The sequence below is a fragment of the Mobula birostris genome, chromosome 13, assembly GCF_030028105.1.
Source record: "Mobula birostris isolate sMobBir1 chromosome 13, sMobBir1.hap1, whole genome shotgun sequence".
In the NCBI taxonomy this organism is placed as follows: domain Eukaryota; kingdom Metazoa; phylum Chordata; class Chondrichthyes; order Myliobatiformes; family Myliobatidae; genus Mobula; species Mobula birostris.
The window spans coordinates 78,659,178-78,731,266 of NC_092382.1; the positions used below are offsets into that span (position 1 = coordinate 78,659,178).

The 72,089-nt window shown below is 46.9% G+C and overlaps 1 protein-coding gene and 2 non-coding genes across 5 annotated transcripts; 1 reads left to right on the forward strand and 2 right to left on the reverse strand.

The window, feature by feature from the left end:
* Positions 1-5,557: 5,557 nt before the first annotated feature.
* Positions 5,558-39,373, reverse strand: LOC140207025 (NACHT, LRR and PYD domains-containing protein 12-like). Of its 3 annotated transcripts, none has more exons than XM_072275344.1 (12): positions 39,304-39,373; positions 28,695-28,787; positions 27,017-27,171; positions 24,805-24,976; positions 24,655-24,705; positions 14,711-16,448; positions 12,123-12,209; positions 11,797-11,967; positions 11,471-11,641; positions 11,150-11,317; positions 7,174-7,218; positions 5,558-6,480 (listed from the first exon to the last, which is right to left on the reverse strand). In XM_072275344.1, the coding sequence occupies exons 2-12, from the start codon at positions 28,753-28,755 to the stop codon at positions 6,393-6,395; spliced, it is 2,907 nt and encodes a 968-aa protein (XP_072131445.1). In that variant the 5' UTR covers positions 28,756-28,787; positions 39,304-39,373; the 3' UTR covers positions 5,558-6,392. The 3 variants fall into 3 exon arrangements, with proteins under 3 accessions (XP_072131445.1, XP_072131444.1, XP_072131446.1); XM_072275343.1 differs by having other exon boundaries at positions 38,285-39,363; XM_072275345.1 differs by lacking the exons at positions 27,017-27,171; positions 39,304-39,373 and having other exon boundaries at positions 28,695-28,783.
* Positions 39,374-67,415: 28,042 nt separating this feature from the next.
* trnav-uac (transfer RNA valine (anticodon UAC)) lies at positions 67,416-67,488 on the forward strand. The gene has a single exon. It is a non-coding gene; the product is annotated as a tRNA-Val (tRNA).
* A 3,300-nt stretch (positions 67,489-70,788) lies between these two features.
* Positions 70,789-70,870, reverse strand: trnas-gcu (transfer RNA serine (anticodon GCU)). Its single transcript has one exon. It is a non-coding gene; the product is annotated as a tRNA-Ser (tRNA).
* Positions 70,871-72,089: the final 1,219 nt, after the last annotated feature.

Sequence of the window (72,089 nt, forward strand, 5' to 3'; positions counted from 1 at the left end):
CCACATACCAAAATTAGGTGCGTTCCGTTAATCGAAGGCTAAAGTTCTAAGACAGAGTTAATACAGATTTCTCTCCATTCACCCCTCCTCTAAACGCATTTCCCTCACTTACACTGTCCCTCTCTCCTCCCAATGCTCTTCTTCCGCAGCTACCGACTCTACCTACACCTTTCACCCCAAATGCCCCCGCTCCTCTTTCTTACCGGCCAACTCTCCCTCTCACTATATCTGCCGCCTTCGTCTCTCACCCTCTCACCCCCCCCCCCCCACGGAACTCACCCCCTTCTCTCACACTCTAAAATTTCCACTTCTCTCCCACACACTCTCCCTTCTCTATCTCTTACCTCTCCTCCCCTCTGTTCTCCGTCTTTCACCTCCCATTTGCCTTCTTCGTCTCTTCCCCTCTCACGCCTCTCCCCTCTCAACCCTCTCTCCCCCTTTCACCCCCTAACCCTCTCCGTCTCACACCACCTCTCCCCCCTCACCCTTCTCTGTCTCTCACTTCTCTCAGCCTCTCACCTTTGTCTCTCCCCTCTCTCTCCCCTGTCGGTGTTCCACCATTCTCCCCCCTCTCTCCGACGTCCCCCTTCATGCCTGTCACGTTTCGCCCCACCCCAACTATTTCTCCAGCCAATGTTCCACCACTCTTACTCTTCCATCTCTGTCTCACCTCTCTCTCCCCAATCTGTCTTTCACGCCTCTTCCCTCTAACGACTATTCTCTCCCACCTCTACTCTTTCCCCCTTCTCTACGCCCATCTCTCTTCCACCCTCCCGCTCTCTTCCTCACCCATGCCCCCTTCTCTTCCTCCCTGTCTCTGTCTCCCACCTCTGCCTACCCCACACTCCCATTCCCCTCTCTCTCCCACTCCCAACTGTGTCCCTCATTTCCCCCGGCCATCTATCATTACCCCTCGCTCTCTCCCTTCTCATCTGTTTCTCACTTTTCTCCCGTCCATGTGTCTCAGCTCTCACTCTAACCCCATTTCTCTCTCTCATTCTCTACTCCGCTCATTCCGTCTGGCTCTCTCCTCCTCTTATATCTCTCCGCCAAATTATGTCTTCCTCACCTCCCTCCTCCTCCCTTCGTAGAGGTTTGTGAGCAGGATGACGGTGATTTTGCTGGTCTCACGGTCAGCATCAACTCCAGGAATATCGAGTACTGCACTGCAGAGCACCTGGTGGTGAGCAGGATCCCCCTGTGCACGGGGGTGTGGACAGCGAAGGATGGGACATAAGTAGGAGAGATGGGAGAGAGGGGGTAAGTGAAAGAGGGTGGAAAGAGACTGGAGGGAGCAAGAGAGCGCGAAAGGTAGAGAGAGAGATGAAGGACAGGGGGAGAAAGGAAAACAGGGTGGAGAGAGAGTTGGGAAGAGAGAGATGGGGAAAGAGATGGAGAGAAAAGAGGCGATAGACAGCGGTCTGGGAAAGAGGTTGAGGAGTGGGTAATGAATGACGCAGAGATGATGATGGTTTTACTCATCTCGTCTCCTCTCCTCACCTTCTCTTTCTTCCCTCCCCTCCTCAATCTGATCCCTACCACTTCCCTCCGCCCTCCGTCCCACCCCGCAGAGAATGGTGGTGATCCACGCTAACCAGTCCGAACCACCAGAGCTGGCCTTCAATCTTCTCCAGCAATCCCGCGCCCACTCCTGCCTTTGACGGGCCCCAGTCAAGACTCTCTCTCATCCTCGGCATCCCGCCACGCCTGGAACACTCCGCTCTCCCCTCTATCACCGCCATTCTCACCCTGCTGGTGGCGATTTTGTGCTGGACACCACGGACGACCGCTCTTGCAGCTTCGCCGAATGAGTCGCACCCTTTTCCTCACCGTCCACTCGCTTCCCTCTCTGTTTGTTCAATCTCAGCTCCCCTTCCCTCCTGTCCGTTCCCTCACTGTCGCCCCCGCTCTTCCAACTCTCCATTTAACCTTCTTGCCGACAGCCATATTGTGCCAGTGTGTGACCCTGTCCCCACTTGCTCCACCACTAAATGTGTCACTCCCCTACACTCACCCCATTTCCCATCCCATCATTCGCAAACCTCTTCCATCCCACCCCTCGCTTTCCTCTCCCCGCCACCTCGATGTTGTGTGCACATTATGCTGGGTGGCTGCCATTTTGCGATGCCAATTTTCGCATACTCACCTTATCACTCATGACACCCTCCCTTCTCTATGCCCTTTCCCCTTCTCCGGCCACCCACCACATCCTGGGTGGTGAACATTTTCTGATAGGAAATTTCGCTCCCTCGCCCCATCCTTCTCTCCATCGTTGAGTGAGTTGGTTCCCTGTCCCTCCGTTGCGACACTCAACTCTCCGTCCCATCAGTCCTGTCCGAGTCCCGGCCCCTCGCTCCCCCTTTTCCCTTTATCTTGCCCTCCATCTAATATGCGAAGGAGATGTTACCACCCACCTATCCTCCACTGTTGAGGAAGCTAGGTCAGTCCCCCTCGCTCTCGTCCCATTACATCACCACCTCCCCGTCCCATCACTTCCCCTTCTTCCCTATCCCATCACTTCCCCTCCCTCACCGTCCCGTCACTTCCCTTCCTTTCCTATCCCATCCCTTCCCCACCATCCCCTTTCCATTATTTCTCCTCCCTCCCCGTTCCATCACTTCTCCTCCCTCCCCGTCCCATCACTCCCGCTCCGTCCCAGTCTCATCATTTCCCATCCTTCCCTGTCCCATCCCTCCCACACCCTCCCTTTTCCATCACTTCTCCTCCCTCCCCGTTTCATCATTTCTCCTCCCTCCACGTCCCATCACTTCCGCTCCCTCCCCGTCCTACATTCCCCTTCCTCCCTTTTCCATCACTTCCCCTACCTCCCTGTCCCATCACTTCAACTCCCTCCACGTCCCATCACTTACCCTATCTCCACGTCCTATCACTTCCCCTCCCTCTCCGTCCTCTCAGTTCCCCTTCCTCCCCGTCCCATCAGTTCCCCTTCATCCCCGTCCTACACTTACCCTCCCTCCCCTTTCCATCACTTCCCCTACCTCCCACTCCCATCACTTCCCCTCCCTCCCCGACCCATCATTCCCCTCCTTCCCCGTCCCGTCACTTCCTCTCCCTCTCCGTCCCGTCACTTCCCTTCCCCACCCTCCCCTTTCCATTATTTCTCCTCCCTCCCCGTTTCATCACTTCCCCTCCCTCCCCGTCCCATCAGTTTCCTTCCACCACTGTCGTTTCACTCCTCCTGACTCCGTCTTTACTTCATCCATGTCGGCCTCTAGTTTATAACAGGGACATTCGACCCTCCCCTTTTCGTCCCTTATTGAGTCATTGACTTCGCCACGCTCACCGTCTCATCAGTCCACTCCTCGTCCCATCTCTCTTCTTCCTCCCAAACCTCTCACCCCTCTTCCATGTGAATATCTGAGATATATACATTAATTCATTCAATAACAACATTATTCGAATTGAATCATATACACAATATCCAATACTATATAAAACACAAATTAAAACACTGTTATTACAATCAATCACATACTCTATCCCCGGATTGTATCCATGGGCACCGCATGTTCCTTCGCCATAGATTCTATGTGCGACAGTGGCCATTGCAAGTCAAGGTCTCACTCCATCCCTGGCGGCCACATTTACCAAGCATTCGCCCATCTTCAATCAGCGCGTCCCTCCCTCTCTTGTACTCACTTCTACCAAAGCCGTCACTCCCTCCCCAGCAGACATTTCCAGTGAAGCGTCGGCCATTTGAGGTCAACGTGTCCTTCACTCCTTCTCTGCCGCTCACTTTAACCAAGGCGTCGCTCCCTCCTTGGTCCCGTTTCAACCCGGCCGAACGGGGTCTCCTTCACTCACCACATCTCCCCCTTTTTCTCAACAACATTAACGATGGTGACGGCCGTTTTCAATCGGCGTCTCACTCCCTCCCTTCCCGGCGCTCACTTTAAACAAGATATCACTAACCCTAAATTGTCCCGTCAGACAGTTTAGGCGAAGTACCGGCCATTTTATGTCGGAGCGTCACTCTCTCCCAATCGATCATTTTACATCGACCCATTACCCCCTCCCTCTTCTCAATGCGCCACTGTCACCATTTCGACCACTTTACCCGGTGCGTCTCTCCCTCCCTGTAGGCCCTTTGAAGTCTGTCTGTCACTCTCTCCCTGCCGGCCATTGTAACAAAGGAATCGGGGACTATTTCAGGTCGGGCCGCCACTCCCTCTGACATGTCAGTGAGTTACTCTATTCCTGCCCTCCCCTTTCTCTCAGTGCGTCACTGCCTCCCTGGTGACAATGTTATGTCACTCCTTCCCTGGTAATAATTTTATATTTTGGCTTTAATCCAGAATCCTATTTTTAATCAGCACATAACTCCCCAACCCCGTGGTAAATTTTAATCAGTGCGCCATCCCCACCCTGTCGGTCATTTTAACTCTACCTGTCATTTCCACTCTCTTGTCAGTGCATCACTCCCTCCCTGTCGGCCATGAGAAACAAGATGACCGCGGCTATCTTAATTCCACCCATTGTCAATCAGCCCATCACTTTCTCCCGGGAAACCATTTTCAGTTCCTGAGTATCGTCAGTTTTACAAACTCTTAAATGTCCTCACGACCCTCCTCTTTCCGTGCCACAAATAAACCCATCGGCGCTCTCGTCGAATTCTGTAAAGGCAGCCCTGAGTTCTGCCAAACACGGAATTCAGGCGTCGCGGCCAGTCCTGTTGGAAATGAACTGGAAGGCAGACGGTGGGGTGAATGGGAAGGGGTGTGACCGTTAGAAATGCGGATGGTGGGGATGAATGGCAAAGGGCGGCGTTTGATTGACAGCGCGGCCCGTGTGAGCGGACTGGAAGGGACGGCGTTCCGTTTTTGCAAAATTATCCTCATCTTCGATTTCATCCTGGGCTACTTCTCGAACCTAGAAAACAGATGTGACTATTCATCGCTAGGGTTCTAATATTCACCTGTACTCCCCTGCCAGTGTGTGCCCCCGCCACCCTCCGTGCACACTGTATTCCTCCCCGCCGTTCCACTACTTCTCTCTGTCTCCACAGAGCTTCATCTCCTGTGTGTGTGTGTGTGTGTGTGTGGGGGGGGGGGGGTGCCTGTGTGTCTGACCCCGAGAGTGTGTGATGGGACGGTGTGGAAGGAGCTTCACTCTGCGCCTGATCCCGGGAGTGTGCGATGGGACGGTGTGGAGGGACCTTCACTCTGTGTTTGACCCCGGTAGTGTGTGATGGGACGGTGTGGAGGGAGTTTCACTCCGTGTTTAACTCCGGTATTCCGTCCCCCATCCCTCTCATACTCGGGACCTCAGTGGACTTACGTCTGATATTAACAGTTTGCGGGGTGGAATCACATCGATTTTAACTGTCTGTGTGGTGTCAGGGGAGGGTCAGTTAGCCAGAAAGGGGGTTGGGTGGAGATGAGATCCTGGGCACCCAGATTCTGCCAGTCCGACCTCCCTCAGCCTGGAGCTGAGACGCTACTGTGTCAGTGTGAGGAGCTCCGACCCACTGTTACAGTGCACAGGGTGCCGGGGGCAGCAGAAACCTCAAATAAAACTCAAGTTCGACACAAGGACCGGAAGTTACAGCGATTTATTGATTTCATCATGACAAATATAAATTAAACAATGTTTGAGCTGCTGACGTGTGATAATAAATAAGTTGCTCCCGAATCACTCACAGTCACACACAATTAACTAACCGGCGACAACGAGTGACAGTTTGAATAATCAGTCCCGTTTCTCACCGTCACTCTGCATCGGGGAACCGATGATCATAAGATCACACTTCAGGGCTGTGTCCGAGAATGCTGCAGATCCAGGGTCACTGCCGAGGTATTTTTCTCTTTTAACATGCTTATATCGGCCAGACTGTCGAATACACCGTCCTCAGCAAAGGGGGCAAAACGATTCTCTCGCGGGATAATCCCACCCCGGGACACCGCTGTCCCAGACAGAGCTCCGGCCCCCAGACTCTTCTTGACTGTGTAATGACCCGGGGTCCTACGTGTGGGAGTCTCAAAACCGCACATCCAGCGGAAGCTGCGCCGCTGGACAGGAGGTGGAAATATATCACTGCGGGACCGCTCTGTACGTTACAGAGAGCGAGACTGGAGCCAGTTCCGTTAGAACCGTTGAGAATTACACTGGTGCGCGACCATTATAGGTAAGGTCGGGAGTTGAAGGGGAGGGCGGGAGTTAAAGTGGAGGGAGAAGTTAAAGGGGAGGGAGAAGTTAAAGGGGAGGGAGGAGTTAAAAGGGAGGGAGGAGTTAAAAGGGAGGGATAAGTTACAGGGGAGGGAGGAGTTATAGGGGAAGGAGAAGTTAAAGGGGTTGGAGGAGTCAAAGTGGAGCGCGGGAAATCGGCCAAAATGTTCCCATCCCGCGGCGAGGATGTTCACACATTCAGATGTTTACAGATCCACTCTCAGTCTGGGTCTGATTTCATGCAGAGATCTCAATTCCTTCTCCCCGGTCCGACTGAACCGATTCACGGTCAGACTGAAAAAAATGGAAGAATAAAGATGAAATAAACAGATTACACAACAATGGCAGTAATGGGGGACTGGGGTTAATGTTTCAACAACACCAGAAACAAAAGGCTGAGAGTGAAGGTGTAAAGGAATCTCGAAGAGTAGCCATTGTTTTTACACTGCTCGGGAAAAAAGACGTTAGACTGCGCAGGGGCGTGATGGAGAGCAACAAATGCCACCATATAACACAGCGGGCAAAGTTGAGAGCGGTCAGCGGAGTGAGAGGGAGCAAAGTCGGACGGCTTTGGCTCAACAGGCAGAGGCGAGGGTCGGTTCCGGTAAGTTTTGTTTTGTTTGTTGAAGGTAGGGAGAATGCCAGGCAGGATGTTGGAATGCTCCTCTTGCAGGATGTGGGAAGTCAGGGAGACCCCCGGTGTCCCTGACAACGACACCTGCAAGAAGTGCATCCAGCTGCAGCTCCTAACAAACCGCGTCAGGGAACTGGAGCAGGAGCTGGAGGACCTGCGGATCATTCGGGAGCATGAGGAGATTATAGATAGTAGCTACAGGGAGGTAGTTACACCAAATGAGCAGCGCACAGGGAATTGGGTCACTTTCAGGCGAGGGAAGAGGAGAGAGCAGGCACAGCAGGGTTGCCCTGTGGCCATTCCCCTGAACAACACGTATACCGCATTGGATACTGTTGGGGGTAATGACTTACCTGGGACAAGCTGCGGGAGCTCGATTTCCGGCACTGAGTCTGGTTCTGCAGTGCAGAAGGGAGGGTGGAAAGAGAGGAGAGCGTTAGTGACAGGGGACTCGATATTTAGAGGTAGAGATAGGAGGTTCTGTGGTCGTGGCAGAGACTCCCGGATGGTTTGTTGCCTCCCGGGTGACAGGGTCAAGGATGTCTCTGATCGCTTGCATGACATTCTGAAGTGGGAGTGTGATCAGTCAGATGTTGTGGTGCATATCGGTACCAATGACATAGCAAGGAAGAGTGAGGAGGTCTTGCAGAGTGAGTATAGAGAGCTTGGTAGGAAGTTGAAAAGCAGGACCTTGAGGGTAGTAATCTCAGGATTGCCACCTGTGCCACACGCCAGTGAGGGTAAGAATAGGATGCTCTGGAAGATGAGCAAGTGGCTGAGGAACTGGTGTATGGGGCAGGGTTTCAGATTTCAGGATCACTGCGACCTCTTCTGGGGAGGTGGGACCTGTACACCTGAACTACAAGGGGACCAATATACGTGCAGGAAGGTTTGTAAATACTTTTGGGGAGGGTTTAAAGTAGATTTGCAGGAGGATGGGAGCCAGAGTGTCAGCGCAGGTAGTGGAGTGGGGTGAAAATAAATGATGGTAGAAGTCCATGCAAAGTCACAAATAGAAGGGTTGTGTGTGGTGGTAAACATCATCTGAGGTGTGTCTATTTCAATGCAAAGAGTATTGTGGGGAAGGCAGACTGCTGGGGGCGTGGCTTGATCCCTATTTTAATTTTCCACATATTAGTTGGGACTCAAATAATGTTTAAGGTCCAGACGGGTTAGAGTTTGTAAAATGTGTTCAGGAAAATTTTCTAAATCAACTTATAGAGGTACCAACTGGAGAGGATGCAATATTAGATCTCCTATTAGGAAACGAGTTAGGGCAGGTGACGGAATTGTGTGTAGGGGAACACTTTGGTTCCAGTGATCATAACACCATTAGTTTGAACATGTTCATGGATAAAAATAGATCTGGTCCTCGGGCTGAGGTTCTAAACTTGGAAACGTCCAAATTTGAAGAAATGAGAAAGTATTAAAGAGCGTGGTTTGGGACAGGTTGTTCTCTGGCAAGGACGTGATTGGCAAGTAGGAGGCCTTCAAAGGAGAAATTTTGAGAGTGCAGAGTTTGTATGTTCCTGTCAGGATTAAAGGCAAAGTGAATAAGAATAAGGAACCTTATTTCTCAAGGGATATTGGAACTCTGATAAAAAAGAAGAGAGAGATGTATGACATGTATGGGAAACAGGGAACAAATAAGGTGCTTAAGGGGTATAAAAAGTGCAAAAAAAACTTAAGAAAGAAATCAGGAGGGCTAACAGAAGACATGAGGTTTCTTTGGCAGTCGAGGTGAACGATAATTCAAAGAGCTTCTACAGGTATATTAAGAGCTAAAGGATTGTAAGGGATAAAATTGGTTCTCTTGAAAATCAGAGTGGTCGGCTATGTATGGAACCAGAAGAAATGAGGGAGTTCTTCAATGTTTTTTTTTTTTTGCATCTGTATTTACTAATAAAACTGGCATGGAGTCTATGGAAATAAGGCAAACAAGTAGTGAGGTTGTGGAAACTATACAGATTGAAGAGGAGGGGGTGCTTGTTATCTGGAGACAAATCAGTGTAGATCAATCCCCAGGACGTGATAGAGTATTCCCTCAGACCTTGAAGGAGACTAGTGTTGAAATTGCAGGGGCCCTGGCAGATGTATTTAAGATGTCGGGATCTACGGGTGAGGTACTGGAGGATTGGAGGATAGCTCATGTTGTTCCATTGTTTAAAAAAAAGGATCTAAAAGTGATCTGTGCCGGGGATCCAGCTACTACAGCTTGTCCCAGGTAAGTTTTATAGGCCGCTAAGTTTGACGTCAGTAGTAGGTAAATTATTGGAAGGAGTACGAAGAGATAGGATCTACAAGCATTTGGATAGACAGGGGCTTACTAGGGAGAGTCAACTTTGTGCTTGGTAAGTCATGTTTAACCAATCTATTGGAGTTTTTCAAGGAGGTTACCAGGAATGTGGATGAAGGGAAGGCAGTGGATGTTGTCTTCATGGACTTCAGTTCGGCCTTTGACAAGGTCCTGCATGGCAGGTTAGTTAGGAAGAATCAGTCGTTTGGGATACATGGAGAGGCAGTAAATTGGATTATACATTGGCTCTATGAAAATAGTCAAAGAGTGGTAGTAGAGAATTGCTTCTCAGAGTGGAGGCCTGTGACTAGTGGTGTGCCACAGGGATCAGTGCTGTGTCCATTGTTATTATGTCATCTATATCAATGATCTGGATGTTGATGTGGTAAATTAGATCAGCAAATTTGCTGATGATACAAACATTGGAGGTGTAGTGCACAGTGAAGAAGGTTTCCAAAGCTTGCAGAGGGATTTGGACCAGCTGGAAAATGGGCTGAAAAATGGCAGATGGAGTTTAATACAGACAAACGTGAGGTATTACACTTTGGAAGGATAAACCAATGTAGAACATACAGGGTAAATGGTAGGGCACAGAGGAGTGCAGCAGAACAGAGTGATCTGGGAATACAGATAAAAAACAAAATCCCTATAAGTGCATCACAGGAAGATAGGGTCGTAAAGAGAGCTTTTGGTACGTTGGTCTTTATTATTCAAAGTATTGAATATGTAAGGCGTTTCTTTGATATGTTAACCGCTGAGGAAGTTCTCACTCCATCAGCTTGTTTGGGTTATAAAAAAGAGTTATATTTATTTGCTAACCAATTAGAGTAGATGTTATTCTTTCTTGTGTGTCTGTAAGCTATTGTAATGCGTGGGCTTTGGTGCAGAAGGTGCGATGGGGACCAGAGAGAGTGGACGCGATGTTGTAAACTGGCCGACAGAACGGACTCCGAGTGGGAATCCGATGTTCAGGGTCTTCGGCGAGGAGAGGAGACGAAGACAGACTCATCTGGAGCGTCTGGTCGACCACCGTAGTTTGTCCCAGGCGACAGGTCAAGGAGGTCGGAGGGGATCGAATGCTGGAAACAGGAGCCTGTTACTTGAGCTCCAACTCTTGTGCATGAAGTGGTTGAACTTCGATAAGTTTGGCGCCTTTTACTTTCCTTTCTATATTTTATATCTATTAATTACATAGTTCCATTAATATCGATAAAGTGAAATCATTTGATCATTTAATTGGCGGGGTGGGGTACATCACACAAACTTCATTGATTACCCAGTCTGGCGGGGCCGAAGGCTGCTTCCCCTAGACAAAAGCGCGTTGAGCGAGCCTGAGGCTTACCAGGGGGCTACAAGTACAAGCTTTGGAATGTTATAGTGAGGTTGTATAAGGCATTGGTGAGGCCTAATCTATAGTATTGTGTGCAGTTTCGGCCACCAAATTACAGGAAGTATATTAAAACATTGAAAGAGTGCAGAGAAGGTTTACGAGGATGTTGCCAGGACTTGAGAAACTCAGTTACAGAGAAAGGTTGAATGGGTTAGCACTTTATTCCCTGGAACGTAGAAGAATGAGGGGAGATTTGATAGAGGTATTTAAAAATATGACGGGTATAGATAGAGTGAATGCAAGCAGAATTTTTCCACTGAGGCTAGGGGCGAAAATAAAAACAGAGGACATGGGTTAAAGGTGAAGGGGGAAAGATTAATAGGAACATTAGTGGGGGCTTCTTCACACAGAGAGTGGTGGGAGTGTGGAATGAGCTGCCAGATCAAGTGGTAAATGCGGGCTCACTTTTAAAATTTAAGACAAACTTCGACAGGTACGCGGATGAGAGGTGTATGGAGGGATATGATCCGGATGCAGGTCAGTGAGACTTGGCAAAAAAATTGTTCGGCACAGCCAAGAAGGGCCAAGAGGCCTGGTCCTGTGCTGTAGTTTCTATGGTTCTGATACTCACAGACAAATATCCGCGGAAAACCCATGGATCCACTGATATTTTATCACATTGAACATTAACCGAAACACTCACTCGATGCACTCCAGACTCGGGAGGATCAGTATGAGGAGGCGGAGAGCGGGGACAGATCGATCTGTGAGCGAGTTCCATCCCAGGTCCAGCTCCGTCAGTGACCGGTTTGTACTGAGAGCGGAGACGAGATCCTCGACACCAGAAACTGTGAGACCGACCCTCGCCAACCTGGATGAGAGAGAGTGAGGGTGAAGGACACAGAGAGACAGCAGATGGTACAAATCCTCAATGTTTATCAGTAACACAATTACTGATCACATTAATATTCAGTGTCAGACACTCAGTGACTTTAAACAGAATCTCCCACAGTCTGGTACTTACCAGAGTTTCTGTATTTTACACTCCCGGTTCCTCAGAGCCGCAGACACCAGTTTCACTCCTGAATCTCCTAGTTTATTACCACTCAGGTAGAGCTCCGTCAGTGATCTGTTTGTACGGAGTGCGGAGGCGAGATCCTCGGCTCCAGAATCTGTGAGACCGACACGCCCCAGCCTGGAGATGAGAGAGAGTGAGGGTGAAGTACACAGAGAAGCAGGAGATGGTACAAATCTCCAGTGTTGATCAGTAACATAATCACTGATTACATTAATATTCAGTGTCAGAGACATAGTGACTGTAAACACAATCTCCCAGAGTCTGGTACTTACCACAGTTCCTGTATTTTACACTCCGGGTTCCTCAGAGCCGCAGACACCAGTTTCACTCCTGAATCTCCCAGTTTATTACCATTTAGGATCAGCTCTGTCAGCGATGGGTTTGCACTGAGAGCGGACGCGAGATCCTCGGCACCAGAATCTGTGAGACCGACATGGTTCAGCCTGGAGATGAGAGAGCGTGAGGGTGAAGGACATACAGAGACAGGAGACAGTACAGATCCTCAGCGTTTATCAGTAACACAATTACTGATCACATTAATGTTCAGTGTCAGACGCTCAGTGACTTTAAGCACAATCCCCCATAGTCTGATACTTACCCCAGTTTCTGTATTTTACAGTCCGGGTTCCTCAGAGCCGCAGACACCAGTTTCACTCCTGAATCTCCCAGTTTATTCAGCCGAAGTCTAAACACAAACAGACAAATTGATGAACAGAGTGATTCAAACGGTTGGTCTGAGGAAATTTTTCTCACTCTGATATCTCAGGAAACACTAAACCCTTCAGTAAATCACTGATCGGAGTTCCCATCACTGTCAATGTCCCTCACTGCCCAGCTCCGGGGTATTCACCGAACGTAGGTAATTTAGTCTGTCGGTGTGATCCCGTAAACTCCATATATTCTGTTTTATTCCCCGACGTTTAGAAAAGTGTTCCTGATGTGAGAGGATCGAAAGGGGCAGGATTGAAGGACTGGAGAAAGTCCCACAGTTGGAAGATTTCTGAATGGGAAAGTGTCGATAGGAGATGGTGGAAGAAAGATTCCACAGGAGGACGGGTGATGGGGAACAGAGATCCCACAGGAGGAAGTAGGATGGGGAAGAAAGATCGCACAGCAGAAATTGGGATGTGGAAGAGAGGTCGCAAATTAAGATGGAGGATGGGGAAGAGAAATCGCCAGGAGGAAGAGAAATGGGGAAGGGAGATCCCATAGTAGGAAGGGGGATGTGGATGAGAGATACCACAGGAGCAAAGGGGATGGGGTAGAGATCTCACGAGAGGAAGGTGGATTGGTAGGAGAGCTTCCACAGGAGGTAGGGAATGGGAATGAGAAATCCCACAGGAGAAAGGGGGATGGGAAAGAGAGATCCCACAGGAGGAAGGGTGATGGGGAAGAGATATCCCACAGGAAGAAGGTGGATGAGGAAGAGAGCTCTTCCTGGAAAAAGGGGGATTGTGCAGAGAAATCCCTCAGGACTAAGAGGAATGGTGAAGAGAGATCCCACAGGATAAACAGGGATGGTAAGACAGTCTCCACTGGAGGAAGGGAATGGGAATGAGAAATCCCACAGGAGGAAGGACGTGGGGATGAGAGATCCCACGGGAGGAGGGGGATGAGGAAGAGAGATCCCACAGGAGGAAGGGGGATGGGGATGAGAGATCCCACAGGAGGAAGGGAGATAGGTATGTGGGATCAGACAGGAAGAAGAAGGATGGGGAAGGAAATGGGGAAAAGTGGTCTCTCAGGTGGAAGTGGGATGGCAAATAGAGATCCGAACAGGAGGAAGGGCGACGTGTTAGAGAGATCTCACAGGAAGAAGGGGAATTAAGAAGGGAGATCCTACAGGAGGAAGGATGATGGGGAAGAGAGATCCCACAGGAGGAAAAGGGATATGGATGAAAGATCGCACAGGAGAAAGGGGGGATGGAGAAGAGAGATCCGACTGGACGAAGGGGGACGGGGATGAGAGATCCCAACTGACGGTGTGGGTTTGTGAAGGGAGATACCGGAGGAGGAAGTGGGATGGTGAAGAGAGGTCCCAGAGCATGAAGGGGGAAGGGTGATGAGGAAAATATACCCAACAGGAGAAAGTTGGATGGGGAAGAGAGATCCCACAGAAGGAAGGGGGATAGAGAAGTATGACACCACAGGAGGAAAGGGGATGGGGAAAAGAGATCCCACAGGAGAATGGTGAATGGGGAAGGGAGATCCCACAGGAGGAAAGGGGATGGGGAAGAGAGATCTGTCAGGAGGAAGGTGGATGCAGAGGAGATATCCTACGGGAGGAAGGGGGTGGGGATGAGAAATCCACACAGGAGAAAAGGGAATGGGGAAGGGAGATCCCACAGGAGGAAGGGAAAAGTGGATGAGAGGTCCCACAGCAGGAAGTGGGTTGGGGAAGAGAGATCCCACAGAAGGAAGGGGGATAGGGACAAGGTATCCCATAGGAGGAAAGGGAATGGGGAAGAGAGATCCCAGAGGTGGATGATGGATGTGGATGAGAAATCCCACAGGAGGAAGGGGTTTGGGGAAGAGAGATCCAACAGGAGGATGGGTTGAGAGTCCCACAGGAGGATACCGATGGGGAAAGGTAATCCCACTGGATGAGGGGATGCAGAAATAGATTGCTTTTGAGGGGTGTGCCTGAACTATTGCCTCAAACTGTGAGAGGAGATGTGTCCCCTGCATGTGGGTATCTGGTAGTGAGCAAACTCACACAGGTGAACTGAGGTGATAGTTACACACAGGGAAGGGCAGGGGAGGGCAATCTCACAATGGCATTTCTTTGCTTTCACTGAGACAGTGTGCTGACAGTCTGCTGTCCCTCACCGGGAAGGGGGTGTGAATTTCAGACCAACCTGTTGCAGTCAGTGTCGGTCTGGGTGTCAGTAACAGTGAGAATGAACATTGTCAATGGACGTGTCGCAGGCAGCGAGAAACATGGTCATTTGTGTGATTTGCTACCATTAAACCAATGGTTGCTGTTCACTGATCTGATGAAGTCCCCAACATTCCTTCACAAGGAAGCACAAAACACTTCTGAGCTTGGAGACTTACTGAGCGACCCCCTGTTATTTGTCATAATTCTTCACAATCTAATTTACTACAGTTTTACCCAATCCCTGTACATTGAAACAACACAATTGGACAGGTTCAGAGTTCAGAGTGAGAGATAAATCAAATTACCTCAACAGTTGGCACTTGTGCAGCCCGGGTCCGAGCCGCTGGATTCCTTCACGCTGAATGTTGCAGTCCTGTAAGTCGAGGTGTTTTATTGTATCACAGGTTCCGATGACATGAGACAGGACTGCGAGGTCAATCGGGGTCAGTGGCATTCCACTGAATGAAAGTGTTTTCACAGATCCCAGTGTGGCCTGAGCCAGCCAACGATTCTGTGACTCAAACAGGTAGTGCAATGTGTTCAAGAGGCTCTTTTTATCAGCTGCACTGCACACGTTTCCACTCTGGTGTTTAACCTCCTCCATCACCCAGTCAATCACCCTGCAGGTTGTTTCATGAGGAAATGGACCCAGAAACTCCTCCAGGCCCCGAGCTGTCATTGGGGAGGAGAGACCAGCAACAAAACGGAGAAATAACTCAAACTGACCACTTCTCGTTCTATGGGTTTCAGTGAGGAATTTCACGATATCCCCGGGATGTGGATTCAGGAATTGTGCGACTGCAGCTACAAACTCCTGGATGGTGAGGTGTGGGAATGTGTACACTACACACCGGGCAGAAACCTCTCTTTCCAATATCTCCATCAGGAACCCGGACAGGAACTGGGAAGGCTGCAGACCGTAGTTGATCAAATCTCCATCCGTAAACACAACCTTCCTCTCGGATAGTCCTCTGAAGGCCATCTGACCAACCCTGAGTAACACATCACGGGGGTTCTCAATCTCACGGCCGTGGTTTTTCAGGATGTTGTAAATATAGTAGGAATATAATTGGGTTATGGTCTTGGGAACTCGCTGCGGGTCTCTGACTCTTTGGGTGAAGAAGGGGCCCAGTGCCAGAGCGAGGATCCAGCAGTAGGAGGGGTTGTAGCTCATGGTGTACAGGATCTCGTTCTCCTCCACGTGTTTGAAAACAGCTGCCGCCACTGCCTGATCTTCAAAATGCCTAATGAAATATTTCTTCCGTTCATCACCAACAAATCCCAGGATTTCAGCCCAGACACTGATCTCTGCTTTTTCCAATAAATGTAACGCAGTGGGGCGGGTGGTCACCAGCACTGAACACCCTGGGAGCAGCTTGTGCTGGATTAAACTGTACACAATATCCGACACTTCACACCACCACTCGGGATCTGGGCACTGGTGCTTGGGTTCTGTATCTCTCCGACTGTCAGCAAAATCAATTTTGTGTTTGAATTCATCCAAACCATCGAATATAAACAGCAATCCCTCTGGGATCTTCCAGACGTCTCTCAGAATATTCCCAAAGTAAGGATACTGATCCAGAATCAGTTCCCTCAAGTTTATTCTACAGTTAATGGAGTTTAAATCCCGGAATTTGAAACTGAAGACAAACTGGAATTGTTGGTATATTTTCCCCGTGGCCCAGTCATGAAGAATCTTTTGGACCATTGTTGTTTTCCCAATCCCTTGGACTCCGGCCACTGCTGCCGAACTTCCAGATTTGGATTTACTTTGGGCAAAGCTGTTCTGAAACATCTGATCCGTCCGGATTTTTTCCAGCTCTCTGCGGAGATGTTTCTCTCTCCACTCCTCGTGGTCTCTGCCTCTTGCCAGCAGCTCATGTTCCACCAGTGTCCGATCTCGAATAGTAGAAATGACCGTGAGCTCAGCATATCGATCAACCAGCTGGAAAACCTTCTCCTTCTCCCTCATCAGGATCGTGTTCACTCTCAGTGTTTCAGTCTGTGCCCGCAGAGTCTCCTTGTGTTTCTGTTGAAGGTCTTCCATGGGAACAGACAGTGATCAATCTGTTAGATGTCTCAACTCAGAACTCAGTATTTAAGTACACAAGAGTTAGCTCAAAACCATTGCATTAATTGGATTGATCAATAAATGAACAGTAAAACAAATACAATTAACAGACCCTGAACGAGACAGTGAGGCGCTGATTTGATAAACACTTGATTATCACATTTCAAATTAACTGTGATGTGAAGGTGAGTATTTCCAACTCCCACTACTTCCAGAGCTCTCATTAGGGTAGTGGGCATTCTGTCAAAGGAATGGGTCGGGAAATCACAGCTTCCCGCCTCCCCTCTCACCGTCACTGATTCAAAATACAAAGAAGTAGCTTTGTTGATCAGTACATGCACTGTGGGTGGATGGTTGGGAGAGAAAATGTCAATGTCTTGTTCAGGAGGTTGAGGCAGTTAGCATTTTGACGCAAAACGCAGACAATCCCACCCCACCCCCATTACCACAGATGCTGCTCAGCTCACTGAGTTCCTCAGGAAAATGATTTGAGACGGCAGATCTGCAGTCTCATGTCTCTTAACAAGTGTTTGTTGCAAATACTTAACAAATTTAAGATTCAAGATAGATACGTGTAAAGGAGAAGGAAATAATTGTTATTCCGGATCTGATGTAGCACAAAAAAAACTCAGATAAAGAATGCAATGAAAAACACAAAAATATAAATATATACGGTACAGGAGTCACTCTGACCTCAGGTGGTTCTGACTGAAAATTTTAAAACCGTGCTAGTGGTGGGGTGGGGGTTGTTAGTTTTGGAGGGGTGGCTTAGTGATTGGAGGTGTTGATCAGTCTTACTGCTTGAGGAAAGTAACTGGTTTTAAGTCTGGTGCTCCTGCTGTGGATGCTACGTAGCTTCCTCCCTCATGGGAGAGGGGCAAACAGACCACAGGCAGGATTAGTGGGATCCTTCCTGAAGCTGCTGGCTCTTTTCCGGAGCCTTTCTGTATATACGTCCCTGATGGAAGGTAGGCTGGGGGTGCCGGTGATGCGTTGGGCAGTTTTGATGACCCGTTGTAGAGCCTTCCAGTCTGCCACAGTTATGCAGCATGTTGGCCTGCCCTCTGCAGCACAGCTGTAGAAGGACGGGAGTGTAGATGTGAGTACAGGTCAGACAACGTCTGTGGAAAGGGGAGAAAGGGGAGATGCTACTGGTCTATGAATTTAAATACAAGTTTGAAAACCATGTTGATTATAAATCTGGTGGTAAAGAAGAGAGTAGAGACTAGGAATTTCGGTAGCAGGTGTTACAGGATTTCAGCTGTCACAGGACCTGCATAGAACAGCATAGGAATAGGACCTTCGGCCCACAACATTGGTGCCAGCATGATATCCCCACAAACTCATCCTACCTGTCTCCAGATCTATGGACATGGACATCAAGATCCCTGCAAACATGAATAATGTCAGGATCGTGACATTTACTTCATACTTCCCCCATACATTTGGTCTTCTGAATTGCAGCAACTCACATTTCTCTGGATTAAACTCCAGCTGATATTTGCCCATCGACATCTGCAGCTGATCTATATCTCGATGGATTCTTTGACACACCTCTTCATTCTCCACAATCCAGTGTCTCATTGCAGCGTCGTGAAACTCATCTCTCCCTTTCAGACTAAATGTACAACATCTCTCTTCAAGATCCACAGGCACCGCCGTCGTTGACTTCAGTCCTTTTTTGGAAAACGCCGGACCCAAATACTGCTCAGCTAATATAATCATGCCAGTTGGGGATTTGTCCAACAAGAGCTGCTGCCAGTCTAAACCTTTGCCACTTAATTGCCTTCCCCCAAGTTATCTTTCCCACACCCAATTCTTTGTAGTGTGGAGGATCAGAAGGACCTTGGGGTCCAAGTCCATAGGACCAGGTTGCGCAGGTTGAGCCTGTGGTTAAGAAGGCATTCGGTGCTTTGGCCTTCATCAACCCTGGGATTGAGTTTAGAAGCCAAGGGGTAATTTTGCAGCTATATAGCACCTTGGTCAGACCCCACTTGGAGTACTGTGCTCATTTCTGGTCGTCTCACTACAGGAAGGATGTGGAAACTGTGGAAAGGGAGCAGAGGAGATTTACAAGGATGTTGCCGGGATTGCAGTGCACGTTTTATGAGAATAGGGAGAGTGAACTTGGTCTTTTCTCCTCGGAGTGACGGAGGATGAGAGGTGACTTGATAAAGGTGTATAAGATGATGACAGCCATTGATCGTGTGGATAGTCAGAGGCTTTATTTCCAGGGATGAAATGACTAACACAAGAGCATATAATTTTATGGTGCTTGGAAGTATGTACAGAGGAGATACAGAGATGTTTTTTTTTTATGCAGAGAGTGGTGGATGCGTGTAATGCGCTGCCGGTGACGGTGGTGCAGGCGGATATGATAGGGCCTTTTAAGAGACTCCTGTATAGGTACATGGAGCTCAGAAAAAAAAATGGAAGACTGTTGGTAACCCTAGGTAATTTCAAAAATAAGTACATGTTCGGCACGGCATCGTGGGCCAAAGGGCTCGAATTGTGCTGTAAGTTTTCTACGTTTCTATAAGCTGCAGCCGTCTCCTTATTCATAAAGAGGAGTCGTGTTCACTGTTCCCAAAGGTTTCACCACTGAAACCTAAGCAACTTGTAGGCTTACATGTCACAATGGGGGCGCTGGGAACGGACCCAAATGCGAGACAGACACTGCAGTACAAGAAACAGGAATTGACTAGATTAGGGATGTGACAGGATACAGACAAGGAGCAGGGACAAGAACGTAGACTGGGGCTTGGACCCCAAGCCAGAGACTCGAGAAGGACCCAGAACCAGGGTCTTGCCTCGGGCTTGGGCTCCAGAACCAGGCATGGACATAACATCATTCCAGTCTGGAGGCTGGTTCTTGAGGCTAGAGGCTTGGAGACAGGCTTGAGGGTTGAGTCTGGGATCTTGGATCTTGAGCTTGGCTGTTGGTTGGGGTCCTGGATCTTGAGCTTGGCTGCTGGCTGGGGTCTTGAATCTGGGGTTTTGGATCTTGAGCTTGGCTGCCGGCTAGGGTCTTGGTCTTCAGGTCTCCCGGCTGGGGTCTTGGTCTTGAGGCTAAAGTACTTCGAGGCTTGGATATGGACTCCGAGCCAGAGACTGGGCAATGACCCAGAACATGGGACTTGACTCGGGCTCGGACTCCAGAACTAGGCAAAGACAAGACGAGGCTATAGGACTGGACATGACTTTGGTGTGGAACTCCTGGGTAGGGCGAGACATAAGGACAGTTAAAGGCACATGGACAGGACTCCGATAGGACTGGACTAGGTACTGACTGGACGAGGGACTTCAGGAGCATGGAGCCTTGGACTAGAAGAGACAGGAGCAATGAACACCGAGCCGGGACCCCTCGTTGGGAACAGGACGTGGGGCCGGGACTCACACACATAACACAGAGCCGGGACCCCTCCTTGGGAACAGGACGTAGGGCAGGGACTCAGACAAAGAACACTGAACATGAAGAGACGGATCCCAACACAAGGTGGCGGCAAACGGCCGGACCCCCCCCACCTCACTCTCTAGCGAAGGCGTGGACACAGAGACACAATTCCACAAAACCAAAGACAGCTCCTTATCTTGACCTAACAAGGCTCCAGTCTTGCTCCGGCGGTAAGGCTTCAGCGGTACAGGCGGGGTATCCAGGCTAGGTGAGCAGGCAGAGAGTCAGGTGAGGTATCCAGGCGGAGAGTCAGGCGGGGGTGGGGGTGCAGACAAGGAGGGGAACAGAGCAGTCCAGCCGGGTATCCCTGGTTAGCACAGGTATTTAGGTCTGAGTCCCAAAACGAGAAACATGTGCCCACAACAGAAACTGGGTGGAACCAGAAATCCCGGAGCAAGGAACTATGGACCGGACGTGAACCGGAAGACGGAATTCACGGACCGGACTATGACATTACATCCAAATACCAGGTGCAGTATGGCCTCTCCTCTAATTCATACATTACATACCTTATTCCCAGAACAAATCCCACTATCAGAAATTCCTAAAATATTCCTGCAGTAAGGAAACACGGGACAGAGAATGTTAGGTCATCAGCAACACAGGGGAAAGTTAAAGTTACCTACTACAACAAACTTGTTGCTTTTGCATCCTATCCACGTCAACTCTATCTATCACCTTCATAATTTTAAATACCTCTATCAAGTCCCCCCTCAACCTTCTACGCTCCAAAGAGTAAAGACATAACTTGTTCAACCATTCTCTGTAACTTAGGAGATAAAACCCAGGCAACATTTTAGTAAATCTCCTCTGTACTCTCTCAATTTTACTGACATCTTTCCGATAATTCGGTGACCAGAACTGTACACAATACTCCAAATTTGGCCTCACCAATGCCTTGTACAATTTCAACATTACATCCCAACTCCTATACTCAATGCTCTGATTTATAAAGGCCAGCATACCAAAAGCTTTCTTCACCACCCTATCCACATGAGATTCTACCTTCAGGGAACTATGCACCATTATTCCTTGATCCCTTTGTTCTACTGCATTCTTCAATGCCCTACCATTTACCATGTATGTCCTATTTTGATTAGTCCTACCAAAATGTAGCACCTCACATTTATCAGCATTAAACTCCATCTGCCATCTTTCAGCCCACTCTTCTAACTGGCCTAAATCTCTCTGCAAGCTTTGAAAACCTACTTCATTATCCACAACTCCACCTATCTTAGTATCATCTGCATACTTACTAATCCAACTTACCACCACACCATCCAGATCATTAATATATATGACAAACAACATTGGACCCAGTACAGATCCCTGAGGCACACCGCTACACACCGTCCTCCAATCTGATACACAGTTATCCACCACTACTCTCTGGCGTCTCCCATCCAGCCACTGCTGAATCCATTTTACTACTTCGATATTAATGCATAATGATTGAACCTTCCTAACTAACCTTCCGTGTGGAACTTTGTCAAAGGCCTTACTAAAGTCCATATAGACAACATGACCGCTTTACCCTCGTCAACGTTCCTAGTAACCTCATCAAAAAATTCAGTAAGTTTTGTCAAACATGACCTTCCACTCACAAACCCATTTTGACTGCTCCTAATCAGACTCTGTCTATCCACATAATTATATATACTATCTCTAAGAATATTTTCCATCAATTTACCCACCACTGACGTCAAACTCACAGGCCGATAATTGCTAGGTTTACTCTTAGAACCCCTTTTAAACAATGGAACAACATGAGCAATATGCGAATCCTCCGGTACCATTCCCGTTTCTAATGATATTTGAAATATTTCTGTCAAAGCCCCTGCTATTTCCGCACTAACTTCCCTCAAGGTACTAGGGAATATCCTGTCCGGACGCGGAGACTCATGCACTTTTATATTCCTTAAAAGCGCCATTACTTTCTCTTCTTTAATCATCATACTTTCCATAACTACCCTTCTTGTTTCATTTACCTTACAGAATTCAATATCCTTCTCCTTAGTGAATACCGAAGAAAAGAAATTATTCAAAATCTCCCCCATCTCTTTTGGCTCCGCACACAGCCGTCCACTCTGACTCTGTAAGGGACCAATTTTATTCCTCACTATCCTTTTGCTGTTAATATAACGGTAGAAACCCTTGGGATTTATTTTCACCTTACTTGGCAAAGCAACCTCATATCTTCTTTTAGCTTTTCTATTTTTTTTCTTAAGATTCTTTTTACATTCTTTATATTCCCCCAGCACCGTATTTACTCCAAGCAGCCTATATTTATTGTAGATCCCTCTCTTTTTCGAACAAAGCTTCCAATATCCATTGAAAACGATGGCTTACTCAAACGTTTAACTTTTCCTTTCAACCTAACAGGAACATAAAGATCCTGTACCCTCAAAATTTCATCTTTAAATGACCTCCGTTTCTCTATTACATCTTTCCCATGAAACAAATTGTCCCAATCCACTCCTTCTAAATCCTTCTGCATCTCCTCAAAGTTAGCTTTATCCAATCAAAAATCTCAACCCTGGGTCCAGTCCTATCCTTCTCCATAATTATATTGAAACTAATGGTATTGTGATTACTGGACCCGAAGTGCTCCCCAACACATACCTCCCTCACCTGCCCTACCTCATTCCTTAACAGGAAAATCTAACACTGCCCCTTCTCTAGTTGGTGCATCTATGTATTGCTGCAAAGAACTATCTTGCACACATTTAGTAATTAGTTATTTAGTTATTAGTCTAATCTGTATCTTCCTTCGACCCCACTAGGCAGGGGATAATGTAGCTGGGCAAGTGTTTGGACTGTCAGTGGGAAAGTATTCTGGACATAAAGACCATCTGTCTCAGTTATGGAAAGGGATGGAGATACCCTGAGTATTAAGGTCCTGAATTAAGGAAAGGCAGATGTCAATGTAAGGCAGGGTCTGGATGAAGTGTGGGAGCAGTTCATTGCAGCTACACTACAGCTGAACACAAACTTTTGAAAGGACGTGTGAAAGTATGTTAGGACTCTGTCAAGAGTGTCCAGGATTTCACAGAGTTCGAAGGGCCTGTCAAGAGTGTGCAAGATCTCAGCACGTCAGGACACTCGCAGAGATGTGTAGGGTCTCACAGTATGTCAACGGCTCTGTCAGGGATTTGTGGGGTCTCACAGTGTGTCAGGACCCTGTCACGGGTGTGTGGATTCTCACAACGTGTCAAAGGCTCTGTGAGGGATTTGTGGGGTCTCACAGTGTGTCAGGACCCTGTCGCGTTGTGTGGGGTCTCATGGTTTGTCAGGAACCTGCAGGGGCGTGAGGACCTCACAGGGTGGCAGGAACCTGCCAGGGGTGTGTGGGGCCTTACAGAGTTTAGTGACCCTATCAGGGGTGTGTGGGGTCTCACAGTGTGTCAGGACCACGTCACGGGTGTGTGGGGCCTTATAGTGTGTATTGACTCTGTCGGGGGTGTGCGGGGTCTCACAGTGTGTCGGGCACTGCCAGAGATGTGTGGCGCCTCACAGGGTATCAGGACCATGACAGAAGTGTGTGGGGTCTCACAGGGTGTCAGGAACCTGCTAGGGGTGTGTGGGGCTTTACAGTGTGTCAGGACCCTGTAAGGGTTGTGTGGGGTCTCACAGTGTGTCGAGACCCTGTCACGGATGGGTGGGGTCTCACAGGCTCAGGACACCGCTGAGAGCATATGGGGTCTCACGGTCTGTCAGGACCCTGCTAGGAGAGTGTGGGCTCTCCATTCAATGTACTTGGGTGAGATAGGGAACGTAGGAAAACATTGATTGTTGAAATAGTTACTTTAGAGAATGTGACAATTGTAGAAATGATTTTCTTCAATAATCAGGAAGAGAATATATTTCCTATTCAGAAATGGGTGTGGGAATTTCACTATCATCCCTGTTCCCTTGGCAAACAACATGAAGAACAGTGAAGAATAAGTTAGCAGGCAAATTGCCGCAATCGCACATTCTTAGTTTCTCTGTCCTAATTACCACCACAGTGTCCATCACACAGCACCAACACATATGAATTTCAGCTTCTGTGGACTGAGCTGAGGATCTTGTCCCCCATCTCAGACTCAATAACACTGCCTCCTGATGGACTCCCCAGGATTATTGAGTGGGAAATTAAACCGGATAACTGTCGCAGTGTTTGCACTAGGAGGGTGGAGATGTGAACAGAGTGGGATTCATTTGCTGTTTTGTGGTTGAGCAGACTAGTTGAGGTGTTACCTGATTTCTCATTAAATCAATGCTGTCATTGTTATTCCGTGACGAGAACTACAATGGACTACGGATTCTAAAAATAAAAAATAATGACCTCTACTATCTGAGGAAATTAGAAAAAGTGATACAGGATGAGGGCTGTTCCAGGGTTGGATGGCTTTCTTGGAAGGATTTCACTTTTCGGAGTGAAGAGATTTCGGAGAATTTCACTCTTCCAGATCGTCCTCTTCTCCATTCTGACCCCGGTGGAAGTATCTGTCGTTCCAGGACCCAAAGAGGTGTGATCCCTTTCAGAAATCTCCCCAGCTCTCTGAGTTGTTCTTCATACTGTCCTGTGAAAACTCTCCCTCCATCAAACAGTTCCCATGCATCTTAATGTGCATTGTGTTATGGAGCCAACATTTACCCGGTCAAATCTCCGTAGCTCAATAACGATATGTGTCTACACAATACTAACATTTGGTGGAAACAGCTGGATCTATGCTTACCTTTCAGCTCTCTGGGAATCTTGGGGACGAGTCGATGGACCGGAACACAACCTGTTCGGATTTAAACAATTTGAGGAATTGAAATGTGTAAAATTATGAAGTGGATAGTGCTTAAATCCAAAAATAAGTTTATCTGTGATATTATCTCACCACGTTCCTGTATTTCGTTCAGTATCCTGTCCAACTTTGGGACACCAATCCGCATTTTCACGAAGGTTTCCCACATCACCCTCCGGGCGCGGGAGCCTTTCTCCATCACCATGCTCAGGAGGAGTTTAGAACTGTCCGCCCGCTCTCCCTTGTCAGCGAGATCAGAGATTTTCTGTGAAGAATAACAGTGAACATATTGGGGACTGACAGATTCACACAGAGAATGAGAAGTAAATGATGTGCTCTGTAATGGGATCACACTGAGCAGTCACCCGGACGGGTGCTGATCCTGTCTGGACATGGACTGTACATTCTGAGTGCAGAGCACACGAAGGGACGTTCACCGTGAACCTGGTCCACCAGTCAATGAGATCCTGGCTGGTCTGTGACCGCTTCATTGACGTGGCTCCAAATGCATAAATAATTCCCTACCGTATTTGACTGTGTAAAACAGAAATTAGAAAATAACGATCACAGAGGAAGAAAGAAGTCAGAAGGGATTTTATAACAGAGTGAGTAGTCTCAAAGAAGTTGCAGAAAAGATGATGTGATTCATCTTCATTCCTTCACTGCCAGCATGACAGCGGATTACCGATTGATGCCCTCACCCGCATCTCCTCCATTTCCCGCACTTCGGCCCTCACCCCATCTTCCCGACACCACAACAGGGACAGAGTTCCCCTTGTCCTCGCCTACCTCTGGATCCAGCACATTATCCTCCGCAACTTCTGCCACCTTCAACAGGACCCCACAGCTGAGCACATCTTTCCCTCTCCACCCCTCTCCGCTTTCCGCAGGGATCGATCCCTCCGCGACTCGCTTATCAGCACGTCCATACCCACGGATCTCCCACTCGGCACTTATCCCTGTAAGCGTAAGTGCTACACCTATCCCTACACCTCCTCTCTTGCCACCATTCAGGGCCCCAGGCAGTCCTTCCAGTCGAGGCAACACTTCACTTACGAAGCTGTTGGGGTCATCTATTGCATCCGGTACTCCCGGGGCGGCCTGCTCTACATCGGTGAAACCCGACGCAGATTGGGGGACCGCTTCGTCGAGTACCTCCACTCCGTCCGCCACAACAGACAGGATCTCCCGGTAGCCACCCACTTCGACTCTGCTTCCCATTCCCATTCAGATATGCCCATACATGGCCTCCTCTACTGCCATGAAGAGACTAAACTCAGGTTGGAGGAGCAGCACCTCATAACCGTCTAGGTAGTCTCCAGCCCCTTGGTATGAACATAGAATTCTCCAAATTCCAGTAATTCCCTCCCCCTCCCTTCCTCCATCTCTATTTCACATCCCCTCCCTCATAGTTCCACCTCCTTCTACTACTTCGCATTGTTCTCCTGCCAATCACCTCCCTGCTTCCCCTCCCCCATCCCTTTGTCTTTAAAATTACTGTTTTTTTTCAACTAGAAGCATTCTTCAAACCCTCCCCAAAGTTCTTCCTTCAGTCCTGACGAAGGATTTCGGCCCGAAACATCGACTAATATTTTCAACTGATGTTGACTGACCTGCTGAGTTCCTCCAGCGCATTGTGAGTGTTCCTTTGACACCCAATGCTTTTCCTTTGTCTTTTCTAGTGGAAGTTTATTCAGTGATTACACATTACAGAATGGTAGCACTCCCCAATCCACACTGTTTGCAGTTACGGATTGTATCAGAATTATCTCCACCCAGAACAGAACACAATAGAGCTTCTGTGGCATTCACTGATGATGTCCCAGTTCTCACTGACATCCTGTTGTCACGCTGTACATTCTTCCCAGACTGAAATTTCCTGTCATAATGCCGGTGGCGTAATGGCATCAGCGTCGGACTTCGGGATAAAAGGTCCCGAGTTCGAATCCAACCGGCACCCCTGCACGCTTTCCATCCGTGCTGGGTTACGAGCTGGTGATCTCTTTGGAAACTCACCCGGCAGAAGGCAATGGCAAACTACTGTGTAACTTGCCTCGTACGCGGTTCCCCCACTACCTCAGAGAGGCGTGGAGGGAAATCGTCCGCTAATCGGAGAAACTCCGGATGCGACCTACCTACTGTAAAAACCGACGTTTTCTACTGTAAGCCCACAGATCTGTTACTTCTCACTCACTCTGAACATCGAGCAGCTCCCACCATTCGCAGGGTTTTTTCACCGCTTTCTATCACTGGTTCAGATTCACAGGTTTGTGATTGTATGTACAATATCCTCCCTCCCACTCACCCGATGTTCCTCTCCGCTGAACTGATTCTCGAACGTTAACGCCAGGCTCATTCCGTGCACCCCTCCTTCCATCGCCTGCTGCAGCCTGTCCCGGTAGAAGTCCGTCAACTGCAGCAGCTGGAAATCGTCCCAACCTGCCAGGAGCTCGGTAATCACTGAGATCGGACGTGTGAAGGAAAATGAGGAGCATTAAAGAAATTACTGACTCCGCGTTGGTTAGTAACTTTCTCTCTGCAACCTAAAGATCGCCAAACACAGACCAATATATATAGGAGGAGGAGCAGAGGGTGGCTCGACGGCAGCGCGCGCGGTCACTTCGGTGGTGATGTCTGCTATCTGTCAAGTAGTGGACCGTGCACAATTTTGATTTTTTGGAGAAAGACGTGAAGCACGGAGGAACATCTGGAAACCTTCTGAAATGCCCGCTTCATGGCCGCTGCTACTATGTGGTATGAGGAATCTCCGGAGCAAAAGGCCCCGAAAGCCTCGGCTTTGCGTGTTTCAGCGACCCGGGAGAGGTCGAAGGCGCTAGGCAGAGGGTGCGCTCGCGAGGCTGCATCTGAGAGGCTGGTCAGAAGTTCGAAGTGTTCGGACGGATGGACTCAGTGTCGGCTGTGGTCGGCTGCTTCCAAGTCACCGGCAAGTTGACCGTGCCTGGAGGTTTATGGCAGGGAGTTTCTCCCTTTTGCCGCCTGCTATCGGGGACTCGGAGACTTTTGAGACTTTATTTACCGTGTCCATGGTTTGTTCTTCATCAAAGTATGGTATTGCTTTGCACTGCTGTAACTATATGTTATAATTATGTGGTTCTGTCGTTCTTAGTCTTTGGTTTGTCCTGTTTTCTGTGATATCACTCTGGAGAAATATTGTATCATTTCTTAATGCATGTATGCATTTCTAAATGGCAATAAAAAGAGGACTGAGTGTGCTCTTAATCTAATCTATATAGATGTCGGGGAAGGATCGGGCTTGGGCCGGGAGGTGGGGGGGGGCGCCAGGGGTATAGTTCCATCTGTGAAAGGCTGCTCTTTCGTGTCCCCGGGAATATACCTCCCTGTTTGGAAAGGACTCTACTTATTTCTGACAATGTAGTAACCCATCACCCTCACTCTCCTGGTACTGCCCAACAGCACCGCTTTGCTCTAGGTTACTGTCTGCCTGCCTGGTCAACCGCTTCCTCAGTAAACCTCTGGGATATCTCACAAAATGCTGGAGGTACTCAGCATGTCGGGCAGGATCGATGGATGAGAATAAACAATCATCGTTTCGGGCCAAGGCCCTTCATCGGACTGCAAATGAGGGAACAGATATTCTAGTTATTGCCACATTACTTTCTATTCCTTGTGGTCCTGATTCAAAACGTCATATGCTATTCCTCTCCATGGATGCTGCCTGACCTGCTGAGTTCACCAATATTTTGTGTGTCTTCTTGTTGCCCAAAACCTTCAGCATCTGCAGAATGTCTTGTCTTCTGGAATAACTCGCTATGTTCATGTGCATCACAATCTGTTCGAGGAGCAGGAGCAGACGGTACATGTATTCCTTCCATGTGTGACTGTGTTTCCCCAGAGATGTTAACTCTCTCTTATCTCTCTGCTCAGTTTTCACAAATATATGAATTAAACCCAGACGCAGAATCTGCAGAGTATTCATAAATTAAAATAATTCACCAACATACCCGTGCCCTTTCCCGATGTTGACGTCACTGGAACTTCTTCATTGCTCGCACCTTGACCCATCTTTAGGACGGGTGTGATAAGTTTTTGCTGCTCTGTAATAAAAAAAAATAAAAATAACAGGAGGGTCAAACATTCATTGGGGTTTAAAGGAGAACACTGTCTTGATTTTCAACTGAGGCAAACACTTCTAAACATCATGGGCCTGTCCACTGAAGCCCTGATATGGTCTGATCCACCTGCGCCCATCCTTCCACAGTCACGCAATACCCATTCCTGCCCTATGCATGGATTGTACACTGGGCCGAGATTCTCCAGGGTATCTACTGGCTATATTGCAGGCAGTTCCCTTTTTGGTAGCAATCTTGTTTTTCTGGACCGGGAGCGATGTGTCAATGGAATGGCAAGGCAGGTTGAGCAGACAGCACCCACTGATTTGGTCCTCCTACCATTGGTGGCGCTATAGTGTGTAATGGACAAGTGTTACAACAGTGTGGGGTGAAGCATTTCTGCTGACCAATGGGACATGTATTCCTCTCGTCACTGAATTATACAGATTTCTCAGTCACACCTGACTCTCACCGTCTCCTTTCAGTTTAACGTCGCCTGGCATTGATACCTATGGCAATATTATGGATTGAGTCTACATAGAAACACTCTGACATCCTGAATAATGCAAATTCACCCACAGCGTCACGACATCTTGTCCTGAACCACCATAGTATCTCCAGCCGGACTTTACAACCGTTATTAGCACTTAAACTGCGGTCAAGATTACTTTGAGCATATCACCTGGCTATTATCAGACAATTACATGGCACCCTGTTAATTACAATGTAGACCCGCCATACATCCAAAAAAATCAAGATGACAATAACAATCTTTAACATAAATATGACAAAATGCTAGTATTATTCAAAAAAAAATAGACAGACTATTAATATTTTAGGTGGGAGACTCTATCAGAGCTGAGCCTGTGTGTAGGAGACATGTATCTGTTCTCTATCTCCATTGTATTCTGTGTGGCGTATTTATGATTTTTTTTATATAACAAGTCGCATCAGCAGGGGTGTGGTAAACGCGAAGGGAATCAGGTACATATTTGTGCGTTGTTCTGTGCAGTACATAGCTGGGTACTGACGGATGTCATACCTCCATTATTATCCACTCAAATATGCAGAACTTACACTTCGGTACACTTCAGTTTCAAAGCCTCAAGATTGTATGTTTGCTGATTGCTAATAAGGGATCGAATGCATATCACCGACATTCGTAACAATCATTATTGGAGCTGAGGGACATCATGCAACTATAACAAATCGGTGGGACCGCCAGCAACGGCAACTTGATTTGGTTAGATTACACGGCTATATTCTCAGCAGATGGTTCTCAATCTGCCGATCATCTAAAAAATTTTGCTTCCGTATTCACCAGTGGAAAGGATCTTGGCACTTGTGGGAATGGCTTACAGAGGACTGAACCGCTTGAGTGTTAAGAAAGAGGACGTGCTGGGTCTTTTGAAAGGTATTAAGTTAGAAAAGTCGCCGAGACTTTTACTGTGGGAAGCGAGAGAGGAGATTGCTAAGACACTCACGATGATCCTTGCATCATCAATAGGATGTTTGGAAGTTCAGAATGTTGTTCCCTTGTTCAAGAAAGGGAGTGGAGATAACCAAGGAAATTATAGACCAATGAGTCTTACTTCAGTAGTAGGCAAGTTGTTGGAAAAGATCATGAGAGGCAGGATTCATGGGCATTTGAAGAAACATAATCTGATAAGGGATGGTCAGCACGGTTATGTTAAGGGCAGGCCATGGTTTACGAACCTGACAATTGTTTGAGGATGCAACAAAACACATTGATGAAGGTAGAGCAGTGGATATAGTGTATATGGATTTCAGTAAGGCATTTGATAAAGTTCCCCATGCCAAGCTCATTCAGAAAGTAATGATGAATGGGATCCAAGGAGACATTGCTTTCTGGATCAAGAATTAGCTTGCCCACAGAGGATAAAGGGTGGTTGTAGACGGTTCGTATACTGCATGGAGGATGGTGACCTGGGGTGTTCCGGAGGGATCAGTTCTGGGACCCCTGCTCTTCGTGATTTTTATAAATGACGTGGCTGAGGAAGTAGAAGGGTGCGTTGGCAAGTTTGCTGATGACACAAAAGATGGGGGTGTTGTGAATATTCTGGAGAGTTGTCAGAGGTTACAGCGCGACATCGGTAGGAGGCAGAAGTGGCATATGGAGTTCAATCCAAATATATATGAATTGGTTAATTTTGGTAGGTCAAATTTGAAGTCAGAATATAATATTAATGGCAAGACTCCTGACATTGTGGAGGATGAGAGAGATCTCGGGGTCCGGGTCGATAGAACACTGGAAGCTGCTGCACAGGTTGACGTTGTTATTATAGTGTGTTGGCATTCATCACCATGGGATTGAGTGCTATAGAGAGAGTGCAGAGGAGATATACCAGGATGCAGCCTCGATTGGGGAGCATGTCTTATGAGAATAGGTTGAGTGAACCTGGCCTTTTCTCCTTCGACCGACGGAGGACAGGAGGTGACCTGATGAGTTGTATAAGATGAGAGTCATTGGTCGTGCGGATAGCCAGAGGCTTTTGCCCAGGGTCGAAATAGGGGGCAAAGTTTTAAGCTGCTTGGAAGTAGGTAGAAAGGAGATGTCAGTGATAGTTTTTTCACACAGAGATTGGTAGTGCATGGAATGCACTGCCAGCGACAGTGGTAGAGGCGGATACAATAGGGTCTTTTAAGAGACTCTTAGATAGGTACTGTAGATTTCTGTGTTCTATATTTTTAACATTTTACTTACGAGATGCCAAGATGATCATCATGAATCAAATCTCACTGAGATTTCACAGATTCTGCTGAACTTACTACCAACTGCGCAAGTATGGGAAGGTACAGGTACAGAGGAACACTGACTTGCAACAGCATCACAGGCAAGTACATTCAGATAACACACGGAACACAAATTATGCGATTCTGTGTCATTAATAATCTGGAAATACAAATTTTACATAATTTATAATAGATAAATATACATTTTCTGTCAATGACTTGGAAATGTTGAATTTGTCCCTCAGACAAATTGTTGACACATTTTGAGAACAACTAACCTCCAAGCCCAGTTACACTGTTACCTTATATCACCCCAATGTACAGTTGTAATGTGTTGATCTGAATAGATGATCTGCAATACAAGATTTTCACTGAACTTTGGTATATAACAATAATAAAGGTAAGACCATTAGATATAGGAGCAGAAATAGGCCATTTGGCCCATCGGGCCCTCTCTGACATTTAATCATGGCTGATCCTTTTTTCCCTCCTCAGCCCCATTCCCAGGTCTTCTTCCCGTAACCTCTGATGCCATGTCCAATGTGGAATCTATCAATCTCTGTCTTAAATACACACAAAGACTTGGCCTCCACATCTGCCTGTGGTACCATATTCCAAAAATTAACCACCCTCTGGATAAAGAAATTTCTCTGCATCTCTCTTTTGAATGGACGCCCCTCTATCTTGAAGCTGTGCCTTCTTGTCCTAGACTTTGCCCTTGACCTAGAATGGTCTTTCAACATTCAAAAGGTTTCAATGAGATTTCCCCCTCATCCCTTTAATTTTCAGCGAGCATAGACGCACAACCACTAACCTTTGTTTATATGATTACCCTTTCATTCCCTGATTCATACTTGTGATCATTCTCTGAACTCTCTCCATTGTCAGCGAATCTTTTCTTACATAAGAAGCCCAGAACTGTTCACAATACTCAAGGTGAGGCCTCACCAGTGCCTTATCAATCCTCAGCATTACTTACAAAATTGTTGCCACAGTTTGGAAACAACTGGGCTCCAAGCACCGGTCCTTACAACACCCACTGGGACATCCTGCAGACCCAAGCAATGTCTGTTTATGTCTTATCTTTAAACTCACAGAGAACAGAAACAGGAGCAGGCCACTCGGCCCCTCTAGTACATCTTCACCATATCTCACACTGGTAGGTGTAGTCAGTTATTTCACTACCACCAATATCCAGCCACCGGACCAGAGACTTCTGCTTCATTGCACAAGTAGAAACATTTACCCCATCTGTCGAAGCACAAACCTGGGCTGGAGCCGAACCACTGCCAGTTCTATATTGCTGGAGTCCCCATGCCAGGACTCCTAGTGTCGGTTAAATTCTTGAGTGTCTCGGCTATTCCCAGTTCCAAAACTTACACTCCCCTCCATCCCACAATAGATCTGGAACCTGATGATACCTTAATAAGCCAGGAATCCCGGGCCGTAGGTTACCAGCGGGTGGGGAGATACATTTTAACTTATCTCCACAAGATAAATTGAGCACATGCGTTCATTTTCTTACTGTTGAGTGGGATCTGGAGCAGCGCAATTGCCCATCGTATTTCCCGTGGTGTAAGAGGAACAAAATGTCTTGATATAAAATTGCAAATAAAACATTGCAATTTCAGTACAAGAAAAAAAGATGCAGTACATGATGCAGAATTGTTGACTGATTGCAAGATGCTTGCGACATTCGGAACAGAGTTGTATGAATGTAATCCCTACATTTATTAGTTATCTCTCCATTCCAACGCAGACATCATATACTCCATATGCTCAAGATATCCTCACATCCACAGCCGCGCCGGAGGTCAGTCTCTCTGCTGAGGGGCAGTGATCAGAGAGCGATAAAAATGTTCAACACTTCTTGCAGCTCTGGTGAGCTGTTACCCTGATGGAGGAAGTGGCTCAGCAAAACTAAATGAAAAAAATAAATAACAGACTCAACCTCACATGCTCTGAGTTTCCTTATAACAAAGATGAATACCGAACACTCAATCAATTTAAAATTTCACTGATTGTTTCAACCCTGCCTCGAAGTACATCAAGAAAATTTGTTGGTAGTTCATTTTCTACAGAACTTCCAGCAGAAGCTGGTCCAAAATCAAAGATCATTTTTGGGTGCGGCCTGTCTGTTCCAAATGTCAACTCTGGGATATTTATAAGAGACATCGCACAATGCATTGTGGTGATAACCATGACGTTTCGTTCTTTGTTCAATTAAGTGGTTAAACATTCCATCATATTCTTGTGTTTGCAAATGACATGCAGCTACGGTCAACCCCGGGCATTAATACAGGTGAAATTCAGATCCTGCTACTGGACAGCAGGATCGAAGGGAAGGTCCCCAGATACAACTGTATAGATTGAGATTGTGATCTCAGACCCGAGACTCCCCTACTTTTAAAAACATTTTGTCCTCATCCACTCTATCCAGAGCTCAGGATTTCATTGAGTTTCCTGATCCGGAAATCACCATCCCTCTATCGAGAACATGTCCAGAGACACCAAATGATCCTCATAGATACAATTTTTCATTCCAGAATTTTTGTAAACAACAACTGTAATGAGCACATTCCCACGAATAATAGACAATTTGGAGGCAGGATGATTTATTGAGAAAACCTGTGGCTTCCTTACTTCCCTGCAAACCTTCACAAAAAATCTCCTGATGATCAGTGTGCTCATCTAGGCATGGAGCTGAAAGAGATGGGGGAGATTTTCAATGAATTCTCTCTGCCTATGTTTACTTGGGAGACAAATATAGAAATGTGGGAAGTTAATCAAGTCATGGATTGTATACGGATTACACAACAGGACCTTGTCGTCTTGAGGTGAATTAGGATAGACAATTCCCCAAGGCCTTACAATGTGTCCCTTGGACCTTGTGGCAGTCTACTGTAGAGGATGCAGGAGCCCTGGCAGACACAGATATTGCTGGTATTGAAGGGACGGTGTTACAGGGTAGGTTGAACAGGTTAGAAAGCTTATTCCTGGAGCGCAGGAGAATGAGGAAAGATCCTAGGATCGCTCGGTTAATGGTAATGGTCCATGGCATAAAAAAAGGTTTGGTAACCCATGCTGGAGTTATATGATCATATGGTGGTATAAATAGGGTGAATGCATATGGCTTTTGACCCTCTGGTTGGGTGAGGTCGTGGACTTATGGTGAAAATTGAAATATTTAAGAGGAGTCTGAGAGGGAACTATTTCACTCGAGAGGGTGATGTGAATGCGAACCAGCTCCCAGCAGAAGCAATAAATGCAGGTTCATTTGCAGCGTTTAAGAGTAGTTTGTATGGGTACATGGATGAGGGAGGTATTGATGGCTATGGTCTGGGTGCACGTGGATGGATCAAGGCAAAGAATGGCACAGACTAGATGGGCCGAAATCCCGGTTTCTGTGCTGTAATAGAACAAATTTAAATTGAGCCTACTACACAAGTCCATTTCCCAGGATCATTCCAATGTAATGTTCTAAAAAAAAAACTGTAAATACAAGAAACACTCAACACATAAAGAATATCTGTGGAGAGAGGAACAATGTTAAGCTTCAACTCCAACCTGTGTCAGAATGGCTTCAAACATTTCAGGTCTCCAGCATCTTGAGTGTTTCTTTAAAATACAACTGTTCACATACAGGCGACAGTGAGTTTTCACATATAGGCGACAGTGAGCGGATATTTCCAGACACGGTGAGGTAGATATCCAACGATGCAGACACTGAACAGCTCATTCCATATACACACTAGTTCTGTGTATTGAGATTACTTCTCAGGTCTCTCCGGTCTCTCAGCTTTTTTGTATCTGTGCCCTTTCGGTTTGGACTCTCCGACCCCGGGGAACAAACCTTGGCATATTTGACTGGACTTCAAGACTACTTTAGGAAAAAAACGGTGTTGACTGTGCCAGTGACCTCCCCCCGCCCCCGACGTTTTAAACAATAGCTCCAGGCACACAGAATAAGTCAGCCACGAAAGCTCACCCCCCCAACACCCCAAGGTGAGCAGCCACTTTCTCTAATAACAGCTGACGCAAGGTCTCTGTCAAGATGCTACCACTGTACGGTTTCCGGACCAAAAACATGTCAGACCAACTACACCCGCAGCGTGCACACATGTCTAGACCTTGGTGAACATATTCCTACTTCTCCGTCTAAACACACCACTTTGCAACTGGCTGTGGGAATTGCTAACCAAAACGGATTCAGACAGTCAGGATATACAACTGCTCCTCCCTCCAGATCATCCTCAAAACAGACTGTGTGCTGAGCCCATTGCTGTACAATCTGCTCACACAGGACTGCACGGCCAAATACCCGGGTAATCACATGGTCAAGTTCGCCGTTGTCACGACAATGGAGAGGTCCAACACTAATATCAATTAGATGGCATAAAGAGAAAAGAGTTCAAGGCTTGGTGCCATACAAATAACCTCTTCTTCAATGTCAGCAAGACAAAGGAGATTGTTATCAACTTCAGGAGAACTTGCACCACTGGCAAACATCTTTACATTAGCAGCATAGCTGTGGAAACTGGAAGCAGTTTCAAACTCCTGGGCATGCGCATCTCAAACCTCATGGTCCCAGAACACAATTCACAGAATCAGGAAAGCTCGCTCCCCAACATCTCGACTTTCTGGGGAGGCTGCAAAGAGATCTCTATGTATAGTGCATGAGGGAAAGGGGTCGGCAACGGCATGAAGGTTCCCACCCATTCTTGCCCATGGACTATTTTTTCCCACTCCCATCAGCGAAGAGGCTACATGGCATCACCTCCAGGACCAGTACACCCAAAAATTGTTATTTTCTCAAGCAGTAAGGCAAATCAACACCTCCACCCACTAACTCACTCCTCCACACCCCCATCACCACTATTTTAAGATTGCCTGTCAGTCATCCTATGTCCAGATACCCCTCTGCCTATCATCATTTCATGGACATGCGATCAATGCTTTAAGCTATCATATGTATTGAGTGTTTTTATAATTGTGGTTTTTATCTTTCTGTGTTTTTGTGCTTTGTTCCTGCGTCAGATCCGGTGTGTTTTGTTTTCCCTTTCACTTGTACACTGGAGTGACATTAAACAACCTGAATCTTGAATCTTGGGGAATACACAACGACCAGCCACATTATCTATGCTCCTTCCTGATTTTATAAACTTCTACAATGTCACACTCATTCTCCTGTGCTCCGTGGAATAAAGATCCAGCTTGGTCAATCCCTCCCTTTCACCCGGCCCTGTAGTCCAGTCAGCATCTTCACCAATCTCTTCAATACGCTCTCCAGCTAGTTAATCTCTTTCCTATAACAGGGTGAACAAAACTGTATATGATACTCGCTGTAGCCTCACCAACAATTTATACAACTACAATATAATGCCCATAACCCAAAACTCAATGCCACAACTGATGAAGGTCAGCATGGTTAAAGCCTTCTTTGCCAAACTTTACACTTGCACGTCCACTTTCAGAAAGCCGTACACTTGTACTCCCAGGTTGTCGCGCCATTCACTACTTCAGTCCCACCATGGTCACACTGTCCAAAATGCAACATCCGTCACTTGTTCAAGTTGAAAACCATTTGCCATTCCACATCCCATCTCTATAACTGATCAAGATCTCCTTAAAAATCATTGTAACCTGTTGCAATATCAAGCAGACTCCCGAATTTAGTATGAAACTTGCTGACCATGTCATGCACATTCATATTCAAGAAAATGCCCTGAATAATGGATTACAGAGGTCTCAACACTAACACTCACATCCCACTCGTCACAAGCCTCCATTCGCTAAATCTATCTTCAGTCATCACCCTCTTCTTCCTGTCATCGATCCCGCTGTACAGATATGACATCCCACTGGGTGATATGGGTGATGTAGTCGGTGATTTCCCCACAACTAATGTACAATCGCACAGATCTGCAGATTCACTGCAGACTGAGAAGTTTCCAATAAACACCTATATAGTTACCAAGTGGACGGATGCCCCTATACAGCCCATTCCATATTCTGACAGACTCCTTCCCAATATAATAACACACAACCCTGCGATGCTTTGGTGCCGGCGATTTGCCGTGGTGATCCTGCCATTTCCCATTCATAAACTAAGGTGGAACTGGAACCTAATGCCCCCCTGCCGAACTGTTCAACAGATTGGTGCAAATGCCATAGCCACAACCATAGAGCCAATGCTCACAGCATCCTTTCCTCCCACTATCATTCTGTTGCATTTGTTCCTGAGCCACTGACTCGATGCTCAGAGGCAGTGACCAAAGAGCGATTAAAATTCTGCAACATATGTTGCAATTCTGGCCAGTTGTTACCGTGGAAACGGAGGAAGTGGCTCAACAACGGTAACTGAAAAAGGAAATAACAAACTCAATATCATACCCTACGAGTTACATTGTGACAAAGATTAACACTGCAGCCATTTTATAACGGGGAAACTAAAATTGTAATGGCTACTTTTACTCTGACTCCTGTTGTATTCCGTTAAACCTCTGTAGGTCCAGCTCATAAAAAAAAGACTCCTGGAAAACTCGACCAGGTAAAAGGTGGAAGACAATGATTTACAATCAAGACGACGGTTAGAAGAAGCGTTGCTGATATATGTATACCATTGAGCTGATGAGATACATGCTGGACAGAAAACAGCAGAGAACTGTGACACAGCTGAACACAACAGAGAAACAAGTCTCCCCTTCATGGTCTTTGTCTGTACTCACCACTGCCTCAGTAAAACAGCCAACATCCCCACAGCCTTGGACATTTTCAATTCTCGCCTCCCATCGAGTCGGAGATCAAATAAAACAGAAACATATCAGCAAGCTCAAGGACAGATCCTTAACCAAACTAAATGTTCCCCAATTTGATGAGATGGACTCCTGACCTCACAATGTAACTCGATGTGACCTTGCACCATATGTCCAAATGCATTGCACTTTCTCTGTAACCATAATGAGTTGTTACTCTGTTATTCTTTTGCCCTGTTTCACCGCAGTGTACTGCAGTAATGTATTGACCTGCACGGATAATGCCGAACACAAGGTTTTCACTGAACCTCGGTATATGACAAAAATAAAGATTTTCCCCATTTTAATTGAGCAGGAATATTAGACAGCTGGGGACTTCCTTTGGGAAATCTAGAGGAGAACTTCATTTTTCGAGAAATCCATATAAATGAAAAATATGATGAAACATAGTCATATAAATAAATAAATATAATAATCGGGTCATGTATAGGGAAACACTGGACGCATTGTGGAAAATCCTAGCATGGGATAGAAAGTCGAAATTCCCCCAAGAGGACATGACAGATCAGGATTTCACCGTCGCCTGAATGGACTAAAGATTAAACTACACATAGACGGGGATTAGTGTCCCGAAAGTCCAATTACTCTGTTTAACCTTCTCTGTCTACAAAAATACAGCAGGCCTAATGGCCGCTCTGTGTCTCAGAATGATGTAAAATAACTGTGGACCCCAGGCATCGATCCAGGTGAAGTTTGGATCCGCTACCGGACCACGTGATGTAGGTAAAGTTCCCCAGTTACAACTGAACGGATGGTGTAGTCTCGGCATCACTGCCTCGTCCCGCTTGTAGAACCAAGGCACCAGGGGCTGAGCGGTGGCTCATCTCAGGCGGCTCGGTGTGTGAATCCAACAACCCTGATCGATCCCGCCAGAGATGTGAACGGGACTCACACATCAGACGTCCCCGCTCGGGACCGGCCTCAATACTCACCGCTGGAAAATTGATGTACTAGCCCCGCAAACAGAGATCCGTCCGCCGGCTCCCGGAAAGAAAACCACCGCCCAGCCCGGGATTGAGCATGCGCAATGTGATCTCGCGTCTTGGAGCGGTGGGCGGGGCCTCAGAAACAAACCCGCAGATGCTGCAGTTCCGAATTAAACGGGCTCATATGACTGATGGGTTTGGTCTCCCATGGCAATATCACAATCAGATTCAATATCCCCGGCATATGTCATGAAATGTGTTGCCTTTGCGGCAGCAACATAGTGCAATAAACAACAATATCGAAAACAACTGATAAGTAGTGCAAAAATATAAATGTAAATAAACAAAACTCAGTGCCACAACTGATGAAGGGCAGCATGATTAAAGACTTCTTTTCCAACCTTTGCACTTTCATGTCCACTTTCAGGAAACCTACACTTGTAACCCATGTTGCTCTGTTCCACAATACCCGGTGCCCCGCCATTCACTATTGCAGTCCCACCATGGTTTGACTGTCCACAGTGCACCATCCCTCACTTGTCCAAGTTGAAAACCATTTGCCATTCCACAGCCCGTCTCCATATCTGACCAAGATATTAAAAAAAAATCATTGTAATCTGTTGCAATCTCAAGCAGACTTCCGAATTTAATATTAAACTTGCTGACCATGCAATGTATATTCATATATTAAATAAGTATCCTAAGTAATTAATTACAGAGGTCTCAATACTGACACACACATCCAACTCGTCACAAGCATCCATTCGCTAAGTCTGTCTTCAGTCGTCACCCCCTGTATAGTAACCACCCTGGACGGAAGCCCATGTACTGCCCATATTCTCAGAGGCTGCATCGTAATATGATAACCCACAGCCCTGCGACGCTTTGGTGCCGGTGATTTGCCGTGGCGTTCCTGCCATTTCCGATTCATAACCTGAGATGGAACTGGAACCCAATAACTCTCTGCCTGGGTCGGTGGTCAGGCTGATTCACCAGTGGTAGATTGGGAGAGGATGCAGATACACTTTAGCTTGTCTCCAGCAGCGAAACTGAGCACATTTGATCACAATCTTACTGCTGTATGGGATCTTACCCAGCTCAGTTTGCTGCCATGTTTCCCTCAGTGTAGCAGGAACAAAATGTTTTGAATGTAATGTTATAAAATATAAAATGTTTGGAACTCAGCTACAGCTGTGAAAGGAGAAATGGTGAAAGGCCCAGTTTCGCAATTGGGGCTGTTCAACATGCAACCGACTTGCCGAGCGTTTCCTATATTTCATTCTTCTTGCTTTAAATTTCCTGCAACAGCAAAATGTCCTCTTTATTTAATACACAGATATAAACTAACTGCAGAAATATTTGGGGCATCCAAAACTGTTCAACAGATTTGTGTAAATACCATCGCCACAACCAGCAATTTGTTAGTTTTTAGTTCATTGCGCCCATGGCGTAAGACATTCCATACAGTCAATGCTCACAGTATCCTTTCTTCCCTATCTCTCTGTTGCATTTGTTCCTGTGGCCACTGTCTCTACGCTGAGGGGAGGTGACCAAAGAGCGATAAAGCTGTGCAACTCTAGTTGCAGTTCTGGCCGGTTGTTACTGTGGAAACGGAGGAAGTGGCTCACCAAAAGATAACTGAAAAAGGAAATACCAAACTCAACATCATACGCTACGAGTTACATTGTGACAAAGATTAACACAGCAGCCATTTTGTAACGGTTGAACTAAACTTGTAATGACGGCTTTTATCCCCCCTCGTCTTGATTCAGTTAAACCTCTGGTAGCTCTAGATAACAAAACACAGTTCCTGAAAAACTCAATGGGGTAAAAGGTGGAAGGCAATACTTCACAATGAAGACAATGGTTTGAAGAAACTTTGTTGATATACAGTGGCATAAAAACATTTGCGTAACCCTGGTCATTTTTTTTTTACTGTGAATTGCTAAGCGAGTAAAAGATAAATTTATTTCCAAAAGGCATGAAATTAAACATGACACATTTCTTTAATATTTTAAGGAAGATTACTTTTCGAATTCCATCTCTTACAGTTACAAAATAACAGAAAAGGAAAAGGGCCCGAAGCAAAAGTTTGGACACCCTGCATCATCAGTACATAGTAATACTCTCTTTAGCAAGTATCACAGCTTGTAAGCACTTTATGTCGCCAGCTAAGAGTCTTTCAATCCTTGTTTAGGGGATTTTCGCCCATTCTTCCTTGCAAAAGGCTTCTAGTTCTGTGAGATTCTCGGGCCACTCTTGCATGCACTGCTCATTTGAAGTTTATCAGCCGATTTTCTATGATATTTAGGTCATGGCAAAACCTTCAGCTTCCGCCTCTTGAGTGATCAATTGTGGATTTTGAAGTGTGTGTTTAGGATCATTATCCTGTTGTAGAAGCCATTCTCTTTTCATCGTCAGCTTTTTTTTTTGCAGACGGTGTAATATTTGCTTCCAGAATTTGCTAGTATTTAATTGATTCCATTCTTCCCTCTACCAATGAAATGTTCTCCGTGCCACTGGCTGCAACACAAGCCCAAAGCATGGTCGATCCACCCCTGTGATTAACAGTTGGAAAGGTGTACTTTTCATGAAATTCTGCACCCTTTTTTCTCCAAACATATCTTTGATTATTGCGGCCAAAATTCGGCGTCAGAAGTTTGCAAGGGAACATCTAAACAGCCTGATGCATTTTGGAAACAAGTCCTGTGGACTGATGAATTTAAAATGGATATTTTTGGCCATGGACTCAGCTGAACACATCAGAGATACAAGTCGCCCCTTCATGGCCTCTGTCTGTACTACCAGCTGCCTCAGTAAAGCAGGCATCATAGTGAAAGATCCCCACAGATCTGGACATTCTCACTTCTCACCCTCCCATCGGGTCGAACATAAAAAAAAATACAGAAACGTACCACCAGGTTCACAGACAGCTTCCATTCTGCTGTTATAAGCGAAGTGAATGTTCCCAGTGTGAAGAGATGGACTACTGACCTCACAATGTACCTTGATGTGACCTTGCACCACATATTTACCGGCACTGCACTTTCTCTGCAACCACAATGATTTGTTACACTTTATTGATTATCCCGATTTCACCTCAATATACTGTAGTAATGTATTGATCTGCCTGGATTTTACGGAATGCAAGACTTTCAGTGAACCTCGGAGCATGACAAAAATAAACAGTCTCCATTTTAATTGTGTGGAAATATTAGACAGTTAGGGTCTTCCTTTGGAAATTCTGGAGAGAAACTTCATTTTCTGATAAATGCATATAAATGACTCTTTGGCAGCACCACAATGCAATACATAACAATATCGAAAAAAAAGAATTGCAGTAAATGTATATATTGCATATTTAAATTAAGTACGTAGTGCAAAAATAAAAAAAAAGAATACAAAACTGATAAACCAATAGCCCATTTTAATTGTGTAAAAATGTTAGACAACCTGGGTTGCTGCTTTGGAACTTCTAGGGGGAGGCTTAACAGAAGTTTACAAAATTTTGAGAAGCCCAGATAATTGGAAAAAGCTTAATTCTCTCATTAAAAAAAAAGATCATACATCGGGAAACATTGGTTGCGCTTCAATGAGTGGACGTGACAGATCTGGATCTCACTTTCTTGTCTGAATGGACGGAAAATGAAACTACACATACATTGAAAAAAACCCCGCAGATTCTGCAAATCTGTAGTAAAATACAGTGGGAAACGGGATCAGGTGACGAGTACATGTTCTTCCACCTGAACCGGTGACTCCGCTGCTCGCCCCTCACGTACTGTCCCACCCACATGCTGCATTTTCCACAGTATTTCATATTGACAGTAGCTACATTTCAGCTCTTTGCTCTGTATACTTCCCCCTTCTGTTCTCCCTGGACATAGAGTCAAGAGCTCAGTCCCCATGCCTGCCTGACATAGAATTTATACCCAGAACGGAGGTGTGCAGGTTTTATTCAAATCACTCTATGTTAACAAACACTAATTTCTATTCACATTCCTCCGGCCTCACTGGACAGCAACACTGAAACGTCAAGTGAGAAACAGCAGGAGGTGGCCGTTCAGCCCCTCTAACCATCAACAAGATGACGGCTGCTCTCCCATCTCAGCCACGTGTTTCTGTCCGATCCTCATTTCCTCGATCCTTCAGTCTCCTCACATCTGCCGGCCTCTGTTTTATGTGAGGTCCCTCACTGTGCCTTCACCGCCCTCTGTAGTGGGTATTTACATATATTCACCACCCTCGGAGTGGAGGCAGTTCCCCTCATCTCAGTCTCAGACAGTCCACCCTCAATTCACCGGTTAATAATGTTATGTATTTCAGTGCGTTCGCCTGTCAGTCCTCGATTCTCCATTTGAACGGGTTTTCGCATTTGATTTTCTTTTATATGATGATCCCAACACTTTAGGGATTAGTTTGGTAAATCTTCATTGTACTCTAAATAACATATACCCTCTAACCTCTTTGTTAATCCTCTATGAAAATAATTCTCTCATAATAGTGAAGGCACTCAACAGTTCAAGGAGCATCTTCCGAAAAGAGTAAGCAGCCGATATTTCTGGCTGTGACCCTTCTTCAGGACTGAAGAAAAGTTGGAGAGTATCCAGGGGGAAGTAATAGGCAGGTGGGACGAAGTAAATGGTCAGACTGATGAATTGGGCAAGTGTGGGGACTGGAAGTTTTGATCACCGGAAGGAGAAAACGATATTCATACCATGAGTTGAGGGCATCCAGCCAGAAGTTAAGGAACTGCACCTCCACTGCGAGGGTGGCCTCATTTTGGCACAAGAGTAGACAATGGGTCGACACCATCATTTGCAGCCCCGTGTTGCCCCAACCACTCACCTTCCACCCCTGTCACTATTTCCACCTTCCGACCTCCCCCTCACTTGGATCCATCTCTCACTCCCCAGCTCTTGCCCCATCCCCACCCCTCACCTCTTTTCTCGGACTATTTCCCGTCCACTCTCAGTCCAGAGGGAGGGTCTCGGCCCGAAATGTTGACGGTCCATTTCCCTCCACAGATGCTGCCCGACCCACTGAGTTCCTCCGGCAGTTTGTTCTTTGGTCTGTATAACCCGTGTTAGTGTGGGGAGCGGGATTTTACACCATATTCCAGGTACATCTCAACAAAGCCCAAACAAGTGTTGAAGTCATGTCACTCCGATACACAATAACATTTGCAATAAGCACAATGAACCTTGGACCTACCCATTTCCCACTTTCGGGAATGTGGAACAGTCCATGTTCCAAGCCTACACCGGTATCGCTCCCCAACTCCTCTGACACTGCACTGATGGCTGCATTGGTGCTGTTTTCTGCACCTGGGGTCAAATTTACTTAGTCCATTTACTGACACGTTGAACCCCTTTCTCGATCTATCTGCCTGCATCTCAGGAGGCTGTATATCCACTGATACCTTATATAAACCCATTGATTATCACAGCTACCTGGACTATACCTATTCCATCCCTTCTCTCAGTTCCTCCGTCTCCACTGCATCTGTTCTCAGGATGAGGCTTTTTATTTCAGAACTAATGATACGTCCTCCTTCTTCCTTTCTTCACCAGCAATGCTGCCCTTATCCGCATTTCTTCCACCCATCTTCCATCTGCCCTCAGCCCATCCACCTGCGGCCCCACAAGGGAAAGGTTCCCTCTGGTCCTCATCTATCACACCACCAGCTCCTGCGCCCAGCACATAATTCTACGTAACTTTCGCCATCTCGAACCAGGTCCCAGCACCGAACACATCTTTCCCTCAGCCCCACCTCCACACTTTCTGTTTTCCGCAGGGAGCGCTCCTACGCGACTCCCTTATCCATTCTGCCCTCCCCGTTGAACGCCTTTCTTGTGGTTTTCATTGTGAACTTCACATGTGCCAAACCTGCCCCTGCACCCTCCTGTCTCACAAGCATTCAGGGCCCTAAACAGTCCTTCTAGCTGAGGTGACACTTCACCTGTGGGTCTATAGAAGACCTATATTGTATTTGGGCTTCCGGTGTGGCCTCCTGTATATGGGTGAGACCCAACGTAGTTTGGAAGACCGCTTCGCCGAGCACACACGCTCCATCCACCAGAAAAAGTGGAATCTTCCGGTGGCATCCATTTCAATTCTATTTCCCATTCACATTCATACATGTCAGTCTATCGCATTCCATACTGCCGCGATGAGGCTACGCTCAAGTTGGATATGCAACGTCTTGTAATTCGTCTGGGAGGTTTCCAAACCGATCTGTAGAATTTCCGGTGACTGGCCCGCCCCCTCTCCCTCAGCATTCCCCGCTCCCATTACTTTCTCACACCTTATCTCCTTACCTGCCGATCAGCTGCCACTGCGCTCCTCCTCTTTCCCTTTCGTCATGACCTGTCATCTACTGACTTTTTCACTTATCGACTTGCCAGTTCTTTTCCTCACCAGCCGCGCTCTCTATTTCACCTTTAAGCTACTACCTTGTACTTCGTTCTCTCCTCCCCACCTTCTTACGCAGACTTCTTTCTTTTTCATTTCCAATCCTCATGAAGGGTCTCGGCCTAAATGTCGACTGTTTTCTCTTTTCTATAGATGGTTCCTGATGTGCTGAGTTCCTCCAGCATTTTGTGTATTATTTTGATTCTCAGCATCTGCGGATTTTCTCTTGTAAGGATTTGAAGGAAATTGGAGCATGGCGGGAAAATGAGGGAAGGACCCTTTAGGAGGACGGGACCAATGATGCCCAGAAAGTCGGCACATCAGTGACTCCAACGTCCAGGAAGGCGGTACCTCAACTCTCTGTACAAAGCGCGGGGAATGACCCGGCCTCATGGGCATCCACTGCAACCAACGAAGACCACAACTTCAGTCGCTTGTTCATACCACTGGACCGAACTTATGACGTGGAGCGAATGGACCCATCGCAGAACAACGGTTTTACCAGTTTAAAAACTCTCTCCCATAGGTTTCCTGACATGATGGACAAACTCTCTCTCTCTCTGTCTTTCTTTCCCCTACTCCCTTTCTCTGTCTCTCTGTTCCGCTGCGTGCCTGCGTCATCAAAATGTGTTCTTCCCCACGTACGTACCTAACGTACTGGAGTCAAAGTTAACTTTTCAAACTTTATCATTTTCTGTCCTTTACACGAACTTGATGAGAGAATCTGCACGGTTTTATTTAATTATTTGTTTAGAATTTCACCCAGTTTTATTTTTTAGCTAATTCTACCGAATCCTTTCTAAATAAATTATGAATATATTATGTACCTCTCCAAGGGTCGGGGTCGAAAACTCGGCCCGGCATTCCCGGCGGCCAGCGCTATTTATGTTACAAGAACGTAGGCAGCGAACCCAAGTGCATACACGGAGCTTGAGTCTAGATGCTTACACAGGCGTAAACGTCGAAGAGCAAACAGGAGGAATGTTTACACGGAGCCCTGACACGGAACATTGACACGGAGCCTTGATTCAGAGTCTTGACACGGAGCCTTGACTCACAGAAACGGAGTCCCATAGTTAAACCTCGAAACAGGAGCTAGATTTAGAACGAACGGTTCTGAGCGATCGGGGAACGTAATTATCTCACAGGAAAAAAGACAAACGAACTGGCGTCTAGTGGTTGTGACGCCGGGCTTCTTATACTGCAGTTCTTGGTAGAAACCAGGTGTGCTGTCATCTCAGCGAATTAGCAATACATGTGAAATTAATGGTCGGAATCAAGGCATAATCAAAGGAAATTAGGAGTAAGATAGGGGATTAACGATCGGGACCATGACTATACGCCCCCCCCCCCCAAGAACGGGAGCCTCCAGGCGAGCCACCAGGCTTGACCGGGTGGGCCCGATAGAAATCACGGATGAGGGAAGACTCCAATATGAAGGAGCGGAGAAGTGCCTTAGCGTGGGCTACAGCTGTCTGGGATAATCCACCGGAGATCTGCTCTTCCTTCCGCAGCTTCATCATGGAAATGAGAAACGTGTTTGCCCACATCGTCCGTGGTAAAGATGCCGCTAAGCGTTTACTCTCTCTCCGTCAGGGCACACGCAGAGCTACCGAGTATTCCACGGAGTTCCGAACGTTAGCGGCCGACTCGGGATAGAACGACAAGGCACTCCAAGGGGTATTTCGGGATGGTCTCAGCGACAGGGTGAAAGACAAGTTGGTGGCAAGAGATTAAACCAACAACCTAGATGCGTTGATCTCCCTAGCTACCAGGTTGAACAATCGTCTCCGAGAAAGCCAAAGGGAAAGATCTGATTGTCCACCACGTTTGGACACTCCACGGCACTCATTTCCGCCTCCCGCAAGAACAAACCTCTCTCCTCCTCCTACTCCTCGGGTGGCTCCCAGCCCGGCCGTTTCCACCACCCCGGGAGAGGTGAACCCATGCAGCTGAGCCGGAAGCGCCTCTCTCCCGCTAGGCGACTCCGGAGATTGAGAGCGGGTGAGTGTATATATTGCAGCCAGTCCGGCCACTTCTATGCTACTTGGCCCCATCGGCCAAAGAATGAAGGTTCACCAGTAGAAAGGGGGACACTGGTGATCCAGACGATAGCCCCTTCCGTTCCCAGAACTCCGATGCAGATCCTGGCTACTTTATGTTACAACAAACAATCCCTGCCTCTGTGAGCTGCAGTGGACTCCACTGCTGAGGGATACCTTCTGAATGAAGATATAGCTTCCCAGGCCGGACTTTCTCGGGAACCGTTGAGTACCCCTCTGGAAGCCCAGTCACTGGACGTTAGACTTCTGGCCCGAGTCACTCACTGCACACCACCACTGTTTCTTATTCTGCCTGGGAGCCATCGGGATCAGGTAAAATATAACGTGATTTCCTCTCCGCAAGCTCCTATCGTTCTTGGGTATCCCGGTTAAGCCACCACAAATCCCACTTTGATTGGTCCACTGGGAAGATAGCCGTTCTGTCACTCCACTTGTCTTCAATCACCCCGACTTTTCCAAGGTTCCTGCAGTGTACCACGATCTGGGAGATGTGTTCAGCAAACAACGGGCTCTTTCCCTGCCTCCACATGATTGTGCTATTGAAACCAGAGAATTGTGAAATCTTCTTAAGGATAGTAAATAAATGAAGGATGAGGTGGCTCATAAATATGAACAAGTACTTATGGAGTAACATCTAGAGATTTTTCATACGAAATTCAGGAACTTAGTAGATGCTGATAGAACTGAGAACTTGGATAAATGTATAACTTCGTGTCTCGAATCCAAGATGGCCGCGAGGAGCTGAAGAAACTTCTGGAAACACATGCCTATAACCAGGGATTGGCTGCCGTTGAGAAGTATGGAGAAGGGGCTCTGAATGATCCCAAAATGTATGTACAGACCATTCTGAAAGTCACAAAAAGAATAATGCATTAGTGATGTCAGCTTTCAACAATGACGCTGTTTTTGTGGCTGTGTTACATAAGGTTTGGGGCCGTTTCCTTAATAGTAATGCGGTCACAAGAATGGCTCAGTCGTCAAGTAAATCTCCAGAGTGATTAGCAGAATGCGGTGACTCTCTACTGAAGATAAAGCAAGAAATCTGACCAGTGATGTAAGTAGCCAAAACAAACCAACCACTCGTGCAGCTAAGAAAAGTAAGCAGTCCTGAACATTTGTCTGTAATTGAGCAAGAAAAGCGTTCACTGATTTGCACAAAAGAGAGACCGGTATCTATCAGACGTTATACCCTCCTACCAAACCCCATCCACCCGCCCGAGTTGTCAACAGTCCGGTCAAGCCTGTTGGTACGCCTGAAGGCTCCTATGGGGGCGGGGGTACAATCGCGGTCTGGGCCATTGACTCCTCATTTTATTCTAATTCCCTTTTCCCTGTGTTCTACGGGGTTCCTTGATTAAGGCACCTGCTTCTCATCTGAACCGGCAGCATAAAAACTCCGGCGGACATCGACTCAGCGCGGGACGGTCACCAGAGCCGGTGCGACAATGCACGTTCCAGGTCGCCGAGAATACTGGATTCTCAGTTTTATCAGTGCCTGGGGTTGCTTCGGGAATTCTGACGTTTTCTTGTGCAGCAGACTATAGCCGGCCGTTTCCCGCTACTCCGAGTCAAGATACGAATTATCTTTTGTTGTTTTGTTTCGTTGTTTCGTGCCCAGATGAGTATTGCTGGCCGTTTGCCGGTACTCTGAATCAGGACACAAATTGTCTGTCGCGGTTTGGTTTTGTCGTTTTGTGTCCAGATGAGTATTGCTGGGCCGATTACCGCTTCATGTGCTGCTCCGAGTCAAGATGCAACAATTTATTGTTCCTGTTTTAAAATGCGTTCGTGGAATTATGGTGGGAAGTTCTCGGTCATTTATTGTTACATTTCATCTTGTGTAACACCGTTATTCGCTTGCGTGTTCGCAGATAACACTGACTGTAAACTCTCCAGTCAATATGAGACTGAACATTTCTCTCCGCAGGTCATCAAGCCTGAGCTCTTTCTGTGCTGATCACAATGAAAACGGCAGTTGACCTCAACGGAGCTTTCTCGTCTGTTAATATGTTACTCGCCACATTCATGTCAGGAGTGGGAACAGAAATTAACGGTGAGGCTGCAACGTCGGAGAGAGCACCTGAAGACCGGGGAAATAAGTCGAGGAACTGCACAGTATGCCTCTCTTACACCCTGGGGCCGGGATCCCGTACAGGGGACGCCGAACCGACGGAAGACTTGGGAACTGAGCATCGTGCCTTCCCAATGAACCCCGACAGGGCAAGCCACCTGGGCTCTCCAACCCGGAGGACACAATGGAGCGCATCACCCGCCTCTCTCGTGCTTCGAACTGGGGAACCCCATACGCCGCAGCCATTGGAGCACGGGCAACATGGTACGGACCACAGACGCCGCCGGAGCAAGAAAATCCCAACGGGCATCAGAAGTTAACGCCACCCAGAAAATCCCCAGGTACAATGGTATCATCCTCAATGGAGCCTTGCCTCGTGCAAGTCAAATTTTCTTCATGGTATAACGGGTGGACCTTCACCGAAACTGCGGTGCACCATGTCCTGGACTGGGATACCTTGCGATCCCTCCTCAGCCTACCGCTGACTGGAGCGGAGTTTCGGGCAGAGGCCATTGGAGGAAGAAACGAGAGAAAAGCTGGGCAGTAGACGGCGTCGTCTGGGAGAAAGTCTGGGGACTTTCGCAGAAGATATCCGCCACTGTGCTCGCATGGCTATTCGCAGTTCCCTGTTGAGGCCCAGGAAGAGCTTGCCCTCCCCGCCTTTGTAAAGGCCCTGACGACGGAATGCTTTCTGCAGCATCTTCGCACGACATCACATTAACGATGGCCGAGGCGGAGATGGTAGAGCTACTTTAACTCCCCCAGCCCTAACGGCGTTCCAGCGTCGCCACGCACGCCGCAAACCCGAGCTCCTGTCTCCGAGGCGGAGGAGGAAACTGACGAGAAAGAGCCCGTGCGACTTGTACGACCAGTGCCTCGCAAGCCGCACGGCCTGCTACAGAGCGATCTCCGCTGCCTGTGCATCGAGGTGGCCCACGACAGCCCGCAGCAGGGCCCATGACAGCCCACCGCAGCCATCGGGTAGCGAGCGGGCGGAGCCGGTGGGCCGTTTGTGTGAAGGGCAAGGCTTATACTTGGACTGCCTGGTGGAGGGCATCAGATCACCATTATCCGTCCGGGTGTGCTCCTCAACAATAACAACTATCCATGCCCGGATGGATAACGTCGGCGGTCAAGCGCCCGTCAATGAGTTCTCACAATATTTGTGTGAGCAGCCGGTCCTGCACTATGTGCAATGAGGTGTACCTGCGCATGTACAGGTGGACTTGGTTTATAATAGACTAAAATTCAAGTGTTCATAAAACTGAAGGCATTCGGAAAGAAACTGTTCTTGTACCTATTTGTCCTAGCATACAGTGATCTAAAGCGCCTACCAGAAGGAACGAGTTGAAACAGGAGATGTGCAGGGTGTGATGGGTCTACAAAGATGCTACGTGCATTTAAATGCAGCACCTCCAGTCCTGCCTTCCTTGCACTTATACGTTTTGTCTTTGTGGTACATCTTAACTCTTTGTTCGTTCTGCAGTTGGTCATATGGTAGGAACAGACAAAGCTTTAGTAAACCTGTGGACTGTGGCCGTGGCATGTAGACCACAGTCAGAGCCACAGTCAATAAAAATCATTCAAGTGATTTACCCCGTCGTCGCTATCACTGCTCTTCCTGGTGAGTCCCTCTCCAAAGATCATTTATATAACGATATTTAACTTTTGCTTTCATTCGAATGTGTAGCACCCATTTGAAATGTATGCTGTTGTCGCGCATTGTGGGTATGAAAACTTCAACGGTTAAAATTCTGCAAATGATTATGTCACTGCGGCTCTTCTAATTGTGAAATTGTAATGATGAGTGGTCTAATGGGCAAAACTCTGTTCAAGCGTTGTACATCTCAGTTCATGACCCAGGCTCTCATATTTTGCATCTATAAACGTCGCTTCTTTCAATCCCTGCATCCTCCCCTCCAAAATACTTCTGCTGAATGGAGATGTTTCCTCGCCCTGTGCTTCCATTGCTTTTTAAGCTGAGATCCAAATCCGCAATATTCACGGAGACAACTGCTCTGACTGTGGTCTACACGCCACGGCACAGTCCATGGGTTTGCTAAAACTTTGTCGGTTGCTACCATATGACCAACTGCAGAAAGAACAAAGAGTTAAGATGTACCACAAAGGCAAAAATTATATGTGCAAGGAAGGCAGGACTGGAGGTGCTGTATTTAAATGCACCTATCATTCGGATTAAGGTCGACGATCTTGTGGCGCATTAGAGACTGGTCCTTATGATGTTGACGGCATGGCTGAGTCTTGGCTGAAAGAAGGATATAGTTGGAAGTTTAAAGGAAATACTGAATATCGAAAGGAAGGTCAGTAACGTATAGGCGGTGGTGTGTCTCCATTCGTAAGAAATGGAATTACATCATTAGCAAGAGGTGCAATATGGTCAGAGAATGTCGAATCCATGTTTGTGGAGTTAAAAAAAAAAAAAACTTCAAGGGTTAAAAAAATTGTTAATGGAGGGCAAATATAGAAAGGAATTCGGAAAATCAGGTCTGCATCAGAATCAACTTTATTATCACCTGAAATTTGGTAACTTAGCAGTAACAGTTCAATGCAACAAATGATATAGAAGAGAAAAAAAAACAAAAATAATAATAAATACTTAAATCAATTACAGTGTACGTTTATCGAATAGATGAATAATCGTGCAAAACAGAAATAATATATATTAAATAACTGATGGAAGTTTGACAATGTTTCAGGTTTTCTTCGATAACTTTTGAAGACATGCTGGACAAAGGACAGATCCTCCTAAATGAAAATAGGACGTTAAGTGTGATGACCCTCTCCACCTCTGACCCTCCGACAAATACTAGCTCATCGATCTTCGGTGTCCTGTTCTTGAAGTCACTAATCAGCTCCACCTTCTTGCTGACATTGAGTGAGAGTTGCTGTCGTAGAACTACTCAGACAGATTTTCAACCTTTCTCCTATATACTGATTTATCAAGGCCATTCATTCGTTAAACGGCAGTCGTGTATACAGTAGGGTTAAACATAGCATTGAAGCTGTGATTAGCCTCAGTCATCAACATAACGTAAGTAGAGCAGGGGCGAAGCACACAAACCTGCGGCGCACCTGTGCTAATGCAGGTTATGGAGGGGATGTTTTTGCGAATCTGAACTGACCGGGGACTGCAGATAAGGAACTCGAAGATCTAATTGCACAAGGAGATAGTAACGCCAAGGTCCTGAAGCTTGTTCATTAGACGTGTGGGATGACAGTATTGGATGTCGAATTGCAGTGGATGAAGAACATCCCGATGCATGCGTCTTCCCTGTCCCAGTGTTGCAGCGCTCACTGAAGAGCTAATTAAATTGCCTCTGCTGTGGACCTGTTGTGACCATAGGTAAACTGGAGCGGATCTAAGTTTCTTCTCAGGCAGGAGTTGATATGCTTCCTAACAAAAGCATTTCATCATAGTGGATGTAATTGCGACTAGCCGAGAGTACTTGAGGCTGATGTCTACAGTCTTCTCAGTCACCAGTATAATTAAAGCCTGCATGAGCCAGGTAGTTGCCTCAGACTGTCTGTGCGATATATTAAAGACCTCAGTGAAAACCCCAGACAGTTGATCAGCTCGGGTCATTAGTACTCGGCCACGTACTCAGTCTGGACCGAATGCTTACCGTCCTTTCACCCTCCTGAATGACGCTGTCATGTCGGGCATGAGACTGAAATCATCGGGTCATCGGAAGCTGTCGGAGCTCTTGAAGGTGCTCCTTGTCTGACGGCTAGTGCAAGCTTAGAGGGCATTGTGATTACCTCGGTCGCTTGGCTTCACTTTATAAGAAGCGACAGCATTCAAGCCCTGCCAGCGCTGTCGAGCATTTGTCAGTGATTCAGGTGTGGCCCTCAGCAAACGGTTCAGCCAGGGATTCTGAATGGAGAAAACTCTGAATGACTTGATGGGCAAACGCTCTCCTACGACTGTTTTTGTAAAGTCCGTGACAACCATTCAGACCCTCCGATGAGTCCTTAGCAGGACCAGGTTCGCGAACTAGAAACAATCCTATAGCCGCCCCCTGCCTCCCATCGTATAGTAGTAGTCATAGTCATACTTTATTGATCCCAGGGGAAATTGGTTTCCGTTACAGTTGCACCATAAATAATAAATATTAATAAAACCGTAAATAGTTAAATAGTAATATGTAAATTGTGCCAGGAAATAAGTCCAGGACCAGCCTATTGGCTCAGGGTGTCTGACCCTCCAAGGAAAGAGTTGTAAAGTTTGATGGCCACAGGCAGGAATGACTTCCTATGACGCTCAGTGCTGCATCTCGGTGGAATGAGTCTCTGGCTGAATGTACTCCTGAGCCCACCCAGTACATTATGTAGTGGATGGGAGACATTGTCCAAGAAGGCATGCAACTTAGACAGCATCCTCTTTTCAGACACCACCGTGAGAGAGTCCAGTTTCATCCCCACAACATCACTGGCCTTACGAATGAGTTTGTTCATCCTGTTGGTGTCTGCTACCCTCAGCCTGCTGCCCCAGCACACAACAGCAAACATGATAGCACTGGCCACCACAGACTCGTAGAACATCCTCAGCATCGTCCGGCAGATGTTAAAGGACCTCAGTCGCCTCAGGAAGTAGAGACGGCTCTGATCCTTCTTGTAGACAGCCTCAGTGCTCTTTGACCAGTCCAGTTTATTGTCAATTCGTATCCCCAGGTATTTGTAATCCTCCACCATGCCCACACTGACCCCCTGGATGGAAACAGGGGTCACTGGTACCTTAGCTCTCCACAGGTCTACCACCAGCTCCTTAGTCTTTTTCACATTAAGCTGCAGATAATTCTGCTCACCCCATATGACAAAGATTCCTACCGTAGCCCTGTACTCAGCCTCATCTCCCTTGCTGATGCATCCAACTACGGCAGAGTCATCTGAAAACTTCTGAAGATGACAAGACTCTCTGCAGTAGTTGAAGTCCAAGGTGCAAATGGTGAAGAGAAAGGGTATGGGCAGAGATTTCTTCAAATAAGCCTGATTGAAGTTTCGCGTCAATGGTTTTAAAGACTGATTAAAGTCACCAAAATTATTTGGAAGAATTCGAGCTGGACGGTTTTTTGTTTGTTGATGACATCATTCAATATCTCCCGTGCCTGCTTAACGCCGGCATTCAGTGGTCAAGATCACGAGGAACTGTCTTGTATTTAGTCATTAGATGTTTCAGATTGGGGGAACCAGAGTGCGACAAGAGAGCTGAGTCCTAGCAACTCAAAGAGTTTATTCTGAAACACAACTTTGCCGGGTTGAGGGAGAACAAAGTGCCACGGAACGGGGAGGTGCCCCGAAAGATTTAGATTACACAGTCATGTCTGTGAGGTGACAGGATGTTTATTTCTCTATCACTGCAGGCGAGAGCTAAGTTGGGACAGTCCCGTGTAGGTTTGGTGCGGGCCACAGTCCCATCCGTCTCCACGGATTTATGGGGTGAAATCAGCTGAGGTTGCAGGCCGGTAGCCCGGCAGCTGGGTCTCCATCTCCGCAATGCACTGGACGACCAGGCGAAGCGACAGCCTTGAGTTGGGAGTCAAGAGTAACCCAAAGTGAAAAGAATTGAATGGACTGGTGGCGCACGAACCGAGTGGGCGCCAGGCTGTCACAAGATCCCAAGGGCGGGTCGTCAGAGGCCACGATGTCGGTGGCGTGAGAAAAAGATTCGGTTTGGCGTCCAAGCTGCACACTCATAGTCCCATTCAGAAAGTACTCTGCTGCGCCGGAATCCACCAAAGCCTCCCAGGCGTGTAGAGCCGACGGATTGTGGAGAAGGAAAGCGGGAGAGAGACGGGCTATGGTAATGGAACGAGGGGCTGGGGAGAGGCGACTCAGTTGATATTCGATGCGTTGGTGATCGGCTTCACCCTATTGGCTACGCAGGTTTTTGTTTCCTCCACCGACAGATTGTGGAGAAGGACAGCGGGAGAGAGATGGGCTATGGCAATGGAACGAGGGGCTGGTGCGAGGCGACTCAGTTGATATTCGATGCCTTGGTGGTCGGCTTCACCGTATTGGCTACGCAGGTTTTTGTTTCCTCCACCGACGCTCGGTCTCCTGAGGAGGTTAATGAATCTCTCTCTACCCGCGTGGGGTCTGGAGCCATTGGTGATGAGGCTAGTTCCATAAGATCGCGGTCAATACGGAGAGCCAGTCTCATGTGGTTTTAGAGGTCGGTGGGCAACTCCCGTGCAACCAGCTCATCTATTAATTGCTCCGAGAGGCCGCAATGGAAATGGACAAGTGGCTCTTCCGCCATTCTAGCCGAACCCCGGGACGAGGGTCCTGAATTCCACGGGTACAATCCTTGTCGCAGGTGAGGTATCAGATCCACTGCCTCCTCTACGCATCCCGGATGGTCGGAGACCCGGCGCCTGTCAGCGGTGAAACCCCATATCTATTGTAAATGCTGACTTTATTAGCGGTGCCCAGGTCAGAGAAGTCAATAGCAGACTAAGAAGACGATCTTGTTACTGTGTCTAGAATACAGAGAATACTGGATATCGAAGTCTAAGACGCTCTGGGACAGGAAGTTGCAGCATCGGGTTGGAGATCCGTCGAATCCGTTTGGATAGGAGAATCCGCGGTTCAGAGGGAGGACGATTACACGCGTGCAGTCGCTACACCGAGGCGCAGAGTTGAATGAGAGCGGCGGACGGCAGTTATTGGTTTCCTGCTGCTTCCAGATCGTCTGCTCTTGTCGGCGGACGATTTCCTTTAGGCAAACATACTCTTGGATCAATCGAAATTTCACTTATGCTGTCCGGAAATGTAGAGATGTCCAGCACTACTCTCACATTGGGGATAATCACCACATACCTCAGTATTGACCACGATCTGCCGATCAGTGTCCATCTAATGAATTTAATCCCGTAACCCACGCCTCATTTATTTACGATTGCAGAAAGTATCTCGTCCCAGTGAAAGCCTCTCCTTGTGTGCCATTCAGTTCAGAGCACTCAATACAGAATAACATTGTCGCGGAGAAACCACAGAATAGAGAATATTGTGTTATATTTCCAACGGAAGTGCAGGTCAGCTGTTTACATAGAACATAAAACATAGAACATAGAATAGTACAGCACAGTACAGGCTCTTCGGCCCACAATGTTGTGCCGACCCTCAAACCCTGCCTCCCATATAACCCCCCACCTTAGATTCCTCCATATACCTGTCTAGTAGTCTCTTAAACTTCACTAGTGTATCTGCCTCCACCACTGACTCAGGCAGTGCATTCCACGCACCAACCACTCTCTGAGTAAAAAAACCTTCCTCTAATATCCCCCTTGAACTTCCCACCCCTTACCTTAAAGCCATGTCCTCTTGTATTCAGCAGTGGAGCCCTGGGGAAGAGGTGCTGGCTATCCACTCTATTTATTCCTCTTATTATCTTGTACACCTCTATCATGTCTCCTCTCATCCTCCTTCTCTCCAAAGAGTAAAGCCCTAGCACCCTTAATCTCTGATCACAATGCATACTTTCTAAACCAGGCAGCATCCTGGTAAATCTCCTCTGTACCCTTTCCAATGCTTCCACATCCTTCCTATAGTGAGGTGACCAGAACTGGATACAATACTCCAAGTGTGGCCTAACCAGAGTTTTATAGAGCTGCATCATTACATCGCGACATTTCCTTAGTCTTTTTCTGCTCCCATCTTCACTCCCTCGATTGGGCTGGAACGGTGTCAAGAATCTCTTGTCAATGATCTCGCTATCACTCAATACAAACCGCTCTCTATAAGAGTTGGATTTCAGTTATAATGAGTTGGGGAACTCGCAAATGAGTCTTGTGTCCGTGGATATGAGAACAGGCAATGTAAGATACAGGAACTGATATCAGCATCAGTCTGTGAGAGATTCTGTACAGAATCACCGACTGCTAGTGTTACCAGTCATTGTGTTGTTGACAAAGGCTGGGAGTCTGCACAGTCTCCTCTATTTCCATCACCCTCTGTCTGTTTGAACTCTGGGGTATACAGAACCAGTCTCACAGAGTATTGCATCGAAGGTGTCGTCTCCGCTCTTGATAAAAAAAACAGTTACTTAAAGAGCAGTATCTGGGATCAAACTTTTGTACCCAGCGATCTGCCCCCACTCTCCATCACCTCACACTGACCCTTTCCACTATGGAATCCGTCGTGCGAGTGTTTGTTTAAATATTTAGCATGTTACCACCGTTATCACTGGATCCAGTGCCTTTTCTTGTGACTCACTTTTTGAAATAGATATGAAATATACTGCCATTCACTGTAATGGATACTGATGTACAATCTGTTTACTTTCTCTTTATTCTTTGAACTGTTTCAGGCTAAGCGGGAAGCAGCTCATTTCGGAGCAAAAGAAACAACTGAGGTCACTTTGATCAATGATGGCCGTCCCTTGCTGCCAAATAATTAGTTCTTATGAGGAAAAAATTACAAACGTTCGTCCCCGACAGAAATTCACCTGGTGAACTCACTCGCGTCCGAAACAGGCTGACAGGTACTGATCTGCATTTTCTTTCAGAGCTAACTGATGGCCACATGTCAGATCCCAGAAGGTTACCGACGTTAGAGTAAATCAGGTTATGCAGAGGGACAACATAAATGTATTCGTGGATTTCTTCAATGAATTACAGAGACATGATTGCTCATATTCTCACTGACCTCTGTCGTTACTGAAAGTCTTCTCTGCCGTCAGGATTCGAAGGCAATTGCCCCGATTCCTCGCTCTATCAGGATCTAACAAGAAATAATCTGTGAATCATTAATTTTTATTGTTTGTTGTTTGATTGGCGACTAAGATGGAAAACCGGTCGCTCCGGCTCAGCAGAACATCATTTTGACCACATGTCTTTCTGTGATTCGCAATAGCTGCGATGAAACTTTAGGTTCAGAATCGAAATTCTAGCGACACAAAACGTTAAACTATTTCCTTTTACAGTGAACATATTATTATCAATACCATACCACAAAGAAACCATGCCAACAGACAACGCCACGGGAAATTAAAACCATTAATTTAATTTCGCTTTTTGCCGGTGGCGATCCGGATCCCTGATGGAATTGTGCCGGCTGAAAGAGCAAGAATGGAATGAAACCGAACATTACGTAGGACGGGAAGGCTTGGCCTGACGTACATTTTTCTTGGTCAATGACAGAATAAACCTACAGGGAAATATTATCAGCATTTTCATCTCTTCCCTGAATTTCGTTTGTGTCACTGCATAAATACAGGTGTTTGTACAGGAACTGAGCCGGGTGAGTACGTGTCCGGTTTCAGAAACTATGTATGCAGTTGAGTAATAGTCGTGATCAGAACGCTTGCTGAAACCGACAATAAAATGATTCACAGCCGTTGTCAGACTGAGTAACATGAAGATGCCCGATACACTAAACAGTAAAATTATTGACTTTCTTCTGCTTTCCATTTCCGGGTCACGAGAATTCTCATTCTTGTGATTTCGGAATCCTTTTCGGGATTTGCTAGCGACCAAGATATGTCTGACTGTCAACCCATTAAGTAGAAACATTAAACCAAAGGCGCACACTGTACCTAGGAAAACTTTAAATCGGGTGAACGCGACAAATGCTAACGACCTCATGACATCCATATTGAAGTCAATACCCCATGAAATATTATTAATTCTTAGCAGAGGTTGAAGTACAAACAGATAGGGGATATTCTCTGAAGATACCAGGATCAGAATTATTGCTGCAAGGATTTGCACAGTTTTCACTCTGCAGTACTTTGTTTTAAACTTCTGACAACACATGGCAACAAATCGGTCAAAGGTGAAGGCGACTGTGTACCACTTTGACAGATCCAGACTGACAATTATCAGATACGCCAGTGGGGCACGGAAGCTCGTGTAATTCAGAAAGGTATTTGGAAAACGTGGAATTAAAATTTCCCGCAGAACGACGTGGATGACGATGACGGATAAATCTGACACGGCCATGATCATCATGTAGGCGCAGATACATTCAGAAAGTCCGCAATTTCGCCGGGAAAGTATGATAATTGTCAACAGGTTTGCTGTAAAAGTAATTAAAAGAAGTCAGTAAAGGAACAAGTATTCTCCTGTCCCTGCTGCTCATGTGTTCTCCACTCTTTTTTTTAATGAGATGGACCCTTACTGCTTACTGAAGGGCCGTGGACCCCAGAGTGGGAACAGCTGTCACTCCAGCTAGACCCATATAGACCAATGACGGCTAGCCGAGTCACGACACTATGAAAAAGGCTTTGTCAAACACAGATATCTTATGAGTAATTATTTGTAGGATAAGTGTATAAATATATCTTCGAACTAACACTACACCACTACATTCGGAGTGGATCGCTGCCACTTCTTAGATTTGCTGGAGGGAGACGCATGAATGAATTCCGAGCGACCGGGTAAAAGAAAGAGTATTCATACCGAAATACAACATTTGTTTTTTGTTCATTAATTGACAGAAGGTGGGCAGTCAGAGCAAATTCCATTTTTTCCCCTTTATTTATTTTGTTTTTATTATTTCACCCGTTTTCAGAGGTAATGAGGAATGGGGCGCAGTGGAGAGACGGTACTCACATGAAAATCCAACTGGTAAGGAAGGTTCTTCGCTTTCATTGCACAATGCTGATCGGAAGGGTACGTGGAATATCAGGGGTTGGTTTAAGTTCAGAAGTACTGATACTGAAGACTGTAATTTCTCAAAATAATAACAAATAATCATATATCTTTGGTTTCCAAGATTTCGCACAGGTTGTGGCGAGAAAGCAATTGTGTTTCCGGAGATGTTCCCGTCCCATTGTAGTCGAAGCCATTTGGTGAAACAGCGGATCACAGAGATTCTAGACGCAGAATCCCGAAATATTACAGTTTAAAGTGTGTGCATGTACAAGATTGCATGCAGCGTCAAATGGAACAATACATTTACAATAATTTTTTTCAGGGTTTGACGGCCATTCACAAAATCTCCCTTACTGAATGATCTGTTGTCGGCATCAGGGATGAGGATATTCCTTTTGCACAGATCGAGCTGTTGTACCCACGCTCTGCACAGACCGATGTTACTGCACCGCCCAACCTCCCTGGATTATTTAATATCCTTACATGCGGTACTTTACGATGCATTATCTGTACCCACTGCAATATAGAAAAGCAACGAGCTGCGAAATGGTCGGAAACTGTTAGACAATGTGTAACTTTAACTCACCGGGCAAAGCAAAGACCGCTAGAATCGGGTAGCAAACATCTTTCGTCTGTAGCATCGGGGCTCGAGTCATCAACGAATTGCGTTTGAATTTGATTATGTCTTGTCGTTCATGTCAGAGTACAGACGAGATCCTGAAACCCTCCCGTTTTATAGAAAGCCAGAATCCTCAGTGGGTAAAATGTGTGTACAGCTGGTGTTAATTAGAGTCACTTAACAAAAAAGAGGGGATTTTATGGCTCCACGTCGACCGGGTCTAATAAGAATTGCAATGATTCACATTCCAAACGGATCCTATCCCCACCTCCCCCCACCGCAACCCCAGGAAGTGACTCCAGCTCTCGCTCAGTGTTCCTGGAGGGAACATACCTCCAAGCCGATCTGATCTTCCTGCTGCCTCAGATTAATTCAACAAACACGCCATTCCACCATTCAATAAATGGATCTATTATTCTCTGTGGGGATCTCTCGCGCTGAAGTTTATTGTATTGCTTCGGCTATTTTTGCCTACAGGTCTTTGATGATGTATCCTCTTTCCCATTTTTCCTGATGAATCTAACCAAGCGTTAAGGGTGATGGTCCCATCCTAATATTATATACTCGTTTTGATTTCAGACCCTTTCCCACAGAACTGACGGTAACATTCTCTCGTTACGTTAACGTGCTCGCTCCAAACGAGTACACAGGTTCACTCTCCAGCAGTACTGCATATCTCATATTTAATCCGCTGTAGTTAACTCTGCACGATCAATAAATAGTAAGGAAACATCACAAACGATCGGTCAGCACCTCTCGATGGGAAACTGGCGAGCATATTTATGTTGTTTAGACCCTTCCTCCTCTGCACCACATCCTGTCCAGTTACTGTTGATCGGTGCCGCTGCTCTCTTATTGCTGCTCGGCCGGAATCTGAAAACTAATTCATTCAGAGTCCACCGTGTTTAGAAGTGTTGCAGGACAAATGACGGATTTTTACACATTATGATTGTGACCAAATGAGACTGGTTGGTGAATACCGCAGTCTGAAAAGCTTCGATAAATGCAACACAACAGCTGTCCAACACTTCGAAAGTGACTGGTGATGGTTCAGCGTCTCATCAACGGAGATGGTTCGTGTCTAGCCTTGCAGGCGGCCGTTCGACACACTTGTATCATCGGCCACGAGAAAGAAAGTGAAAGGGAAATTGAAACAGCAGTCGGCTACTCAGAACCGTAATCCTGTTAATATACTAACCCTACTCATCTAATCTTGGTTTCTGTTCCAATGACGGAGTGGGATTATTGGGTTTACTCCGACAGCCGGACGATTAGATGTGCGTGTTCCTGTGTCGTGATCAAATAGAGTTACAGGGTTATAGAGGACAGCAGCAGGTATTCGGTCCAACTCTTCTATGTCAACTAAGATGCTCTTCCCAACTCGCCGCATTTACCGGCGTTTGCGCAAAACCTTCTAAACTATTCCAATCTATGGACTCGTGCAACAGTCTTTAAATGTTGTTATGTCCCCTGCCTCAGCCAATTCGCCTGGTTGTTCGTTTTACATAGATACACCACTTGTGTGGAATAGTTGTCAAGCTTTCTGGAAGAAAGAAAACTCTAATGCATTCAATCTAACAAAGGTCCTCATGATTGCACATTTCTCCAATGTCACTCCTTGCCCTCCTCAACGACAAACAACAAAATCACCCCGTGGATTGTCTGGCAGTCCTCTCTGTGCTAGAAACAGTTCCACACACTGCCACTTCACTACATCCAAAAGTATTGTCATCTTTCATATAGCCGGCTAATTAAGGCTGGACATAAAACTCCGATTTGGTGTCACTAGCGTATTGCACATTTGGATCCTGACCTGCCAACTCCTGAAAACCACCGTGACAAAAGCTTGCCTTTCCTGTCTGTCTATATGTGGCAGCACGTTTAGGGAAAAATACACCTGAGCTTTCTCTACACTACCCAGAGCCATCAAATTTACTCTGCATGTCCTATCACGACTCACAGTCTGCGAGTGCTCGTGCAGATTCAATTGTTACATTAACGTGGTCACACCAAATGAGTATCAATGATACTCTGGCGGCGGCATCCACCACGTTTGCCTGGAGGTGGACCACATGGCCGCCGTCCTTCAGCAGCTGCGGTCCCAGCAGGTGCGTACCCTGATGCCGCCTCTTGGTGAGGCCGAGGCCGGGGCCCGGCCCGGGGCCGCCCGCCGTCACCGCACCGTCGGCGGCGTGTAGCCAGTGCGAGGCGGCGGCGGGCGGAGGGGGCGAGGCCCGAGGCCTGAAGCTGGCCTGCCGCTCGTCGCGACCGCCGCCGCCCGCCCCCGCCGCCTGGTACGGCCAGCGTGGCGGCGAGCTGCGAGCCCACTTCCATAGGCCGGTAACCAAGGTGATCATCCCAACGGCGGAGCAGGCGGAAGAGGAGACATCTCCCAACGGCTGCAAAGGCGGATGAGGATGCCCAACAATGGGTAGGGAGGCTTGCGAGCACGCCGCAAGAACTGCCGTAGACCCACAACACTCAGGGCTTGTCTACCTAGCGTGTGAAGTCTGGATTCGGCGGACTGCGCGGAGGAAACCATCACTGGTTCAACGGGCAGAAAGGCGATTCTCAGCAATGCGTCGTGGAGCGCTAAGAGGGCACAGTGAGACACACAGAACACTGCTGGCCATCCACTGCATCCTGACCTATCTCCAGCCGTCTCGACTATGTCTTGCCACTGGGTCCAGATGGGCCGGGACGAGAGAGTGAGGCTGACGACCTGCGCAACTCTCCCTCACTTTAATCCAAGTCAAGCACAAGTCATGACTTCAAACCCAACGCGCAGCCTAAAGTCCTGTGGCGATGGGGGAGTGGCGAAGCGGCAGGTACGGATACACTGGAAGCTGCAGACACAAACCTGCACACAGGCGGCCCAGGGCATAGGGTCGCTCTGTACTGGACCAAAGCAGCAGTTCAGTTCGGCAGCCCCCTGGGTGTCTGAGCAGCCCTCTTTAGGATCGCTCTGCTCACCTCCATGGAGGAAGGGGCTAGAAAAGGTGCGTCAAACATAGTCTGCTTCACTTCACCCTGGCCAGCTTACCGCGGCTGGTGGGGATCCCTCATAGCGGTCGACCTACGACAGTGAAGAAGAAAGTGATGGTGCTCAACCTTGGCACATGGAACGTGAGAACTCTGCGAGATAACGTGAAGGCAGACAGACCAGAGAGAAGAACTGCACTGGTTGCAAAAGAGCTAGCTCGCTACAACGTGGACATAGCAGCTCTCAGCGAAACACGCCTAGCAGACAAGGGCCAGCTGACAGAACGTAGTGGTGGATACACGTTCTTCTGGAGCGGTCGCAGCAGCGCTGAACGACGAGAAGCAGGCGTGGGATTTGCCATCAATTCTAACCTCGCCCGTAAACTCACCAAGCACCCAGAGAGCATCAACGACCGCCTGATGACACTTCAGCTCCCAATTGCAAACAAGAAGAGTGCTACGCTGATTAGTGCCTACGCTCCCACCATGACCAACCCAGATGACATTAAAGACAAGTTCTATGAAGAACTCGACGCCCTCATCTCAGCAATCCCACAGTCAGAGAAGCTCATCGTTCTCGGGGACTTCAATGCCAGAGTAGGGACAGACTCCCAAACCTGGGAAGGGATCATCGGAAGACACGGCACTGGCAAGTGTAACAACAACGGCCTTCTGCTCCTCAAGACATGTGCCACACACGACCTTGTCATCACCAACACCCTGTTCCGCCTACCCACCCGTAAGAAGACGTCATGGATGCACCCACGCTCGAAGCACTGGCATCTGATTGACTGCATCATCACCAGGAAGAGGGACAGGATGGGTGTCAGAGTGACGAGAGCCATGTGTGGTGCCGACTGCTGGACCGACCACCGCCTCATTGTGTCCAAGTTCAGGCTTCACATTCTGCCCATGAGAAGACCCCAAGGGCAGAAGATTGCAAAGAGGCTGAATGTCTCCAAGCTGAAAAGTAGCAGGGTTGCAGAAGAACTCGTCGATGACCTTGAAGGCAGACTGCCAGACACACCACAGGGTGACGGGACCAGCGTTGAGGAACAGTGGACGGCCTTCAGTGACGCTGTCTACACCACCACCCTCGAACACCTCGGATCAGCAACCCGAAGAAAGCAAACTAAGTCTCCATTAATTCCCACGTGGCAGACCAAATGCAAAGATTACTCCCATTGGCAGTCTTAAGACACAAAATGATTCCCAGAGACACAGGATCTACTTTTTACGATCGCAAGTGACCCTCAGAGCGTTATATTCGGGTTACCTTACTTCATAATTTCCATTTGCGCTCACCCCGCCATGCCCCCCCGCCCCATCTATCCCTCTTGCTGACAACTCCCCCTACCTGTCACTTTTCCACCTGGTTTTCACTGCTTTCCATGCGTGTGTTTTTTTCTTCTGTTGGGAACTTCAATACATGGACCGTGTGCAATCAATTTCAGATCATCATGTAATCTGCTCACGGGTAGTGTAGCCGAGTGGTTTCTGTCTCCAGTCTTTAAAGTGAAGGGGCTTCGAATCACAACACAACCACGGCTCGAATGTCCCCCTGTGCTTTTTCGAGAAGCTGTCGTTGGGCGGATGGTCGCAACCGACATTCACCAACCTACAGTTGTAACAGAAATCTCTCATACCTCTGATGATCCCGTACATCGATTCTCCTTCCACCCCAGCGCAGTAAAACAGTGGCTAAGATTGTGTCACTAAATTGAACGTAGATTGTTTTTTACAAGTGGAGTCCTCATGTTGTAATTAATTTTGGAAAGAACTGACCATCCACTCTCCAAACAGACTGGCCGGAGCTCTCATCATTGAAGCCAATCTGTTCTTTACATAGGTTAACCCAGCGTAAAAGAACAGGTCGAGGAGAGAATCTCTCTGTCCACCAAAGTCCGCCCCTCATTGAAACATGCGATAGAAACACCATTACAGTTTCTCCACGTTGCTAAAATTACCTCTGCATTGAACGGAGTCACGTCCACGTTTCACTCACGTAATAAATATGTGCACTGATCTGCCAGCGTAAATTAAAACAATATACTATCCATAATCCCGATAAAACTGTTCCTGCTGTACATGACATTAAATCAAAGGTGGAGTCCCGGCCGATATGCAAGCTATCAGTTACCCAGTGAAACCGCGCGACATGCGATGTACCCAGCATAGGCGCCGCGCCGCAAATGCTTGGAGGACAGTATCAAACTCCACCTTCCAGCACCCTGACATGGGGTTAAACTGGAGGAATTATCCATGTCATTGCGGCTGTCGTTACAGTACAAGGTGAGCGCAGGGAATGAAAACTGAAAGGTCCGGAAATGGGCAATTCCTTAGTTACTTTTCACACTAAACTATTGAAACCTGCAGTTGAGACGATTCCATTCTGGAACAGAATTATAAATCAGTTCTTCCATGTCCAGTATAATCCGATTTCTGACTTGCTTTACCAAGCTGCTGTTAAAGAATGGAGCCCTCCACCAAATCTACTGACATGCCGATTATCAGATCCTTCAGGCTCTCTGTGACCTGCGACCTCTGATGTGACCGACTCAGCACTGCTGTAAAATGCTCACATTCCCGCTCTCCTGTCACACGGGGCTCGCTTCCTGATGGTTATTGTGATTAATATAATTTTCCATCCAAAAGAGGTTGTTTGACTATCCGCAGATGAGTGGGTCTGGTTCAGATACAACGGAGCAGATTGGAAAATGAAGATTAAGATGGAATTAATGAAACATTAGTGTGATCGTGTGTTTAATAATAGCTCGCTTGTGCACTAGGCGGGGCTAAAGACATTGGTTTCTGACTCTACAGATGCTATTTCCTCTTGTTTTCACTATTTCCGTTGTCTATGAATTATTTCCTTCCATTAACGTTCTGGCGAGAGTGACGAGAACGGAAGATTGGCGAAGACTGGCGAAGAACTAATCTACAGCGAGAAATGTCAAAATTACAGCTGAATTATCCTTGAGAGGCGGGGAGCCACCATGTGGTGACTGAAGGACATTGCAGCGGCCGATACGTTTTTTGTTGCAACACACATAAAAGTTGCTGGTGAACGCAGCAGGCCAGGCAGCATCTCTAGGAAGAGGTACGGTCGGGTGTTGTTGGATGTTGCGCCCTGACCAAAACATCACAGCAAATTCGTCGTGAATTTAATAAATATGCCCTATAAAGTTGGCCCTTGTTCCTGAAGTGGGAACGAAGAGTGGGCAAAATTTCGTTTTTTATTGCTTGCGGGCAGAAAAAAATTGTCCTTAAGAGCAGGATGAATAAATAGAGAGTCGGAGGTGCAGGGTGTCTGGTCCGTGCTCAATAGCGTAGAACATTGAGCTCCTGGCAGCGTTTCTGTGGTGTAGTGGTTATCACGTGCGCTTTACACGCGAAAGGTCTCCAGTTCAATCCTGGACAGAAACACCCTTTAGGCTCCAGGATTTAGGAGGCACGTGATCTCAAAGATCCCGGGAACTTTTACGTTCGTATTTACATTTATTATCATGGGTATACCCCTGCGGGAAATTGAAAAGGAATGCTCAAAAATCTCGTGCATAATCTACAGAGCAACGGAATTGGGAACCGTTTTGTTTCGAGACAAGATGATGATGCGAGATCGTATATCGGTATAGAGTTATAGTCACTATATTTTAATATGTCGGTCTTGCTGAGTATTGATGCAACATGTAACTACTTACAGAATATCCCACGCGTGCATGCAGATGAGTAATTAACCAGTGATGTTTTTCTTTTCTTCGTCTTTAACGTCACGAATAAGTTTATATTTCGGTATACACTTTGCCCTGTGACTCAACACATAGCTCCCGATGTTCCCTCGGCACCCTGTTACCTCTATTACATTATTAAAACATAAGGGTCAGTTATCCTCATCAAACCGGCCACTGTTACGTACATTATTCAATGCCTTGATGGCGGACTTACCACTGATGTTCCAATCTGCCCACAGTCGATATGAAATATGTATCACTGAAGTTGCAGAAATGTCAGTCAAAATGTATCCGGAGGTATCAGCAGAATGGAAGGGAGAAAACATAAAACTGTACATCGGAAGTAAAGAGACAGATGGGTGGGGAAATCGCGGTTTAATCGGTGCCGCCCACAGTATTCATGCGCTGTATGGAAATTCCTTCAGTTTGTGTTTTACTTGTAGATTCCTCGCCTGCGTGGCCGCGATTGATGCATTTCACTTACTCGGTCCGGACGTTGTGCCGCTCTTCTGCTGTCTCCGGAATCGGATGACGAGAACATACTCCGCTCGATCTGTCTTTGATATCAGTTCGGTACACTCGAGTATTAATCGACACCGCGCTGTGTTTAAACGTTTCTGACGCGTGTTCTGAAGGAAGGTTTGAAAATCACCTGCTTCGGGATCTGTGCGCTCAACTCCCAGTTCAGAATTTCCGCATGCACCTCCATCCGCCCTTCATCGTTGCGAAGAGACGGAGGCTGAATGGGGAAACTGATAAACATCGCAACTTATAGTGACACTCACACATTTTCCCCTGTAGGCGCATTTGTACTGATCGTTCAAGGAACAGCAGACTTTGGAACAGTTCAGGAGAACTGGAAAATTGGAAATGTCTCTCCACTCTTTAAAGGGAGAGAAACAAAAGACAAGAAATTTTATTCCCATTCCCATTCCCATTCCCATTCTGAACACATCTTAATTCCACGTCCCATTCCCATTCTGATATGTCTATCGACGCCCTCCTCTACTGCCAAGATGAAGCCACACTCAGGTTGGAGGAACAACACCTTATATTCTGTCCGGGAAGCCTCCAACCCAATGGCATGAACATTGACTTCTCTAACTTCCGCTAATACTCTATCTCCCCCTCTAACCCCATCCGTTATTTATTTTTATACACACATTCTTTCTCTCACTCTCCTTTTTATCCCTCTGTCCCCCCTCACTGTACTCCTTGCCCATCCTCTGTTTCCCCCACCCCCCTTTTCTTTCTGCCTAGGCCACCTGTCCCATTATCCTCTCATATCTCTTTTGCCAATCACCTGTCCAGCTCCTGGCTCCATCCCTCCCCCTCCTGTCTTCTCCTATCATTTTGGATCTCCCTCTCTCCCTCCCACTTTCAAATGTCTTACTAGCTCTTCCTTCAGTTAGTCCTGACGAAGGGTCTCGGCCTGAAACGTCGACTGCACCTCTTCCTAGAGATGCTGCCTGGCCTGCTGCGTTCACCAGCAACTTTTATCTGTGTTACAGGAAATGTTAGGCCCGTTAGTCTTCTTCCGTGTTTAGGACGATGTTGTCCATTATTAAGGATGAAGTTTCGGGGCACCTCGAGGCACATATTAAAATAGGGCAAAGTCAGCATGGTGTTCCTCAGGGGAAATTTAGCCTGACAAATCTGTTGGAATTCCTCGAGGAAATAACAGACAGGATAAATGGAGAAGGGTCAGTGGATGTTGCTGGCCTAGAAAATCAGAAGGAATGTCACAGGGTGCAACTCTTGAGGTTTCTTAACAAGAGGAGAGCCGATGGTCTTACGGGAGTTATACTAGCATGGATCGAAGATTGGCTGAATGGCCGGAGGCAGCGAGTGGAATTAAATGGAGCGTTTTTCTTGTCGGCTGCCGGTGACCAGTTGGTGCTTGGACCACTTATTTTCACGTTATATGTCAATAATCTGAATAAGGGGATTGATAGTTTTCTGGCCAGTTTGCAAACGGTATAAATATAGGTTGATGGTTATGTTGTGTGAGTGTTGATCAGCAGGAACTTGGCAGAAGGAACTGAACTGATTAGGAGAGAGATGTAAAATTATATTGGGAAGTGTATGGTCATTCACTTAGGCAGAAGCTATAAAGGCGTGGTCTATTTTCTAAACGGCGAGCATGTTCAGAAAACAGATGTGTAGAAGGAAGCGGGAGACCTGGTACAGGATTCCCGAAAGATCAACTTGCAGGTTGGCTCAGTATTAACGAAGGGAAGCGCAGTGACAGTTTACATTTCGAGAGAACTGTTAAAGGAAAACAAGGATGTAATGCTGAGTCTTTGTAAGACATTGGTCAGACCGCAGTTGGAATCTATTGAGCAGCGTGTGTTCCTTAACCAAAAGCGGGTGTGCTGGCATTGGAAAGCGCCCAGGAGACATTCGCCAGAATGATCCTGGGAATTACAAGGCGAAATATGCAGAGCGTTTAATGACTTTGGGACTACACTTGCTGTAGTTTCGGAGAATGACGCGGGTATCCCATTGAAACATCGAATAATGAAAGGCCTGGAGATAGTGGACATGGAGAGGATGCTTCTTGTCGTGGAGAAGTCTAAGAATAGAGGGAACTAACCCAGAATATAAGGAAGTCATTTTCGAACTGGGGTAAGGAGAGATTTCTGTAGCCTGATGGTTGTGAATTTGTGGAATTTATTGCTACAGATAGCTGTGGAGGCCACGTCATTCGATATATTAACAGTTTCATGATCAGTAAGGGGGTTACATGTGACGAGGAGAAGGCAGGAGAATAGGGTTGAAAGGGATAGTATATCAGCCATGCTGGAACGGCAGAGCAGACCCGATGGGCGGAATGGCCTAATTCCTCTCCAAATGACCAAATTTGGAGACAAATTCCAATTGTGAACATTATTTTTCATGACTCACAAAGCAAACTATCTGGCAAATATTGGAGACTTGGAAGCTTTAAAGTACAGTAATAGTTGAACAGATGGCCCCTCACATAAAGAGGTCACGACGAGGATGGGATTCGAACCCACGCGTGCTGAGCACAATGGATTAGCAGTCCATCGCCTTAACCTCTCGGCCACCTCGTCTGTTCTTCTGTCTCTTGTGTTACAAAATTCTGAATTTCTTCACAGCACTTAGAAACTCCGCTTATGTTCGAAATATTTGTTTTCAGATACCATTTATATTTACTTTGCCTGTGATGCTTACCAGAATTTCTGGATATTGGGAAGAAAGACTTAGTGGGATAAGTGCTAACCATAGGGAAAAACAGAACTAGCTATTATTGGCATTTCAGACGCCACCGCCGTGCTATGCCAAATTGATCGATTCCGTGCGCTGTAGCTCTAAGAAATAGTGTGTTTTGGGTAGTGCAGTGAGATAAAATTATATCGAATTTAGTAAACGTCTAGTAACTTGTTTATCAAATTGTTTGATTTCAAGAAACACATATTATCGTAAATTATCATCTGGCTCCAAAACAACGGCGTTTCGTGTATTGGCAATTATGAGAACCCGATAGCTATTAAATTACAGAAACGCTGAAGAGCACTTAGCTCTGTCTGCGGCAGCAGATCTGAATATCCCAACCTTAACCGACACAATGCGTGGCTGCTCGGTTCTGGTATATGCATATGATATATAAAAAGAAATCACGCCCGATGATGTTTTGAATGAACTGGACCATTTTGCTGATTCCACTCCCAGAATTTAGGGCCGCCTGAAAAGTCAGAGGCGCGTGCCTTTAAGGATGGCTTTTTATGTAAGAGAAACAGAGATACAGAATATTAAATCCTTGTAAATGAAAGTCGCAAAATGTAGTGATATTAACAACATTGGCCGAACGTTCATCTGGACGTGTGTAGCAGTATTGGGCCGGTACCGAATTTAAACGAGAGCCGATGGTGTTACGGCCTGGGGGAAGTATCTGAAGGTGAGACCCTCTTAGTGGAAGCTCCAAAATACCACGAGGGAGGGGAGTTGACCGCTGAAGACACCTCGGTGAGAGAAAGGTCGCGGCGACTGGCCCCTGCAGCCGTGAAGGACGTGTGTGTGGATTATAGGACTCTGACAAGGCGCACTGTCATTGACCTGAATACGGGTCTGACGGCCGAAGACGCGATGGTCTGTCTGAATGGTGCGATGTGGTTTAATGTGCTGGATTTGAGGAGTGGATGTTGCCAGATCCCGATGAGTGAGGCCAATGAGGAGAAGACGGCAGTTATAGGTCCCCTAGGATTCTTCCAGTCCGAAAAGATGCCACAGGGCATATCCGGAGCCCTTGCAACCTTCCCGCGGGGGACGGGG

Coding starts and splice junctions, on each gene's coding strand:
- LOC140207025 (XM_072275344.1), bottom strand. CDS start 28,755: ATGGGTCAAGGTGCGAGCAATGAAGAAGTTCCAGTGACGTCAACATCG. Junction 24,977..27,016: donor TCAGCGGAGAGGAACATCGG/GTGAGTGGGAGG, acceptor TATTCTTCACAG/AAAATCTCTGATCTCGCTGA. Junction 11,968..12,122: donor TGTAAAATACAGAAACTGGG/GTAAGTATCAGA, acceptor TCTCATCTCCAG/GCTGAACCATGTCGGTCTCA.